Genomic DNA, 53,938 nt, shown 5'->3' on the forward strand with positions numbered 1-53,938 from the left:
TGGGAGGGGAGGTGCACCCGCTGGTGCCAGCTGGGTCTGGGGGTCAAAGGCTAGAGAACTGCCTGGGGGAGAGGCCTGGACGGAGCGGAGGGCAGGGGAGGGGAGGGGCACAGGCCACCTCCGCCAGGGGGCTGTCCAGGGCTGGAGAGGGGCTCTGGCCACCGCTTCTGGGACACCGGTAAGCAACGTGCGGCAGCCGATGGGAGAGGGAGCCTGGGCCGGGCCGCCCTCTGCCGCCACAGCACTTACCCGCCGATCTTGTCATCTTCCGCCGCCTCCCCAGGCGTAACGCAAGTTCCATTCGCACCGGAGCCGCGGGACCGTCACCGGTGCTCAGCAGCTGCTGAGTGAGTGAAGCTGGGTACGAGGGTAGGGAGGGGTCACAAGGGAAGGTGAGGGACTGGGCTTCGCTTCGGGTTTTATCCTGTAGGAAGTGGGGAGCCCCTGGAGGTTCAGGGGGGCTAGGGAGACCCATGCTGGAGACCCGGTTGGGAGACTGCACAGGGAGGTGTGTCAAGAAGCTGGAGAGGAGTGGCTGGGGCCAGAACCAGGGGGTGAGGAATGCTGGCAGCCGGAGGGGGGCGGGCACGGAGGCCATGGTGTCGCTCCATAAACGGGGGTGCGGGGGCTTCTTTCAAAGGGTTGGAGATGAATTCAGGCTGGGGTGCAAGCGCAGCAGGGTGCAGCAGAAGCCAGGAGGCCTGGGGTTTGAATTCCAGTTGCCTGGAACTTCGCCAGTGCCCCTCATACACAACATGGGGCAGTGCTACCGAACCCCAAAGGAGAAAATGCATCGGTGTTCACAGCGCCCAGCATGGTTCTGGGCTCAGTTAGGTCCCCAACACGTTACAGCTACATGGAGGTGCAAGCAAATGCAGAATCAGGACAGTGGGCTCGGCTATGGGGGTGGGGTGGGGTGATCTAAAACCTGAAGATCCCACGCTGGCCCCACCACAGCTGTTCCTCAGCCCTTCACCCAGCAGTTCTGGGCCTCGCCCTGCCGGACTCACCACCTCAGCAACGTCCTGGCAGCAGCCCCTTCCGTCGCCAGCAGAAAGGAGGGGAGGGCCCTGAGCAAAGGGGAGGAGAGAGATGATAACACAGCTCCCTCTGCAGTGCACCCCACGCCGGGGAGGAAGCTGCTTCCCTGCGTTTTGCTTTTGGCCAAATCCTAACTAGCTCTGGGTATATTTTACCAAGTTTTTAAAAGTCTATTACAGTTAAGATTTTCTTACTGGAGCTCCTGGAACTAACACTTGGGGACTAGAACTTGCTTTCTGAGAAGTGGCCCATCAGCCCACCTTGGAGCTGAGAGGTTACCTTAAGGAAGCATTTCTTGCTGATGAGACTGAATCCTGGAGTTTCATTCCTGGGCCACCAAGGAACCCATGAGGATCTGCCCTGGGGGTGCATGTGCCTCAGACGAGGCAGGAGCCTGAGGCCAAGTTTACTGTGTAAGAAACTCAAGAGGCAGCTTAGAGGCTGGAGGAACAAACAGGAACCACAGGCATTAGAAAGCTTAACAACATTATGCGTTTATTGTATTTCATAGAGCCATGTTACACATGCTTGGTGCTTCAAACTGAGTACGTTAAATGTTTTTCTGGATGCAAAGCCATCTTGCTCGATGCTGGATGCGGATGCCTTAAATGCGATATACTTCTGCATCTATGACCTATGAGCTAAGGAAAAAACCAAAGACAATTCCAGAAATGGCAAAGAACATTTGAGAAAAAGATGCACATGAGACACAATGCTGTCCTTGAGCCAGGGCCTGCGGGAGTTACCAGAAAAACACAACTGTTCCATGAAATGACTCGACCGACCACCGCCTGTGGATAACGGAGCCTAGTAACAGTCGAGATGTTGCAGAAAAAGGTGGTTTTGTATCGACGCCCTTTCCCCTCCACAGGACAAGCGGACACCATGCGCCCCGATGGAGCCGCCCACACAATACAGCACAGCAACCGGCCCCTCCCCGGGGCACCCCAGTGCTGTCTCTTATGGCGTCTGGGTGTCTTGAATGAGAAGCAGTCAGTCTGAGCACACTTGCCACTTTGTGGAAAACCCGTCACTGGGCTTCAGGATCAGTGTGACACCAGCACTCACCCACGTGCTGGCCGGGCCGTGGGGGCGGGGCGATGACTCGTAGGATCTGTCATGCCTGCGGTCAACATTCCCTTCCTTTTTATAAGGGGACAGTATGCAACCTGCCCTCCCAGCTTAAACCTCCTCTGGCCTGGAGGGGAGGCAGGAGCCTGTCGCCTGCCTGCCCGTGGAGGGGCCTGACTCGCCTGTCTGATGCTGTTGCTCTAAAGGGCCCGCACTGCACCGTCTTCAAGCAACTAGGGACCTGAGCACAGCCCGAGCAGTGACCATCAAAGTCAACCAAGATCAGTATGTTAGGGTGCAGGGGACCTAGCAGCCACTTGGGCAAAGCTTCCGCTCAGTGAGAAGTGCCTTCTGCCACGTGGAAGAGCAGGTTGTGCAGAGCGTGGCCAAGCTGCAAGGGGGCAGAGCTGGGGTTACAAGTGCGGGTGGAATGAACGCACCTGCCAGGACCTGCTGGGCCTGACACTGCCCTGCACTTGCACTAATGCAGGTGGGTCCGGGGCCGACCAGTGACAGGCAAGGAGCCCGGCAGAGCAGCTGCGGACGAGGCCTTGTGGCGTGGCCGTGGCATTAAGTGGATGCCTGTTGGCAGCCTCAGCTCTCACCACCATTTTGACCTCTGGAATCCTTGCTCTCGCTGGTGGTCAGATGTCAAGAAAGTAGGAGGAACCTAGAGAATTCAAGATGAAGAGCATGGCCTTCCCTAAACCACGCTGGCCCCAAATCAGAGCTGGACACAAGCGGTCAATTCTCTCTGCCTGTGAGGGGGGTAGAATGATCAGATTCCACTGAAAAGCTTTAGAGGGACAGGTTTTCCTGTGCCACGGAGTCTGAGATCAGCTACAACAGGTAGGTTTCACTAAGCAGATTGAGGCGGCGACAAAGCCCTCTGTCCACCACCCAGGCCAATCTATGCCCCCCTGAGCTGTGTGTGGATAGAAGCAACTCATCTGTCAAGAAACAAACCAAACTCTGCTGGAAACACTGGCAGGCGCTGGGCCTACTACTCTGCCAAAGGATCTTACACTTCACTCAAATTTAGCAAAATAAGTGACATTTCAAAGAACTGTACATGGAAACCAGATAGAAAAAAATCTTGATTTCCCTCAAATCCTTAGGCCTTGAATGTAGGCAAAGCACACAAACACCATAGGAAACCAATGGCGTGAGTTCAATGTCACCTTGGAAAATAAATATCACTTTGCAGTGACAGTTCTTTATATAAATATTATGCTTCCCCCTAACCCCACTACCAAAAAGGGGGGAAATAACAATAAATCCAAAAATAGAAAACAACATCTTATTAAATGTAAACGTATCCTCTGGGCTTTTATATTTATTACATATCCTAGAAACATGCATGGATTTTAGCTCAGATGTAAGAAAATATGTCTATCAGTATCACTTATAAATCAGATTAACCCTCAAGACCACTGACTCACTGGGAGATCGCCACGTCCAAGTTTCATTATTTGCATCTGTAGCAGTTACGAATTTTAACCACAGCGCACTGGATTCACGTTACCCACAGTAACAACAACCCCTGCTTTTCAACTTGTTGCTCGCCTGCTCGTTTTCTACGCGACTGGAACTGCGAGTGCCCCATCAACAAGGAATTGGGACATGGCATTTCTTCAAACCCCTAATCAGATCCCTTTCAGAAATTAACTCCGCAGATGGAGAGAAGACACATCAACAGTGTGTCCAGGAGCGTGATGGCTGTTCCACTCAGAGACAGCGAGGGGCCTCCCCACAGATATGACCAAAGGCATCCCCCTGGAGTGAAGGCACGGGAAGGGGGACCTCCCTCCACACAGGCGCCTGGCTTCTGCAGGGCACAGGGCCCAGCGGGGTGCTCTGACCGCCAGCGCACCCCCGCAGCACGAGCCTGCCCTGCTGTGGACCCTTGGGCAGGAATCCCGGAGACAGCGCCAGGTCCAGGCTCCAGGGTGGCACAATGCTGGGCAAGGGTGACGCAGCTCCAGACCTAGTATGCCCGCCAGCACTGCTCGCCCGGTGGCGGGGGAGGGAAGGTGTGGCACTCACAGCACGGGCACCTGTGGCGGCCTCCACCTCCGCTGTAGCCAGAGAAGCGACGCGGACCCGGGCACTCAGCCTCCACCGTGGCTCACCTCGCTCCCGACTGCCAGGTAAAGCAAAGCCTGGCCTGTCCAGGCAACAGCCGGGCTCTTCGGGTTAACTCAATTCCATCAAACTACTCTATGGAGAACATTCTGAATGAGTAAAAAAAGCGTCAAGTTAAATTTTTCATTTATGATTCAAAAGGCACTTCAAAAATCCTGGAGAGCCACAAGGTCACTGTTCCGGGGCCACCGAGCCCGCACAGAACCTGTGTAGAGGCTGAAGGGACAGGGCTAGTCTCTGACCTGACGGTGTCCGGACATCTGGTAACTCTGGTATCCGCTAGTTTGCCGATTACCTCACAGTCAAGCACACAGCGCAAGGCCACACGGGTGTCTGCAATCTGAATAAATGGGATTTGCTGTATTGTGGCAGTTATAAAATATTCTCATGGGCCCGATATTTGACCTGAAGTAAAATTCAAAAAGCGTATCGTACACTTAAGAGGTCACCACGTGAGGCCAAGAACTCACTGAACACAACCCTCTCCGCGGCGCCGCCTGCCAGTCAGCACTCAGCCCGCACGGAAGCGCGATCGCGGCCTGTGCCAGCCTTCGGCTCCGCTGCCCCGGGGACCGGGCTCTCCCGCCACAGCGGTGGCCACGAGCCTGCCTCCTGTCGGGCAAGAGGACCTGCTGGAGCAGCGGAACGGACACCTGCTTGTCCCTGCCGGGTTACACCTTCCCTTGAGAACACAGGCCAGGGCACAACTGTCAGTCACAACTTCGCCAGGGAGCTGAAATCCAAGCCCAGTCGCGAGGGGCCCAGTGGGGTCCTGAGGTAGATCCGTAACTCGGACGCCTGCTACCTACTCTTGCAGAACTCGGTCCACGTGGAAAGGTATCCGAATGCCCATGCACCGCTTAATCACAAGTCACTGTAACTGAGTGCAAAATAAAGGAAACTTGAGTTGCTTTATTTAGCTTCCAATTTCGGGGAGGCTCAAGAATTATACTTATTCTGGACAACAGAAGGAAAGAAGACTGTGCTTACAGGTCTTTTTCTGCCATACTCTTTCTGTAGGATTGCTGTTTTATTGTCGCCCTTTCTGTTACACGGATGTACACGCCAGGTGTTAAAAGGTACAATACATTCTACAACTGAGCACCACTTTCTGTAACTGAACAGGCAAAGAAATTACACTGAACATCGGCATCTGGCAGTATTTTTCGGAAAAAAAATGTGACTAAAATGGGTTTAAATTGATTAACACTATTAAATCACATCTAATATTTGATACTACATGATTCAATACAGCTATACGATACAATTATACAAAATGTGTTAACATCAAAGAATACAACCAAAATTAAGATAGCAAACAAAACCTATATAACTTTTTTTTACAGGAAAATACTTTTGAAGTATGCATGTAACTGCCCATTCTTTTAAAGAAAATCTACTGCAAGCAAAGTTATCAACCTCCAGAAAAATCACACATAGCATTACTAAGCATATCCCCAAAAAGTGTACAATATGCACACTTGGAAAATACAAAATTAAAAAAATTGTAAGCAACAGGTGAGCTTCATATTTATAAGAATGTGAAAAGAAGTCCCATTTTTAGCACTGTTGTATAAAGAATTGTCTTTTGATGCGAAGTTCATGAATTGTCCTCCTGTTGGGACCACACTTTACAAAAACACCATGTTTTTGAAACGAGATTACAGAGCAAGATAGTCATATCTTAGCAATGTCATCTTATTAAAGTTTTTTAAATTTTTTACTACTTTATCAAAACATGTCCCTTAGGTGTGTAGGATTCATTTTTAAAATTCTTTCCTAGAAACAATATACAAAGGAGAGGCATATTTAATTCCCAAACACACTCCTGGAAGATGCTTCCCGAGGTCCAGAAGGCTCTTCTCTTGTCTTCTCACTGGTTATTTTTGGCCTTTGCATGTGTTAAGATGTGAGATTTCAGGTTAGTTGACTGAGCAAACTTCTTATTACAACCATCGAAGGGGCACACATAGGGCCTGTCTCCGGTATGGATTCGCACATGTGTGCGCAAATTGAAGTCCAGTGAAAAGCGTTTCCCGCAGCCTTCGAACGTGCACTGTCGGGGAAAGACAGAGAGAGCCCGCTCAGCGACACAAGGACCGCCGCACTGGAGGGCAGCCCACTTCTATGACCTGATGCCTTCCTTTCTGCCCCAGGGAAATTTTCTAGCTGTGTTCTAGTATTAGTGGGCATGGAGCTCTAAGTCTGCATGAACAACCCCCAAGACCCATGGTAGCCCTCCCTAACTGCTTAATACAATGTAAGGAAAACCCTTGGCAAAACAGCAAGGGCCTCCCAAAATAGGATATTAAGGTCCTAGTACCTGTGTACAAATGAAAGGAAGGCTTCTGGTGCCTTCAAGAAGAATCAGGTCAGATTTACTGTCTGCACTGAGTACTTTCCCTTGTTCATGGGCTTCTAAAATGCGACAGGATGTTAACTGTACTTGCGGGGCAGCTCCTCCAGTGACTCGACACCAGGCCGTCGCTCCTTGAGCCGGGGCTGCCTGCCTACACTCGCTTCCTGGGCCCTCCAGGCAGCACTGCAGCCGCCTACACTCGAGGGGTGGGGGTGGGGGTGGGGGTGGGGGTGGGGGGGGAGAGGGAGGGACTGGCTCTACCTGAAAGGGCTTCTCTCCAGTATGAACCAGTTGGTGCCGTTTTAGTTTTGAGCTCTCAACGAAAGCTTTGCCACACTCTGCACAGACGTGGACTCGGGGGCCGTGGGTGTGCAGATGCTTTCTCATGGCAGAGTTATCCCTGAACATCTTTGTGCAGCCCTTCAAACAGAGAGAGAAGCTTAGCGGTTCACGCTGCAAAGTGGACAGAGGGTCAAGCACTGAACAGCCTTCACTGACACCTTAAAATAAAACAACCCCCAGCCCTACGTTTTAATTTTACTTAGTACTACAGTAGAAATATTAAACTATTTAAGACAAAGAACAGACAGCTGGAAAAGGCCTTATTTAATGTAAACCCTTGTTTTACAGATGAGGAAACTGAGGCTTAGAGATGTCTTTAAGTAGACTTGCCCAAGGTCACACTAACAGTAGCCGAGCTGGGAGTAGAACCCAATACCCCGGCTTCCAGCTACTACACCACCGCTGCCTCACCCAACTCCGTCCCCCACATGAAGTAACAGAAGCCCTGAGAAATAAATGGAGTTAAAATGACGGCAGTCCACCACTACCTTTGGTGGGCCCCATATTCTGTGCTGCAAGAATGGGCTGTCACTCTCCATCGCCTACTGTTCCCTCTTCTCTCTCTGCCTCTTTCCCCTTCTTGACAGAGAAAGAAGCAAGAGGGTCTCCAAGGAATGGCAACTACAGAAGAAATTGATTTTGTGAGACACTAGGAAAAGCAGCAGGCAAACTGATACGAGCGGGGCAGCAGATGGGAGTGGCGCTCAGAGAAGCATGTCCTGCCCAATTTCTTCTGCAGTTGTTGCCCAGTGATGGAGTGGGTGGGGGAAATGACAGACAGCACGACAGAGGACAGCACAAGCCAACCAGTGGACAGCTTCACAGGCAGAAAGGCGGGCGGGAAAAGCCACCGTTTTTTTCACCTTGACCCCTAGGCTGAGTTTCCATTTAGAAAATGGGGTTTTCAAGAAGTGGACAGAGAAGCTAGAGAGATGGCAGGCACTCGAAGGCAGAACTGTTTTCAAATGCGTATCTACTTTTTGGCCCCAACAAATATCACTTTACATCTATTTAAAAAAATTCTTTATTCCATTCAAAAATTCTCTCCTTTGTTTTTCTGCACCTGTGTGATAGTTTCTGTTAGTTTTACATCCAACTAAGTTTGAAACCAATCAAACCCAGTAACTCAAAGTACCTTTTAGACTATCATCTTAAAGATTAAATCACATTTGAAAACAATTAAGTACCCCTTTAGTAACACACAATTAACAAAGTATAGAAAACTGTGAAGAAAATGATGACGTCTTATTAGGCTTACGTTGGCAACATCCAAAATAACCTCCAAATTCCTATAATGAGCCTACAGTCCCATAAAAGTCCATGGGTGAGACACAACCCAATGTCTTAAGGTTGACTTGTTAATGATCCAAAAAGAAGAAATAAAATCCTGACATAGCATATTCAGTATATAGTAATAATAAAAATGCTGGTGCCCCATTTAACTGTATTTAAATTTAAGTGGCCTTTACTGAACAAAACTTACATCACAAAATAGTCTCTTGAATTTAGACACCAAAGATTTCAGTTCCTCACTTAATCTCAAATATGAAAACAGAAGTAAAAAGTGCAAATTTCTTAGAATCTCTCTAAAGCTTCATTAACATTCTAGTGAACACTTCCCCCTAGCATTACTTACTTTATGAGGGCAAGCTATTGTTCTTGGAGCATCATCTTCTTTAATTTTTCTTGGCTTCATTCTTACCAAAAGAAAAAAAGAGAGAGAGAGAGAGAGATTTGTAGGAGTGGGTAGACTCAACTGGCATAAATCATATAGTCCCTGAAATGCTTTCCTTACAAGTACAAGAGCTACGATTATAATACGCTTCCATGGGGGGGGGGGGGACGGGACGGGACGGGACACAACTCCCATTCTGAGAACCTACGCGTGTGAAGCTCTCTTCCCACCACTGGCAGGTTAAAACCCAGATGCTCAGAAAGACCGGGCTGTGGCCTAGAGTCGAGCTGCTAATGAGCTGGGGGGCAGCTTAGGACGGTGCTGCAATCTGTGTGACTCAACTATCTGCTCCTTCCACCGAACTCTTTAAAAAATACAAAAGATCAACAGCCCAGAAAACCAGAGGCATCTCCTAGTGGGAGTGAAACAATGTATCCGAGAGCAGTTGCTGTGACAATAAGGGTGCCTCAAACAGAGAAACAGATACTGAGGGTCTTAAAAATACATGTCCCAATACAACTGCTGAAAAAAGGGAGGGGACCCATTCATACTGACAGAAATGATATTTTAGATCTTTTTTGAAGGGTACAGAACAGTCCTCCGAAACACAGAGTTACTTACAGGCATGGGTGTAGTAGCTCTGGAAGGGAACCTAACTGCTCTAACTACTGTTGGCTACTTTAGGAGCCCCTAGGGACTGGAAGACATGTGGGAACACCCCACACTCTTCATCCTGTTTAATTTTTAGCACACCACTGGTTTTTCAAAAACCAAGAACATTTCTTTTAAAGGACAGAGAAGTCTGGCCCTGCTTGGAGGGAGGGGGATGCTGGTGGTACGGTGAGTGTCCCGATCCCTGGGCAGCCAGAGCCATCCCTGTGTGGAATTCCTGTCCAGAGAGCTTGCTGAGTGGGTTACTTACCTACCTGCTATTTCCACTGAACCAACATTTGGTCTTTTGTCAAAACTCTCTCTCCAAACATTCCCTACAGATCTGTGTGTGGTAGAGAGGTGAGAAATTAAGAGTTCCTAAAAAAAAAAGATGTAAATCTCTGGAACAGGTGTTCTTCCTGTCCCTAGTTTTGTCATCGCACACTCCTACAGGAGGGTGCACATTTAATAAACGACTAAGGCAATGATCCCTCACCAAGAGCTCACTGACCACCACTCTTTTATTAGGGTCCTGCTGACATCTTCATTATTGCAGAGGCCCTAAAACACTTCTTCACCTCGATCTGGGACAAGGGCTAGCTGGTGCTTCTTACTTTATGAAACCTAACTCATGAGTCACCTAGTTAAACTTTCCATGCCCCGGAGGAGCAGAGGTGAAACAGTTTATCTGGCAGCTATAACTTATCTCTGAGGAATTTGTTCAAGACTGTAGACTTCCGATTTTACATGGTTACATTTTCAGTCTAATATCCTCTCCCCACTGCAACCCTGTAGGTACTGGGTCTTTCTTGTACTTAAGAGGATTACCACATCAGTTAGCAAATATTTCCTAAGGGCCTGTTGTGTACAGGGCTCTATTATCACTCAATCCTAGAGTTTGGATCTGAGTTCACAAAACTAGGTAGGACAAAAACTTGGTGCCACTGCGCCACCTGGAGGTTATATCAAAGTTTGGAAAACTAGAGTGATTCATACAAAAGGTTCTACTCCAAGTACCAACTGAAGAATATAGTAAGAACCAAGCTTCCGCCTTCCCAATTAAGAACGTTTACCCTTTGACGACCCCACTGACATGTTCTATGTCTCAACTGTGGAGATGGCTACACGACTGTGTATCTAAATTCATAGAATGGTACTCACCTAAAAGAGGGTCAATCTTACTGCCTGCAAATTCTCTCAATAAACCAACATTTTAAAGATACCCACTGGATTGACAAAGAAGTCGTACAGACAACTTTCCCCCTGACCCGCCCATCTCAAGGTCTGAATGTGGGGGCAGTGACAGTGAGGTGTCTGTGCCAGCAAGGCAGATGCGGCTCAGCTGGGTTCCCACACCCCGTACACTTTCTTAGAGTATTCCTAGGAACTTCATTTTTAAAAACATGGTTTTTATCATGAAAAACTTCAAATATTCACAAAAGAGAATGGGGCTGTGTACCGTTTACCCAATTCTTAATTTTTAAAAATATTGAGTGCTTTTTCGTTAAATGTCATTTTCAAAATGTGTGCGAGTTTAAAATGCATTTGGACAAAGAGGAAGTGGAAGGTATTTAATTGCAACCACTCTTAAGCTGCTTGGCAAATCATCCTGCTCCACTCAGAACAGCAAATGCTCTACACTTTGTTCCAATACAAACATTGGGAAAAGGTCATTTCCCAAAGAAGTATACTTAGATTCAAAGAGTTTTGTGAATAAAAACTAAAATCTTCACACGGCGCCAATTGACATATAACTTGCAAAATTTAAAAAAAAAATATATATATATATATATATATATATATATATATATATATATGAAATCCAAAAATTGTAAAAAAGACTAAAATCATATACTACGAGTATCTTCTTGACTGCCCAAACTAGTCAGAGTAACCAAGATTAGAGTTTTCAGGAACTGTGATACTTTACAAAGATCTTTTGACCCAAAGACAACAATGACAACAGCAAATGCACTACGAATGAGACGGGATGGGATGTGTGACTTGATGCTGACTTCTAGCTTCACGACCTTGAGCAAATTACTTAACTTCTCAGCCTCAGTTTCTTACTCTGTAAAAAGGTAAAACACTACCTACTTTAGAGCTGTGAAGACTGAAAGAGGTGATGCACATTAAACTCTTGGGAAATGATAGCTATGATTATCATCGGCTATGTGTTAAATGGGCCTAGCTAAAAATGAGTTAATTCCTTAAAAAAAAAAAAAGCCAGTTATACTTAACCCAGGTCTGGTGCTCCGAACCACCCTTTCCAACTAAAGGACTGTGAGACTGGAGAAAGACAGGCACAGGGGTAAAATAAAAGGCCTCCTCAATGTATTAGAAATTATGCGAGGAGCCAGGTACAAACTAGAGACTTTTCCAATTCAATTAACAATGAAAACCTGCTCCCTAGGACATGACTGGTTTTATACTGTGTCATTCGGCATCTGTGGAAGGAAGACACAGTAGAGGTTGGACTCCAGGATCAGAAACTGAAGGAATTTCCTGGCACAACTGCCTGTAAAGCACTGTGTAAACCAGAAGTTCCTGCCAAGTTAAATCTGCATTGTCCCAGAAGCCGAGATTACATTTCTGAAGCAATGATTCTTGAATGAAAGTAAGCCTCTTGCCCGCTAAAGAAGCTTGCTTGACTTCAGACTGGAACCACCAACTGGGACCTGTGCTGCCGAGATGGAGGTTCCGGTGTAACACAGCTAGTTTGCAAGCGTGGTAAAGAACTACGCAAAGAACAATGCTGCCTTAGATAAGTGTGACATTTGTTAAATGAATTATCTCCTAAATAACAGTACATATTCACATGATGATACTGAAGAGATTTAAGGTACTTTCAGCTTCCACGATCACATCCCACCTTTACATTAGTCCTATGGTTCAAGTCCCAGGGTGGGTAGAGAACGAAGCAGCAACTTGGGGCTGGCCTAAGCACTCTTTATTCTGACCTTTCTAGACCAAAGGTTCCCAAAGGGCTAACTTTAGTTAATGAAAAATGAACAAAAGTTGTCCATTTAATCAGGAAATAGAACTCGCCAGTTCCCACCCACTGACCCTTTTTGAAGTATTTACTAAAAAGACGTTTCAGGAAATAAGTCACCCATAGTTCCACCTCCCAAATACCATGACTTTCAAATGTAAGTAACTCTTTATACTTGCCCCCACACTAACTGACTTACTAAGCAGTCTAGGGTCAGTGGGGCAGGAGCCTGAGACATCCCATGGTCTGTTACAAGCCCACTGCAGAACCCCAGCACCCAGTATATGGAGGAGGAGAGGGCGGTTGACACGCCCCCTTACGCCAACAGCCAAATTACAAGAGGAAGTGGACCAAGACTGGAGGCCAGCAGATCAGATCAAGGTCTGTGGATCTTTATAAGCAAGCACGAGGGAGTCCGGCCCCAATTGGTTTGAAACTTGGTGCCTTCAGCTTTCAGTCTCAGTCACCAATTCTGGGGCCTCTGGGAAATCCCATTCAGCTATTGTTATGCACATACTCAAAATGTGTAAAATAGAGCATTCCAGACTCTATTTCTCACTACCACCACTGTCCGATTAGAGATTTCTTCAGTTTTACACCATCTTTTCAAGATACCATGGGAAATAGGGGTGAGAATGAGGCCAAACCTGCACCTTTACTTCGTATACACTGTCAAGAAGATCAAGATCTCATTCTATTCTGTATACAAATGAAATCTTTAGCAGGTTGACCTTAACAGAAATACACACATTGTAGTCAGGTGATTGTGTAAATATTACTTACTGCAGAATTTAACCATGTGCCAGGATCATACCTTTCGCTCTCAAAGACCAACAGAGTAGCTTCAGTGCCCAGGAGAGCCTTCCTCAGTCAATAAAGTGAGTTCTCTCTTCAAATACTGTCGGTAGTATGCCCTGTTTTTAGGGCACTGCTTTCCTCATCCTGGCCCCTTTGCAGGGAGTTTCTGATTATCTTTTAATTTTTAGAAGACTCCTTCCCATACCACCAAGATTTTCTAGCTTCTCACTCCTCCTGTCCACTACTGAAAGAGGCCAACTTTTCTTGTAGCAATTCTCACAACCCACAGACTTCCTGTACTAAACTGAGGGTTTCCAGCCTCTTGCACAGCTGTCTTCTTGGTTTCCTTTTCACTGTATTATTTTTAATATATATATATTATTGATTTCAGAGAGAGAGGAAAGGGAGAGAGAGAAACATCAATGATAAGGGTCACTGATCAGCTGCCTCCTGCACGCCCCCCTGCTAGGGATAGAGCCCGCAACCCCGGCTCGTTCCCTGACCAGAATCCAACCACAATCTCCTGGATCCTAGGTCGAAACTCAACCTCTGAGCCACGCCAGCTGGGCTTGACTGTATTCTTTAGGAAGCCTTCCTTTTGATGTTCACTCTCATTTTACTGGTATAGATCTTCAAGTGACCTCCTCAGAAAGCATGCATGCAACATACAACAAATCTTGTCCTTGATGCCTTTGCTGGATCAATAATTCTGTGTTTATAATAATTTTTCCTTAGAAACTGCAGAACACTGCTCCACTGTCTAACAGAGAATTTCTGGGTATTTATTGCTGTTGAAGAAGAGTCTCCTTCAGGTCTAATGATCATTCTTTTGAAGGTGACCTCTATCTTTTCTCCCTGGAAGTTTTTAGGTTCTTTATCCTTAGTGTTTTGAAATTTCACAAACTGTACCTTTGCGGTATCTGGTGCCTGGGTCCTCAAGAGCAAGGTCTCAGGGGGCCCTGATGCAGAGGGAAGGCCACTTGGGAAACACGCAGAGGCTTCTATTCCACAACAGTGACACATGGCTCCTGGGTTTAGGGCTGAAAGACCCTGGACTTTCTTTTCAAAGGACTGGGGACAAGTTTCCACATCAGCTGCCTGATTCTCCAGCAAGGTGGACAGTGCCAAGGGTCATCCACTGCTCACTCCTACAGGCTCCCTCTGTAACACTCTCTGCTCCTCCACTAAGTCACGTCACAGTATACAGTTTAGGACTGCATTCCTCCCTCTCGGCGTCCTGCGGACTAGACTCATGGCTCTCTCAATGCTGTGCTCACCGCCCTGAGTCTCGTCCTCCTCACCTGAATGACAGTCCGGTCCCTCCCTGGTTCCTCTTACCCTCTGAATACAAAGGCTTTCCCAGGACTTCCTGTGAGGTCCTTCCCCTCCAAAACCTCTCCTTCAGAGAGCTGACTTACCTAACACTTCCGGGCTTTCAGCCACCCATCATCAGATGACTTTCACCCCAACTTCCCCAAACCACCTCAAGTCCAAAATGGATGTTTCATTACCACCTAAAACCAAACACTGCGGAACCCCAGGCCAACACCTTCTTCCAATTTCCCATTATCTAAGGAGCAAAGCTTTTTATAAAAAAAATGTTTTTATTGGTTTTCTGTTTGGAGAGAGAGAAAGGGAGAGAAACACTGATGAGCTGCCTCCCGCACACCCCCTATTGGAAATCGAGCCCACACCCAGGCATGCGGCCTGACCAGGAATTGAACACCAGTGACCTCTGGGTGCATGGGACAACGCTCAACCAACTGAGCAACACTGGCCAGGGTAAGGGCAAAGCTTCTAATCACCCTTCCCACTGTCTCCTCTCGTCTCTCATGTTTACTGTTTCACAGCATCCTACGTCCCCAGGCACACCTGACTGCTTGCTGTTCTCTGATTATACACTGGACTTGGAATGTGTGCGCACCATGCTCACTGTGAAAACCCACCTACTCATCAAAGCCCAATGCTCTTCAAGGCCCAAATCAAATGCCACCAACCACAACCCTTTCCTTGACCCATGTCCCATTTATCTCTATCCTGGGATACAGCCCCTATCATATCCCCACTAAGTTCTTAATACAATAAGGAAGAGGGCGCCAACTTTAAGAACATATGACAATATTAAACACGGGCATGACATTTGGCCTAATCTGTCCAAAATCTCTAACCTTACTGATGACTATGTATCCTACAGATTCCATTTGTATTTGTACTGCGGGAGGGGGGTGGCTAATATTTGACATACAGGCCTGTAATTATAATATGAATGACAATTAACAGCCAGAACACAATGTCGTTAACAGAAGAACTGAGCCTTAACTTTTTTGTTAAGTCATAATAAATTAGAAATAAATTAATGTATTTTCTCTACACTTAGTTTCACTGGACAGGAGAACAGTGTTGGAATCCCTTTGTTAAAACACAACAGAATTCTTAAACCCATTTGACATGTGGGGAAGCTGAGGCTCCAAATGGCAAGAGGTCGCCCATCTTGTTTTTGGCAGGGCCTCCAGCTCTTTCCTACTCTGCTCTGCTCTCAAGAGAAAGAGAAAAGGCGCCCCACTCTGTTCTTAGACAGTGCAGGACCACAGGTTTCCCTCTTCCTGACCCGGGCCTCACCTACATTTCCCGGGCGGTTCCAGGCTCCACTCAGCCTCAGGTAGGGAAAGGATATGACCCTCCGCTTCAGTTTATTAGTTCATTTCATTTTATTTAAAAGTGTACCTCTCTGGGTTTTCTCATGCCCTCGTAAAAACTGCCAAACAGTACCGGAAAATCAGTAATGTAAAAATAGGCAGAGGCTTCTGTAAAAGCCCAGACCGTTTTAGGCAAAACAAACATCCAGTGGGCTCAGACCTTCCTGACAGCTCACCTGGGACAGTCATGACCTTCCTGACAGCTCACCTGGGACAGTCATGGGGTCCCAGTCATAAACCCCTGATCGCTGTCACGTCAGTTTAAATGAACAAACGCCGAGAGCTTCCCTGGTGCGCCACTGAAACCCTGGTGAATAGGTGAAATCCTCTCAGTGGTCAGCTGCACAAATGCAGTACAGACCCAGGCCTCCTGCATCTTAGCCCGGTTAACACACACAATTTGAAACTTACACAAGCAGGCCAGGGGGTAGTGTAAAGATACCCATTTCCAAACAAATTATGTGCAATTTATTTATTCTCAAACAATGTCATTTATGGAATTAGAGTATTTACTTCATCTTACTGTCTTCAAGGATCTAAAATGGTGCCACCCACATTAAAAATAAACGGCCCAGCTGGGCGTGGCTCAGCAGGTGAGCATCAACCTAAGGATCCAGGAGATTGCAGTTCAATTAAGGGTCAGGGCACATGCCTGGGGTTGTGGGCTCCATCCCCAGCCAGGGGTGTGTAGGAGGCAGCCGATCACAATGGCTCTCTCATCATTGATACTTCTATTTCTCTCTCCCCCTTCCTGTCTCTGAAATCAATAAATATATATTTTTAAAAAACTAAACTAAAACAAACTGCTTGTTTTCAAACGTTTCCCTAGAGCAAGAATACAAACCATTGTAACGTAGGCACAAAAAAATACAGCTGGCAATACTCAAGCATGATTAAAGGAAAGTTCTTGTAACTTACCTAGCAAATTCTGCCAGTTGTTTAGGATCTGAGAGGTCAATGCCAGGTATCCCTCCAGGAGGAAGTTTCTTCCCGGTCATATACTCTGAATAATCAGGAGGTGAGTTCTCGCCAATGATCTGTTCTTCAACCACCGTCTCATGGTCAATATCTTTTTTTTCATCTGAAGCACATCAAAAGATGATCTTAGCTGAGTAAAAATGTCTATGTGGGCAAATACATTTAAAAAACTATATAGTGTTTTCATTAGCAGCTTCTTAAATGGGAGGTGTACAGCCTCACCTCAATTTCTTAAGCACCCAGTCTTCCTCCTTAAACCCTTGAAACCCTGTTTCTGCTTGAAAGTCACCAAAATCTTCGATGCCAAACCCAGCGGGTCTTTCTCCGAGTGCTCCTTCCCAGCCCATGGGGCAGCTCCTCACTGTCCCTGGCACCCACTTCCCTGGACTCATCTACTTCTCCACCTGGCTGACCTTGGGCTCCTTGCTGCTCCTCCCATCACCTCTCAGAGATCCACCTCTGGCCTACCGCTGGCTTCCTGTGAGCCCCTGGTCTCTCCCAGGCGCCCCCTCAGAGAGCCCCGCCTCCGGTCCTTCACTCGCCCCCTCACTCTGCAGGGGCTGCACTGGCCTGCGGTTCGTCCACTGCGCCTCCGCTCAGCGCCCCACCCTCATGGCTTTCCTCATGCAACCCACTGACTGCGACTTGTCATAGCCCTGCGATGCTTGTCGGCTCTTCCACCAGACTGCCAGCTCCTTGGGGACAGAGGTGCTGGTCAGTCCTGACCCCATGTAACTGCAGAGCCTTGTTCAAAGTCTGCACATGATTGGCCCTCAGCAAATACGTGAAGACCGGAGGACATCTCTAACTCGTGTGTCTCACCATCATCTCAAATCCAACAGGTTATAGGGTAAGGAGTACTGACCCCATGATTAATCTCCTGTATCACAGACACCAAGCCCTACTGATCATTTTTAAAAGTTCATCTTTCCTTTTGTCCCACTGCCATCAACTTAGCTCTTTTTACCTCAAGCCTAAAATGACTACTGGAAGTTCTTACCTGAGCTTCACAATCATGTTCTGCTCTAGTGACTCTCCAAAGGATAAACTGATATAGAAAATATGGCCAATAGGCTTTTGTCTGCGGTGCCTCAGGAGAGGCAGAGACTACTTCAGCCTGGCACACTCACCGGGTCCTATGCGGTCTGACCCATCTGAACACATCTAGTCTCACCCTCTATTTCTTCTGTGCACCTGCCCCTCATGCTGCAACCGGCCATTTTCCCACAGGTTAATACACAAGTGCCTGGCAAGAGATGTTCCATAAGCATGAGCTGCCCCCTCAGCTCTCTAATGCCAGCCTCACTCCAAGCCTTGCTCAAATTCTCTAACGGCTTGTTGATTCTATCGCTCTAGCCTCACATTCTTACATTTTCTTTCAACTCCTATATTATTTACTGCTAATAACACCCGCCAAACTCTAAATCACGCTGTTGTGAATCTTTATTGGCCTGGCCTCAAACTGGAGGGAAGGACCCAGAGGCCAAAACCAGCCTCCTACCACTCTAGTGCCTAAAGCAGAAAGCAAGTGCTCCAAAAATTCAATGCTAACTGAAATGTTCTGTTTCTCCACCAAACTGTTCCACAAAGAGCAGGAACGTTAAAACTCTCAGACTTAAGAGTGTTCAACTTTTACCTTGCACTGCCTCCCACTAGTGTTAAAACGCATGACCAAAAACGAACCACACCAAATCCTGCAATTAATGTCACTACTCAAAGCGGCACCGAGCTGTTTAGCACTTCACTCTCTCTGGCACCACAGGATGAGAGCAAGATCCAGGTAGAACAGTAGAACGCAGGCTCATTCCATTCGAGCTCAGCCCCTCTCAGCCAGGAAAAGCACAGAATACAACCGTGTTAAACTTTCAATGTCCCTCTTCTCCCACCACTCTGCATTTCAGGAACTCTTGTAGGTCACTACAAGGAACTGCAGAAGAGAACAGCAGCTGAATGTTTGCGGGCAGGCACTATTTTAATCACCACATGCATCACCCGATGAGGTGGGAAAATGAGCAACTGCATCCTACAGAGGACAAAGGTGAGGCACAGAAAGTTAAGGACCTTGCTCAGGATTGCCTGTCAGTGGCAAATGTGAACTCATGAAGTCTAACTCTAAGACCCGTGGGTTCAACCGTTAAGTTCAGCTGCCTCTTGTTTGAAACTAGAGAGAACTAGAGAGAATTGTGCACCTGAAACCTGTATAATTTTGTTAACCAGCGTCACCCAAATAAAATTAATAAAGAGGAAAACGGGCAGGGTGGAGGCGGTCAATGGGGAAAGGGGGGACATCTGTAATACTTTCAACAGGAAAGGTAAATTTAAAAAATAAAGGAAAAAATTAAACCACTTGGCACAATGCCTAGCAAAAACAAACAACCCAACTAGATAACGTCTCCCTGGTTACCCACTGACAGATGAAGACTATCCATCCAGGCAAGAAGGGGCCTAAGAAAACAATAGCTGGGTGTATCAATAAGAAAGTTCAGGAAATGTAGTTAATGATCATAAGTCACAATGCTGGGGCTCCACACGGTGACCAGATTCACCTCCAATCTCTCTGACATGCACAATGCTAGCACACATCAGCTGTCGAGTGCCACAGAAACACAATGGTGGGCAGGGAAGCTATTTTCCTTCACTGATGTTTTATATTCCTGATATAAGAATGATACCAAGACTGAGAAACACTGCTGCTCTGAAAACGTTACTGATGAGGACATCTCAAGTACGCCGGGGCAGGAAAAAGGCTGACCTCCTGCTATAAAGAAATCGCAGGCTAAATCATTCACTCTATTAGTTCAACGTGTAACTAAATGAGGGCCTCCTATGTGCCTGGCACTGTTCGAGGCACCAGGAACAACAGCCAGAAACAAAACAAAGTCTCTGCCCTCAGTTTTTGAGATCAAGATGCCAGCTGATCCAGTTCCCAGTGAAGGCACTCTTTCTGGTTTGTAGACTGAGGTCTTGCTGTGTCCCCACATACACAGAATCCCTCGGTCTCTTCTTATAAAGGCACTCACCCCATTCACCCGGGCTCTATCCTCGTAACTTAAGTACTTCCGAAAGGGCCCACCCCTAACATCATCACCCTGGGGATTATGGCTTGGGGGGGGGGGGGCATAGAACATCAATTTGTTGCTCCACCCATTTATGCAGTCATTGGTTGATTCTTGTGTGTGCCCCAATCAGGGATTTAAAAAAAATAAATTATATATACATAAACGAACGAGCCCAGCTGACATGGTTCAGTGGTTGAGCATCGAGCTATGAACCAGGTCATGGTTTGATTCCTGGTCAGGGCACATGCCTGGCTTGCGGGCTCAATCCCCAGTCGGGGGTGTACAGGAGGCATGTGATCAATGACTTTCTCTCATCACTGATGTTTCTCTCTCCCTCCCCTCCTCTCTCTGAAGTCAACAAAAACATATTAAAAAAAAATAAAATAAAAATGGATGAAATAAGCCTAAAGCAGAGGCTGGCAAAGCTTTATACTCTCCAAGTACAGGCAGTGGGTCAAACTCGGCCTGCCTCACAGACCCTATTTTCACTCTTTACTTTTTATTCCACATTAAAAAATTTTTTTGCTGAAAGATATGAACATATTTAACCCTCTGAAAATGTGCAATTCAGTGGCATTAAGTACATTCACAATGTTGTGTAACTATCACCACTATCTATACCAACAACTTCATCACCCCCAAAAGAAACCTGGTGCCCATTTCTAAATAACCCCTCCTCCAGCCTCCAGGTAAACTATCTTCTACTTTCTGTTTCTATGAATTTGTCTACTCCAGGTACCTTTTAAAAGTGGAATCATACAGTACTTATCCTGCTGTGCCTGGCTTATGTCACCAAGCATGTTTTCAAGATCTATCCATGTTGTAGCACATATCAAAATGGCATTCTTTCTCATGCTTGCTTAATGTACCTGTACCGGGGCATAGCATTTGTTCATTCACTCATCTGCTGATGGACAGACACTTGGCTTATTTCCATCTTTTAGCTACTGTGAATAATGCTGCTATAAATGATGACGTGCAAATATACCATCTATTTTTATAAATAAAGTTTTAATGGAACAAAGCCAAGCTCATTTGTTTATAGACCACCTATGACTGCTTTTAAGCTATAATGACACATGGAGTTGATTAGTTGCAACAAAGATTGCAGAACTTTCTAAACCTAAAATATCACTATCTAACCAACCCTTCTACAGAAAAAGTTTGCTGACTTTTGATTTGATGAGATTTCACTTAGAGAAAATTGGATTAAACTTCAGTGGAAAGCCTTCTATTTGAAACTAGAAATTTCTGACAGTGAGATTATTAAACAATGGAGTTTACTACCAAAAAGGACATTTGTAAAGTCTTTAAAACAGATTTTAGAGGAGGAATGTATATGGCTGGATAATGACTCAATGCCCGGGGGCACAACAGGAATGTCCGTTTCCTGTTTCCATTCCTTGGAGGACGGTGTTACCCTGAGCTGATCAGGACAATGGGGAAGAGAGACAGTGCAGGAGTGGGTCTGGAGTTCCACTGATACCTGTGTAACATCTAGTGGTACTTGGAGATGCAGGTGTGGGGGATAAGAAATCTAGGTTGGAGAAATATATGGGATCACTGGTATACACACTGCATTTAAAGCCACCAAAATATAGACTATGATCTATTGAAAAATACATGGACAAAGAGGACAGAACTCAGAACCAAAACCCAGGTAATTCCAATGTTGAGAGAATGAGGAACTCTGCAAAAGTTACTAAAGAGATTATGTCAAGATGTTGGGAGAAAACTAGTTTTGTCTACCGAGGCTCAGTGATATAACGAGTGCAAGTGGTTCACAGTGAAGGAGTATCTCCCAAGTACAGACAGGAAATGCACAGTCTGTACACAACTTAAAAAACCGTAATAAAACTGACTAGAAGTCAGTGTGTTTTTGATTATCACTATACACCTGCATTCTTGAACTTCAGTGATACAATATCCTTGCCTTAAAAACAATCTTTTGTTGGTCCAAGTTCTAAATAATTGCTGTGGTTACTGTATACTTTCATGTTTTTTACTTATTGCTTAATAAACAGTATATTAATTACTTCCAAGTTAATTTGAGAAGTTCTTGAAGACAGAGGCACAAAAACTGTAAAGAGGGTCATTAACAACAAAATGCAAGGAAATAAACTATTTACATAAAAAACAATCATATTCTGGAAAAGACTGCCAAAGAAATGGTAAAAGATGCTAGGTTCATTTGCCAGAGAAATCAAAGATAATGCTTGTCTCATTTTCACCGTGAGCTGGACACATATTAAAGCAATATATCAAATAATGTCAGTGTTTGTTATTATTTGGCCATTTTATATAATTTTTGCAAAAGAAAATCTTCAGAAGTCTTTGCCAAGTAGAAATTTATGATGCTCTAAAAAGGAAACTAGTATTTTTTATTAAATTTACAGACCAATGTATCATGTTTCCCCTGTTGTTAAAAATATATAGTAGTGCAAAGCTACTCATTCCTTTTTGTTTATAATTTTATTTTTAAATGTTTCACTGTTGCCTGGCCAGTGTGGCTCAGCAGTTGAGCAGTGACCTATGATCCAGGAAATCGTGGTTTGATTCCTGGTCAGGTCACATCCCCAATGTGGGGCATGCAGGAGGCAGCCAATCAACGACTCTCATCATTGATGTTTCTCTCTCTCCCTCCCTCCCTGAAATCAATAAAGATACATTTAAAAAAAAAAAGTGTTTTACTGTTATAATGCATTCAAATAAAGACGCCTTTCTCTGTCTGCACTGGCCATTATATTCCTTTCATTCCTAAGGAAGTAGGCTTGCTGTATGAGGGAAAGGAAGGTGTTAACTGATCTGCTCTCAATGTCCAAAGTTATGTATGCTGCTGAGTTGTGCCGCTGGCAATGGGGTGCTACCAATACCCGCCTAGGTAAAGCATGCTAATGAAGCAAAGTATCTAAATCTACTTTAAAAAATTATTGTATACAGTTGACCATTAAACAATACAGGTTTGAACTGCACAGATTCACTTGTAATGTGTATTTTCCCAATAATACCTGTTACTGTTTTTGATGAGAGGTTGGGTGTCTGTGGATGCAGAGGGCCAACTGTATGCACTGCACTGATCTACACCACTTTATATAGAGGACTTGAGCATTTCAGATTTTGGCATCCACAGGGGTCCTGGAACCAATCCCATAGATACTAAGGGACAACAAAGTTTTGGGGGAGTCAAAAGTTATACGCGGAATTTCAACTGCGAGGAGATGGGTATCCCTAACTCCCACTTTGTTCAAAGGTCATCTGTACGTATATACATTCCTCTCCGGAGTTTCCCTCTGGAGAATAGAAGGTGAATGCAGTTAATTACCCCTTCATTATTTCAAGAAGACAGAGTTAATCCACATTAGCAGTTTCATTGCAATGAGTTTCTATAACCAGTGTAACTTAAATTTATAATTGTGATTACCAGAACACAACTGGGCAAAGCAAATTGAAACCAACCTCACAATTCCTATATGGAAAAAGTTGAGAATACAAGGCACTGCTTCAAACAGGTAGTGGGGTGGTGGGGGAAATTATATTGAGGACTTCTCATCAAAACTCTGGATCATCAGGGGTGGGGAACGCCCAGCCCTGTGGCCATATAAGGCCTCACCATAGAGAAGCAGTTCCAGTCATCACATTAGGGGTGAGTTAATTAAATGTTGACCAAATAGAGAAGGCTTATTTTTAAGTTGATAATTTTACATGGCCTGAGAATGATGTTATAAATACCCAAATGGCCCCTGGCAGAAAAAAGGTTCCCCACCCTGGATTGGGTGATTTCAGTGTCACTAGCCTCTGGTCAAACACAAATTACCTGCTAAAATCAGACCCAAGTTAAATGGCCTAAAATGGAAGGTAGAAAAGCAAAAGCTAGCCAATGCCATTCATAAATAGGGCACACATTTTGAATTATTTCAGTAGGACAATCAATTCATTCACATTTTAGACATTCTCTATTTTTTGTGTATGAAACTATTAAAAAGGTGGAAGAGGTATATAGTAATAAGTCCATTTCTCAGCTATTCCATTTCCTTCTATGTTGCCAAAGCTATAATTACTGGAAGTCTAGTTTGAGAGGCAAAGCAAAGAGACTCAAAGTAATTTACAGTCCAAAAGGTATGATTAAGGAACTAAATGGAAAGGCTGGGAGCATTCTACTGGTCCAGAGAAGAGGTTAGAAAGTACAGTCTCACCTGCCCTCCACGCTCCCACCAAATTTTTCAAGTGATTCAATGTCTGATATAAGGTACATGCTCGTCCTGGCTCAGCTGGTTAGAGCATCTTCCCATACAACGAGAGGTTGCCAGTTTGATTTCCAGTAAGGGCACGTGCCTGAGTTGTGGGCTCAAGCCCCAACAGGGGGTGTGCAGGAGGCAGCCGATTGATGCTATGCTGTCACATCAGTGTCTGTCTCTCTCTCTCTCTCTCTCTCTCCTCCTTTATCTCTAAAAAAAATAAATAAATAAATTTTTTTTTAAATCTTTTAAGAAGCCTTTCCCTCCTATTTCTGAACCTTGCTTGGTTTCCTTGGTTAATGAATAAAGAGAATGGCACCTACCTTATAACGTTAACCATTGTGTCTGAAGTAGAGGAGTATGGAAAAACTCCTTTAGTCCACTTTTCCCTTCCCTCCTGGGTTTAAGGAGAACAGTAGGTCCTATGCTCAATGGATTTTAAAGAATGTTGAATTTTAAAAAACTATATTAAGCAAGTAAGGAACACAGAAAATTATGAACCATCTTCAGTTAAGTTATACTCTGTCTTTTGGCTACTAAGGCAGTGCGTGAAATGTGACACCTGACTGGTTGGAATCTGTGCATTACTACTAGTCAGGGGTCCCCCCTTCAACTATAAAGCAGTTTATTTTAGAACTCAGTCCTAAGAAAAGTTTCATTTTCCTTATAAGATTTCCCCGTCTTAGAATCAGCTAATGGTAGTATGGTCTCCTTTGGTACCTGAACTGCCAGGATGCTCATTGGGGGTGACTCTAATGCTTCCCTTTTTTTGTTAATCTTCACCCGAGGGTATTTTTCCCATTGCTTTTTAGAGAGAATGGAAAGGAGGGAGGGGGGCGAGAATGAACCTGCAACCCAGGTACATGTCCTTGTCCAGGAATCAAACTCTCAACCCTTCGATGTACAGGCTGATGCTCTAGCCACTTTGCCACACCGGCCAGGGCACTAATGCTTCCCTTTTTTTAAAATCCTGATTTTCTATTTTTTAAAACCATTTCTCACATCTACCTACCTATGTATTTATGGGTTCACCTTCCATTTTAGGCCATTAACTTTGGTCTGACCATTCTAGGTGACTTTTAGCAAAAATGACATTCCTTACTCACCACTGCCATCACCCAAACCTTCACTGAAACAGGGGAGAGCTACATATTTGAGACTCACTGCTAAGCAATAGGCAAAAGTGAGCCACAGGTTGTTTCCACCTTTCCCCACTAATGGAGACCTAAGCAGCGAATGCTATCATTTACTGAGTACCTGCTTTATGCCAACAACTATCACATTCCTTAATTCAAACAAAAATCTGTAAGATATTAACCCATATTTTTTGGTTGAAGAAATCAAGCCTCAGAAATGCCAAGTACTGTATCTAAAGAAACACAGTGAGTCACAGATCTAGGATTGGAATCTAGGATTGATTCTGAAGTCCATGTCTTTTCTAAAAAGGGAAGGCTTCTCCAGCCTCGTCTTACCCTGAACACTTTCCCACCTTTGTAAAAGATGATAATAGTATTTTGGTCTACAGGCCAAGGTTCTGCCTTATGTACAACCTTCCTGTACTCAGCTAATTACTGAGAACCTTCTATGTGCCTAGTGCCTTTCTAAGGCTGCAGGGTCATAGCCCAAGGCTCACATTCTAGAGGAAGCAGACAGACAAGCATTGCAAGTTAAAAGGGGCTAGACATTTTCAGACAGTGCTACAAAGAAAATAGAACAGTTAGGAGATAGAGTGGACTGTCTGCGCACTAATTTCAATGAGCAGAGAAGGCCTCTAAGAGCTAAGACTTGAAAAATAAGGTGGCACTAAGAATGTGATCACAGGAGTCAGAGCACTGGAAGCAGAGATTAAAAAAAAGTGCTAAGAAACAAGTTTAAGGAATTGAAAGGAAGCAGGAAGGTTCCTGGAGCATAATGGGAGCCCGGGAAGAGAGGAGAACAGCAGGGGCCAAGTCGTGTGTGGCCTTGCAGGTGATAAGGAGTTTGGATTTTACTAAATATAATGGGATGTCTGTGGGGTGCGGGCATGTTAAAACATACAAAACATCAAGTTTAAGATTTTAACCATTTTTAAGTCTACAGCTCAGTGAAATTAAGTACATTTCCATTGTTGTGTTTGAAGGGTTTTTAAACCAGGGAATGAAGTCATCTGATTTCAAAGTCTTAGAAAAATCAGAAAAGAACAGATTTTGTGTGTTTGTGTGTGAAATCCAGGTCTGTATTTAGTTCTTGTTAAAAACTTAATAAAGAAATTATATTATTTATGCAAGAAAAAAAAGCCCATCACAACCAGTTAGACTGTTTTATTTCTTTATTTCTTAAATTTATTGGGCTGACAATGGTTAATGTGAACATATAGGTTTCAGGTGTGGGTTTCTATGTTACAAGATCTGTATACTGCTCTGTGTGCCCACCACCCAAAGTCATGTCTTCTCCTCTCACCATATATAAAGACCCCTTTTCCTCCAGTTAGATTGTTTTAACCTTTAATCCTATCTGAAAGTAAGACTAAGTAATCGAATGATTATTAAGAATTTTACTCAATAGAGTCCCTAATATTCACCAGGTCACATTCAATTAAAGAGCTATGCTTTGAGAAACGGAATGTACTGTTTCTATTGTTTCCTACTGTAACAGAGGGAAGAGAGTTCCTTTTGCTATAAAGGAACTGAAAATGTTTTTAGGGATCCCCCTACTCCAAACAAGTCATTTTACAAAGATTCCAAGGTCAGAAGTTAAGATATGACAAGGTCAGACACTTTGGTCCATGCCCTCTAAAGAGGAAATTTGATAATGTTACTAATAGGATTCCCAGAAACCACTAGGCTTGCTGTTATTGATAAGTAACATAGAATGGGACCTACTAACAAGAAGATACTTAGCACTAGTATGGTTCCTTTACTTTACTGTAATTAAAGCCCATCATACAAAGGAAGGTACAAATTTATACAAGAGTCAACAAACTTCCAAAACCTACACACATCTTCCTAATATCTTGCTGACAATAGTTAAATGCATGTTACTTTCAACATCCAAGTGATGTGTAAGACGCCAAATTTTAAACACAAGGTTTAAGAGTTTATCCCATAATACTATAAAATACAACTCACTGGTAAATACCCAAATGCTAAAATTATAAAAAGTTTTCACTTTTGCAAACTCTTCCTATGGGAAGCAGTTAGAGCAGAGTTTATAAAATGGTCACCTGGGAAAAACAGATCAGGAGGTAACAACAAAAAGGCAGATCTTAGGAACTGTCGAGTGCGCGGCCAGTGTGGCCCAGTGGTTGAGCACGGACCCATGAACCTGGAAGTCATGGTTAGATTTCTGGTCAGGGCACATGCCCAAGTTTTGGGCTCAATCCCCAGTATGGGGCGTGCAGGAGGCAGCCGATAGATGATTCTCTCATATCACTGATGTTTCTCTCTCTCCCTTCCTCTCTCTGAAGTGTAAAAAAAAAAAAAAAAAAAGAACTATTCATTCTAATAATTTTTTCCCCTGCTAATAACCTGTTATGGGCCCTAAATTTCCTAGCCTTAAAACCAACCAACCTTACTATGCAGGCTTCAAAAACAAAACAAATAGAAAGGCCTTTTGTAAATATCGCCCAGGAGTCTGGCATACTTTCAAAAAATTATTTTATTCTCTTCTAAAAGCCTGAAATGCTAGGAGGTAGGTCAGGAGCTGTGACTTTTCCTGATAGTGTTTTTCCCCCACTAAGGAAAGTCAGCTGTTGATAGTGGGAGGGAAAAGAAAAGGTTAATAACCTGGACTGGAGAGTTTGACAGCAGAGGATTTTTCAGTAAGCCAGGCTCCGAGAGCTACCAGGTCAGGAATCCGGATCTATGATTTAGGCTGTCCCACGTAGGGGTTGACGTCATTAGTTTGGAGAGGCTTCTTTAGCTTGGCTCCATGGGAATTTATGTTTATGGCATTCCTACTTAGTAATAAATAGCAGGGTGAAAAAAGAGAAAATGGAAATCCACAGAGGAATGGCAAATGGTCACAACTAGTGATTTTTGGCATACTTGAATTTTCTGAATATATAACACAGAGAAAAAATTTAATACTTTTTGACTTTCTTTCAATTTACTGATTCTAGTAGTGAAGGTTTTCCGGTCTTAGATGTTTTGCTCGATCCAGCACAAAGCACTTCTGCATTTGGTCTAACAGAAGATAATTAAAATATCAACAGCGTTGAGCGAAGGCCACAGTTTCTAACTACCTGAAACATCAAAACTTTAAAGCCTTCTTAGGTTTCTCTCACAACTAAATGTTTTAAATACTCAGCTTTTTATCATTAGCCTCCCTACCCCACCCAAGGCTTTAGTTAAGTGGTTTAGTTTATAATAAGCTCTGTAAATAGAACGTCGCTCCTATACAGCAGTACAGCAGTGATGAATACTGTGCCCCAAATCTGGCAATATTGAAAGTCATTAATGATATGCCAGGAAAAAACCAAACAGGTCCGTGAAGCAATGAATTAATAATAATGAAAACAGTGGACTTGTGATTAAATACTGAAATGGCCCCGCCAGGCAGGGCTCAGCAGTTGAACATCGACCTAGGATCCAGGAATTGCGGTTCGATTCCGGGTCAGGGCACATGCCCAGGTTGCGGACTGATCCCCAGTCAGGGGCGTGCAGGAGGCAGCTGATCAGTGATTCTCATCATTGATGTTTCTCTCTCTCTCTCTCCCTTCCTCTCTCTGAAATCAGTAAAGATAGATTAAAAAAAAAAAAAATACTGAAATGTGTTCAGCCTTACCTGGGCCTTAACCTTCTCACATGAAAAATAACAAAGTCCTGTGTTATCCATACAATGGAGCACTATTCAGCCTTTTATAAAAAGGAAGGAAGCGCATCCTGTAACATGGGTGAACCTTTAAAACAGACTAAGCCAAACACAAAAGGCCATATACTATACAATTCCACTTAAATGAAATGTCCACAACAGGCAGATCTAGAGAAACAAGTAAGTAGATTGATCAGTGGTTGCCAGGGGCTGGGGGGAGAAGGAAATGGAGAGTGACTGACAACAGGTAAGATGTTCCTCTTTGGAACGATGAATATGTTCTGGAATTAGATAGTGGTCATGGTTACACAACCTGGTCAATATATTAGAAACTACTGTGCACATGTGAATTATATCAATTCAAAAAGGAAAAAGCAGATCTCTAAGGACTTTAGACCTTTTAGATCTAAAACTACCCTATAAGCTACATTCCCTTGCTGCTGTTCCATTCAAAAGATACCAACCATACATTATCGCTGTTACTCTATAGGAAAGTAAGATGGTACACAAGCAAAAGAAACCCATAAAATCCAAATATTTGGTTTCCACAAACATACTGGGCTCCCCACTCAGCCTTTTTTTAAACCAAGAGGCACTAATAAGTAACTAGAGCTGTGAGAATATGACCCTATATATACAATTACTTTTATTACGGACTTCAGGTAACTAAGCTTGGGCTTAGGCAAAGCTGTCACCTCATAGAGCTCACTCCAACCTAGAAGAATGTTTTAGTGAAACTACAGTATAGCTGAAACTCTCACACCTAGAATCAAATGAGAATAAGTAGGCAAAACCAGTGAGTACATTGCCTACACACACACACGCACACAGCTTAACAATTAACCTGCTTTGATTTCTTCACCTCTTATCGATTATCTCCTTAGTTCAAGTCTGAAGATGAAACTACTGTGTACTGAGAATTTTAACTTGGGACATGCATAGTTAATGACAAACGACTTAACTTCTCGTTGGTAATAATTCCAAACAGCAGGGAAAGGAAGGGGGATAGTTTCCCACAAAACATGTCTCAGGAAATAGGACATATTATGTTCTTGCCATCAAATATTTACAGCCACCTTTATGCACAGAGCACTCTGCAACTTACCAGACAACGAATTCTTTAAAAAAAAGGGGGGTGGAGGGGTAATTTCCCCAAACTGTGCAACCAGGTAAGCAGTGCCACTTGCACAGGGGAAGTAAGGACTTTTAAACACTGACTTAAGTGTAAATTAACTCCCATTAGTCAAGCCCTGAGACATTTGTCCCTGACTGACTTGGTGCGTACCACTCTATCAAATAAAGCCTTATTACCAAACTTGCAAGGTATTGAAAATGGGTTAATCTGGCAAGATCAAATGCAGAAAGTGTAAAATTCCCTGGTTTTCTAAGTAACCATAAAACCAACATGACCATACAATAAGAAAAAATAAATTTAATTTTATGTGGTTAACATACGCATCTCTATTGAATTTCAAATGGAATCCTGCATTCAGCAAACTCAACCAACACCTCCTCTCCCCTCCCTTATTCCATTCCTATTAGTGCAAAAACATGGCTTTCAGTTCTAATATAATCAGTGGGCAATCACTCTGGGCTACCAAAACATACAGAAGGCATCTTTTGATAATCAGTAAGTCCCAAAGTAGGCAGGTTTCATTTTAACATAGAGCTCCTGCTAAACTCAAAGGCCCTCTGAAAAGCAGAGCAGCGCCTGTTAGCACTTGCTATTGAGAATTTGGCAGCAGCTCTGATCCCCTTTGCATAGTCCGGAGGAGTCGGGTTTTCAGTAGATACAACCAGACCAGCTTTTCAGTCCAGAGTTTTCATCTTCTATTTCATTCGTTCCTCTAAACTTTAAAAACCCTTTAATACTCAAAGGTCACATTTCGAGACTCTTTCCAATTTTGATAATTTATGAAATAGCGTTAAAGTAATTATAAGGAAGGGTTCTGCAACTTAAACTTAGTATTAAATTTAACCAACACAGGTACTAGGTTAGCTACGGCAGGATTATCCTTCGTCTACTTACTATCCCAGAAATTTAGGTAATTAATAAATAAGATACGGACATTAAAAAAAAAAAAAAATCAAAGAAACATACAACCTTTTGAAAGTTATAAGTATTCTGTGCAAAAGATTTACATAGGCCTTAAATATTTTTTCTAGCTGTTCAAAGCAGTATTAGAATAGGAAAGAGTCGATTCCGCGCGTCCTTTTCACGGAAACCATGAGTTAGCTTCCTATCAGGTAGAAAGCACGTATGCGCTTTTATTAACTTAGTGGCAGAGCCAGCCAACCTATTTGCAAAGAGACGAACACTCAAGAAAAAAAACTTCCGAAAACGTCCAGGGCTAACAGCTGCGTGCAAACACTCGCGGCCCCAGGCGAGGCCCGGCCGCGGCGCGGTGACAGGCCTGCGGCCGCCGAGCCCGCACACGCCAGCCCGACGCGCCGCGAAGTCCCGCCCCGCGAAGGAGAGCGCGGCCGCGGGCGGGGCCGGCCTGCGCGGTGCGTGGGAGCAAAGGGCCGGGCGCCCCCGCCCCCTTCCGAAGGCGCCTCGGGGGAGCAGTGGAGGGTCCGCGGAAGGGGGTGGGGGCGGCCTGAGGGTGTGCGGCGCCCCCTAGAGGAAGGCGGGGGAAAGACGGAGGCGGGAGGCCCGTCCTGGCCCGGGCGCGAGGTCCGTGCGCCTCACCAACGCCCTCTCCGCGCCCCGAGCCCCTGGGCCCCCGGCCTCGCGGAGAGCCGGCCGGGCGGGGGCCGAAGACAACGAGCGGACGGGCCATCCGTTGGCCCGAGCGCGCCCCGCCCCGCCCCGCCCGCGCCGCGGGGCCGCCCTGTCCGAGGAAACTACGCCATTGCGGCCTAGCGGGCGGCGCCGCTCCTCCGCCGCCATCTTTTTCGGGCCGCGGCCGCCGCCCGCCGCCCGCCGCCCCCGCCGCGGCCTGCCCGCCATCTTTTGGGGCCGCCATACTTGCCCAGCGAAGAAGATGGCGGCGCCCATCACACACATAAAACATGGCTTCCCTTCAAAACAAAAACATCCCGGGGGCCGGCGCAGGCCGGCGCGCGCGGTCGCTCACCTGAGGACCACATGGTGACCGAGAACTCGCCCTCCAGGGTCTTGATCTGCACCTGCTTCTGCTCCCACTTCTTGTTGCCCGCGTCCGCGCCGCCCGCCGCCCCGGCTCCGCCGCCGAGGTACCCCTTCTTGCCGCTCTTCTTGCCGCCGCCCTTCTTGACGCGGCCGCCGCCCGACGACGACGAGCCGCCGCTGCTTTTGCCGGCCGCCGCCACGGTGACCAGCGTCTGCTCGATGTAGTCGTCGTCGCCGCCGGCCGGCGCGGGCACCGGGATGAGGATCTGGTCCTCGAAGCCGTCCTCGGCGCGCAGCCCATCGGAGTCGTCGCCGCCCACCACCTCCTCGCGCGTCTGCACCAGGATCACCTCCTGGTGGTGGTGCACCTGGGTCGGGTCGTCGGTGACGAGCGGCTGCAGCGCGATCATGGGCGGGTGGTGGTGGTGGTGGTGGTGGTGGTGATGGCCCGCGTGCCCGTGGCCGCCCCCGCCGCCGTGGTCGCCGCCGCCGCCGTCCTCGTCGTCGTCCTCCTCCTCCTCCTCCTCACCCACCACCGTGGTCTCGATGGTCTCCACCGGGATGGTCTCCACCTCGATCTCGTGCAGCTCCACGATCTCGGCCGGCATCTCCGAGCCGTCCGTGGCGATGTAGAGAGTGTCGCCCGAGGCCATGGCTGAGGGCTCCGCCGCCACGGCCGCGGCGGCCTCGGCTCCGAGGCTGCGGGCGAGGAGGCGGCCAGCCGTGGGGAAGGAAGGCAGAGGGAGGAAGGCGGCGGGCGGGCGGGGGGAGAAGGGGCGGGGGGAAGGGGCGGGCGCGGCGGCGGCGGCGGCGGGCTTCCCCGCCTCCTCGCCTCGGTGCGCCCCGCGCTCACTCGGCCGCTGCTCGCCCCGGCGCCCCGCCTCACCGCGCCTCGGCCTCCCGCTCTGGCCGCGCCTCCTCCCGCCCTCCGGGCCGGCGCTCCTCTACCCCCTTCCTCCTGCGCCTCCGCCTCCTTCCACACAAATACCAACTCCTCACCCCGAGCCCAGATCTCGCCGTCGCCGCCGCCGCCGCCGCCACACTGCGCTCGAGCTCGACCTCGCGAGACTTCCGCGCTGGCCCGGCCCGCCCCGCCTCGCTCCTACTCGCCCGCTCGCCCTCTCGCTCCTCCTCCTCTGCCAATCGGTCCGCAGGTTCGCCACTGAGGCCCCGCCCACTCTCTTGGGCTCCTCCCGGATTGGGGCAGGCGCGACGGCCCCCGCGTGCGCTGGCTGGCTCGCGGCGCGTGACGTCAGTGCGCCGCCGCCGCTCGTCGCGCGGCTCCCGCCCTCCGCGGTGCAACAGCAGCAAAACCCGTCGCCTCAGGCCGCGGCCGCACTCGAGACCCGGGCGTCGCCGCTGCAGCCGCCGCCTCGGGAGCTGGTGAGCGGTGCGCGTGGCCCCGGGCACCGCGGGGGCGGGCGGGCCGAGCGAGCGCGGGGGTCCGGGCCGGGGAGGCCGCGCGGGGAAGCGGGCGGCGCGTACGGGGCGGCCCTGGCGCCCCAATAAAGTCTGTTTTGACGAGAAACGCCTGAGCCTCCTTTTTCGCGTGGGACGGCGTTTGCTCTCGGCGCCTGGCTTGGAGTGGGCGACGGCGGTGGCGTGAGTGCGGAGGGCTCGGCGAACAAAGGCGGGCGGGAGGGCGGCCGAGGGAAAATGTCCGCCGGCGGCCGCGCTCCGGCGTCGCCCCCGGCCAGGGGCGGGGCGCAGGCTGGCCGCGCGGGGTGGGCGGGCGGGGGGGTGGCCCGCGGAGCCCCCAGGGGCACCGTTGGGACGGGACCCGTTACCCTTGCGTGGCCCGCGGTCGCCGGGGACGGAGCCGTTGGCGCTCGCTTCCCGATAGACCTTAGAACTCGGGCCCCGGCCGCTCGTCGCGTAGCTCGGCTCCTTGGGGTTTTTCAACAATTTGTATCTGAGCTTCCTTTTCTTGGCTCTCCAGCCAGTCATGGTTCCCTTGATCTCAGTCTTCACCTGTTCCTCACTTTCACAGAGGCTCCTCCTTATGGCCACCAGGCCTTGCATTTATCTCTTCTTTGAAAATAACACAGTTTTCCCGCCCTCTTTTTCGTTGCACTGGCCACAGAGCCTCGATTTTTCCTGGCACGAATTCGCGGCCAGTTCAACCTTCTGAATAGCTGGCCATGTGGCAGCGAAGTGGGTTGCCCCTGTTTATCCCCGTGGCCGGCCTGGCTGGTTTAAAGCAATAAAGGTTTGAAGTCACGGAGGGAAAAAACTTGGGAAGGTGTGTCTTTGTTGTGTGCGTCTGGCCAACTTAACGCCCGTGCGAGCCTCTGAAACCTGTGTGCTCCCCATGCTCAGTCTTGTCATTTGGGTTGTGTTGCGGTCGACGTCCCTGATTATTCTGAACTGTGATGCATGAATCTTCGATCCAGCTTGTTAAAACAAGTGGACGTCTTCAGGGGGCCATATTAGAAAAATGTTTGCATTTTAATTAGGAAGTGACTTGTTCAGTCTCATTTAGGTCCTACTTATTTCTAAGTGGCATTGGACTTGATCTTTCAGAAATATTAGTGTAAAGGAGTGAAAAGTTGGCTCATTTTCTTTTTGAATCTGAGTTTTAAAACCTGAGCGATTCCTCTTGGAGTGCTGCACCTACACAGTTTGGCAAAGTCAAATCTGTTGAAGTACCTCAATTCTGGTTTCGTAGCTTATAAATGCTGCATAAATATTTCACACATGAAAACCACTTGTGGGAGAGTTTGTATGTGGCTTAATTTCCCCTCTCTCTAATAATTGATGGGAAAATGTCTTTGAAAGTTGTTGATACTTGCCCATAGGAAACAGGAGAAAAGGGGGAAGTACCCAGTTAGGTAGCCTCGCTTCTGAGTCACAGATCTGTCGACTGCACAGCCAAGTGTGGAGGAAGCGGAAACGGGTTTTTCAAATGTCGGGAAGGGTGGTAGGTGTGAGAAAGCACTGAGATGCTCCTGAATGCTCTCCTGGCACCTGCTCATGAATACTTTCAAAACTTGCCCCGGAGCAGGTGACCTTCTTGGTTGGCCTCCGGTTTTCTGTGGTGAGAGGTGTTCTTGTCTTCCATCCTTTAGCTGTGGAGGCTCTTACGGCTAGACATGCAGAGGCTGCCCCGAATCAGCTCTAGCCTGCTTGCGCTCATTGCTAAAAGTAAAAACCAAAAAAAATTTTTTTTAATCCTCATTCAGGGGTATTTTTTTCATTGCTTTTCAGAGAGAGTGGAAGGGAGAGAAAAGAATCCGCGTGAGAGAGACACATCAATTGGTTGTCTCCTGCCTGGGCTGGGGATCAAGCCTGCAACTGAGGTACATGCCCTTGACAGGAATAGAGCTCGAGACCCTTCAGTCGGCAGGCCGATGCTCTCTAACCCTTGAGCCAAACCAGCTAGGGTGAAAATCAATTTAAAAGAACAGGTTAAATTGCAATATCAGAGCTGTGGCGCTTTAAAGATAGGGATAATCTCACTTCTATTCTGCTGTTCCCAATGAGTGTTCCCTCTGAACTTCTGATCTTTTTGTTTTTTTCAACAAAACAAATGATTTAGCATTACTTAATGTGGTATTTCTTACACCAGTGTTTGGGTGCTTTTACTCTCCCCTCTTCCAAAGGCCATGGCTGTGTCTGTCTACAGCTCAATGCTTTGCACATGGGATTATTGTTTGTTTTTTGGTTAATGAAATGAAGTGGAAAGCACAGAAAAGACAGGAGTTCTGTGTGATAGTGCTTGACCTTCTCAGCTGTCTCAAAAGCTCCAACTTTGTACAAAGCTTCCAGTCTACTATGGAAATGAATGTCAACCTCTACAGGAGAAAGTAGAGTGTTGGAAGAATCATAAGAGCTGTGCAAAGCTTTCTAGAATCACCAAGAAGTTAAAGCTCACTAACAGCTGAGGAGATGTGGATGTCTCTCAAGGACAGCCCCAAGCGAGATAAACCTGAAGAGGACCACATGAAGACACATCATAATTAAAATGCCGTAGGTTAAAGACAAAGAGAGAGACTCTTAAAAGCAGCAAGAGAAAAGTAGTTAGTTGCCTACAAGGGAGCTCCTATAAAGTCTTACTGACTTTGGACTAACATTGGGATTTTCCAGAGGGCCCTTGAAAAAAAATCACAAAAGATGTGTTCTCTCTTGTTACGAAAGAGACGTTAAACTAATTAGGCTTATTTGATATGTTAAATTATATGGGAAGCATTGTCAAATAAGAAGAGATGGTGGTTGGTTTGTTGTTTTTATTCCTCACCCAAGGATATTTTTCCCGTTGCTTTTCAGAGCGAGTGGAAGGGAGGGAGAAAGACATCCACTGGTTGCCTCCCGCACCCTCCACCCCCAGGGCCCGGGATTGAGCCTGCAACCGAGGCATGTGCCCTTGGCTGGAATTGAACCCAGGACTCTTCTGTCCGAGGGCTGGCACTCGAATCACTGAGCCAAACTAACTAGGGCATGATGGTGATTTTCTTAAGGGTATATTTGTACAAAATTCTAAATGTTTGATATGTCTGGTACAGTGTTGTAAGTCATAATTTTAAAATGTTTGTCACTAAAGTCCTTGTTAATTGTATTATAATGAATTCTCATCAGATCTTTAAATAAGTAATGGAGATACCATTTTTAATAAAGTAAATAATTTCCATTACCACAAACGAATTTAGCTGCCTCTGGACATGGCCTTTTGCTTAGTTCTAATAACGTTACTTCAGGTAGGCGGTGGGCGCTCTGCATCAATTACGGTTGAGAGACTGTTAGACGTGGGCGGGGCCGGTCTTCAAGGAAACAGGCCCAGCGATGAGCTGCTCACGGTCACACTGCAAGGCAGTGATGGGGTTTGCAGCTAGAGCTAGCATTTCCTGCCTTTGCTAGACTGCAAAGCCTCTGTTCCAGTTCAGATCCATGCTGAGTTTCCAATAAAATATGTAGAAAAGTTAGGATGAAAATTCATATTTGTCCATCTAAATTGGTTGCCCCTAGTTTGGATTAGTATGAGTTAAATGAAAAGCTATAGGCCTGCAGTTTTCTTAATTATTTAAACTATAATTATTCTTCCTAGCTGTGGGATCTGTGAAACATGAGCTATTAAAGGGATGCACCCCCCCCCCAAATCAATGCATATATTAGATATGGAATTAAATTATGGCAAAGTGACATAATTGTACAATGTCTATTAAACCCATCTTTTATGCAACATTTTGTTCTTTCGTAAGGTCTTGGTCAAAGTCTTTTTCTGAAGCTAAGTGGTTTATTACAGTAAGTGAATCTGGTTATTGCCCATAAATCTAAGGAAAGTTGAAATCTTTAATAATAGATGAGCCTCAAAAAAGGGCTTCTGTCATGAGTGGCACACGTAGGGCAGCTTGATTGATCTGTGTGCAGAATCTACATCAGATTTTGGAAGTGAATTTTTTTGTTATCTGGGTGGCTGTTGATCATTGGTCCTGGTGCCCCTGCCCCCCAAAATAATAATAATTGATGAGCCTGGTTTTTCTCTTTGCTGTTAGAATGCCGCTTCAGAGCAGCTACTCCAACTCCTTTGTACGGCAGTTGTTCTGCCACTGCCATTCCAAAAGAATGCAGCCCGCACACTGGAGCAGGAGTAGAAAATTCTCCTTCAATCCATGCTCTCACCTCAACACTTGTTTTTCAGCATACTTACTGCAGTGCCAGAAATACAAGACATTGTCTTATTCACGTGCTAGTGGGCGTGCGGCAGGTTAGTGCAGTGGAATGGGAAGAGCTCCCAGGGCCTGGGACTGGGGACTTACCTTGTCCTCTGCGAGAGCGGGCAGAAGGGGGGCTTTCCTGATTATTAAAGAGGCCTGAACTAGGGGGTTAGGTGAACCCAGTGTTTCTGCCCCATTTGTGAGCACCTTCTGTGTGCCCGGAGCACAGCGGTGAGCAATAGGAACTCCTGCCTACTTGGAGCCTGCAATACAGAGGGGAGATAGGCTGTGGACAAACAGCTCACAAATACTGGTCTCAGTTCCAGTTGGGGGAAGTTCTAAGATGTGGAGAGGGTGGAGTCCAGCCTCATCAGATAAAGGCCCTGGGAGAGTTGAACAGACCACACCGGGCCCAATCCAGTGCTTAGCTTTTTCTATGTCAATTTTGTTTGAAAAGGGATCAGGTAAAATAAGCCTGGTGATAAGTTTGTAAACATTTGGGGACAAGCCCATAACACTCAGTACAAAAAGATTACTTTTAGCTTTGGGAATTCACCAAATTAGTCCACTGGAACTGTTGTTGAGGATGGTTGAGGTTTCTCAGTACTTGGTTTCTAACATCATGTCCTCCTCTCTCCTCTCCATGCCTTTTATGAACCATTCCTTGTTCCAAGAGTTCCCACTTGACCTGGGGATTAATCATGGAGATTGTTTTGGAGTTTCAGGCCTTGGAAGGTAGAACAGCTGTGGAACTGATCGGTGGGACAGGTATAATGGAGTCCTCAAAACTTGAGCTTGGGTCCTGGTTGTGCCATTTATCATCCAGGTAACATCAGCAAAGTCCTGTAACCTTTCAACTCTTCATTTTCTCAGCTATCCAACAGGCCAAGTACTGCCATTGTTCAGGGTTATAGGAGTCAACAGAGATGGTAAGTGAAATGCCTAGCTTGGGCAGGAGCAGTGTTTATGCTCACCAGGACTGGTTCTGGTCTCTTCTCACTGTTTCTTTTCATTGCCAGGTGAACCAGCCCTGCCCACTCATATCTCCATTTCTATGCGTGTGCTTTGCATCCATTGCCAGCTTTAGAGCTAAAGCTTACAGACAGCGCCTGGTGCTCATGTGGTGTCTTAGAGCAAATGAGAATTCATTTGCTAGCCAGACTTTTCAAGAGATTTGTCATCAGTGATAGGTTTTTAATCTGAGCTAGATGGATTATTTTGTATCAAAAATAGAATAAACAGTTTGCTTTTGTGTTTTCTGTGTCAATCAGAACTCAGTCTGTCAACGTTGGAACTCCTTTAGGGAGTGTGTCTATGTCTGTGGTTCAACTGCTGCTGTCTTCCTGGTAACTTTTCCCCTTGTGACACTGGTGCTTTGGCTAGAGAGGGTAAACCCAAGAAGTCTTCGCAAGGACGTTGTCATGGTGAGGTCAACAGCTGCCACTTAGGGAAACAGCAGCCCAAAGATGGAAGAGAGGCAAGAGGAAGTCCACCGGCCTCTTCTCTCCACACTTCAGCAAACCACAGCCCAGTTCAGAATTGCCACCAAACTTCCTCGGCACTCTTTTGGACATAGTTCTCTCCTCCCTGTACAGGTCGTGTACAGTTATAAACTTGGGATTGAAAGGATGGGGTGGGGAGCAAGAATTTCATTATGTTGTAAATTGTGCCGCCCTATTTCTGCCTGAGGAATGGATTGGGAGTGTCCTTGCACTGTTTTGCTTAAATGTCATTGTTATTGTAGCAGGAATGCAATCTTGGGTTACCTGAATCTTTTCCTAGTGATTTTTTTCCCTTCTGATTGAATTTATTGGGGTGACACTGGTTAACACAGTTATATAGGTTTCAGGTGCACAATTCCACAACACATCATCTGTACACTGTATTGTGTGTTCACCACCCCAAGTTCCCAGTTACTTTCTGACTATTCAAAGGCAGTGCTTACCCTGACATGATCCAAGGCTAATGCCATTCCAGATGCCACCCTCTACCATCTCAGCTTCTGTGTTCATTGAAGACTTGGCACTTAATCTACAGTCTTTCTCCCAAGCCTAAGCCATACCCAACCCTTGGTTGGCTTGAGTCAGCACAGCCTCCTTGTACATTGGCCTTCAGACTCCAGTTACGCTCATTTCCACCTCTTCAGCTGCCATGTCCTTGTCATGCCTACAAACAGCACCACAAGTGGAATCTTAACTCCCAGTATCCCATCCTCTCTAGCGCTCATCCCTTCTCTCCTGTTATCCCTGTATCTCAGCCTCAGACCTTTCAATCCCTCTTTCTTTCCCAGACTAGAACACTGGTTGATCAGAGCATCCTCAGCTTCCCATACTGTTTATGTATGATGAAATTTCACCCTTGGATCAACCCACTTCTATGTACACTTTTGAAATCCCGGGATCTACTAGAGGAAACCCCACTTGTGTGTGTAGATTTATTTATTTTTTTAATCCTCATCCGAGGACATGCTTAGAGAGAGAGAAACATCAATACACTCCCCTATGGGGGATCAAATCTACAATCCAGGTATGTGCCCTGACTGGAATCAAACGGGCAACCTTTCGGTGGACGGGACAACACAACTAACAGCCATTCCGCCCGGCGTCCTGTACATAGATTTTGTCTTGGCTTATTTGTGGTCTCCAGCGTCAGCTGAGTGCATATCATTTGACAGCCTTTCTACTTGTCCTAACTCAACCCCCCTGCACCATTTTCTAAATTGTCTAAATTACTTTCCTCAAAGTCCTTAAGAAATTTGCTCCTGTCCATCTCCCATCCCCCTGTGGTAGCCCAATGCCCTTGCCGCCTCCTCCACGAAAACTGGAGGGATCAGAGTTTATTTCCCCCCTTTGTGCCACCTCCCTACACATTGGCCGACAAGCTCCCTCCACTTGCAGTGCTGCTCCACGCTGAGCCCTGTCCTCTCTGCCTGTGCTCATGCCCCACCTCCTTCTTCGAGTCCCTGCATGTTCACTTGTCTTCTCCTGGGCACCTGCCATTTTCCTTGGCTCTCCCTTTGGATTAGGTCTCTCCTGGTCCTTAAACAAGGCTCACGTGACCCTGTCTCCCCTTCCATGCTTAGCTAAGCCTCCTGAGACCACGTCTATTGTAATGGTCTCTACCGTGCATGTTCATCCCAGGGCCGTGTCTCCGGCAGTCTGCCAGACGTTCTGTCATCTACCTGCTCTTGTGCCCAAACAGGTGAAGACTTCTTACCTTGACCCACCCTCTCAATACTTGGCATGGTCCGCGTCTCTGTCCCTGAGACCCCCACCCTGGCTGTCTCAGCCACTGTCCCTTCACCTTCTCCCTTCTGACTTTTGCTGCTCTGTTCTGCCTGCTCTCCTGGCTCATCTGATGCACTGTTGTGGTTTAACAACCACCTTCATGCTGACCGTGCTTAGCTTCGGTCTCTCTCTCGAATCTCCCCGGAGCTCTAAATCCATACCCCTGTTCCAGATCACCCTGCTTCTGTCCCACAGGCAGCTCACTCACTGGGTCCACCGACCTTCCCCCTTCTCCCTCCCCCTCCCCCCTTTCTTCCCCCTCTCTCCCCTCTCTCCCCCCTTCTCCCCCTCACCATCTCCCACAGGGGTCTCTCACTAGTCACACCCAGTTGACTCCTCTCACTCTCTAATTCTCCCTGGTAGCCACCAGGTCCTGATGCATGTACCTCCTCAATATTTCTCAAACCAATATTGCTCCTTTCCTGCTGCTCCTGCCCTCATGCAGGACCTGGCTCTCACCTAAACCTTTGCCAACTAGCTGCTCTACCCACCTGCAGTCTTCCTTCCTCGAGGCTCTCCTGAATTTTTCTAGCCTGCAGATGGGACCATATCACTCCCCATTCAAACTTCAGGGGCTTCCAGGGGCCGCAGGATCGACTGGCTCCTCTGCAAGGCATCCCCAAATGTTCTAGCCTCATTTTCTGTCCTGCTTCTTCCAGACCATGTGCCAGGATGTTCATACCTTTGTCTCCAGATTTCATTTTCCTCTGCCTAAAATGTCCTTTCCCACCTCCTCAACTTTACTCCTCTTCAAAACAGCTCAGATGTCACCTCTAGGAAGCATTCCTTGGACGGGTTTCCATAGCATTCTGGTGGTGGTTACTGAATGAAAGTGGCTGTTACTGTGTCTGCTTTCCCACAAAACCATACCTCTGAGGGCAGGGAAGCAAGGCCAGCCCAGTGTGGGACCCCTCAGTGGAAATACCTGGATGTACTCCCTGTGTCCTCTGCCAGTCCAGGACCCTTAGCTGGCATTAGGGAAACATGGCAGAGCGGGAAAAGGAGGCGTTTTGAATCCAGACCAACCCAGATTTGGATATTTGTTCCTCCAGTTGTTAACTAAGGGATCTTACGTGAGTTTCCTAGCCTGTCTGGGCCAGTTTCTTTATCTGTACAGTAGGACTGTTGCTGTTTAAGATTGTTGTAAAGTCTGAGCGAAAAAATACGCACAAAGCACCTGACATGTAATAGGTGCTAAGTAAGTGTCCTCATCTGCTGCTGTTTTGTTCTCTCCCTCCTGCTCCATCCTGACATACGTCCTCACAGAAGTTTCCTTGGTGAACATGCCCTTGGTCTTCGTGCCTTGGCTCCTACTCCCTTCGCTAAGGAAGCCATCCTCATATCCACTAGCCTCTACTCACTCAGATCTGTCAGTTAGAAATAACCCTTCCTTGGGCTCATGTTTCCCCCACCGAGTGTAATAGTCCTCACTACTCAGGCAGCTGTCTTTTAATTACTCGTAGATAGTTCCTGGGTTGGAAGCTTCTGGAAGGCAGGGGTGTTTCTTCTACCTTTTTGCAGCTCTGTACTTCTGAGCTCTGGGCTGGGACTTACTGAGTTAAATAAATGGTTGTTTACTTTGATGGGGGTTGGGAGGACAGGAAACCACTTCTTCACTGGGCTAAATAGTTGTGAGTCCACATTTCAGCTCACTGTCCTTAAGATTTTGAGTGATAGGAATTTGCAAGCAGATCAGTGAGTGTCTGGAAATTAGACACAATCCTAGGAAATTCATTTCAAACAGTAAAAAGCATCCATCTTGGAATTAGTTTATAATGTGAAGAAAATAAAGAACATTGCTTGCCCAGACTACATGAAACTGATGTGTATGTCTGATTATTTCTCGGAAGCATATTCAAAAAGGAAATCCTTTAAGCAGACAGTGCTCTGGAAAGATCTTATTTTGACCTACTCAGATGAGGCTGACAGTCTTTCATCTAGCCCTCTCAAAGCAAACGTATTACAAGTAAAATGCTGTTAGCACAGCTACTGCAACAAAGAGAGAGTGCATAGAAAATGACCGTCTCCTGTGGAAATAAATGCCTTATTGGTTGATGTATTAATCCAGTGGGGAGCAGGTGATAGGAGTACAAATAAACATCAGTTTTATAATGAGAAAGAAAGCAGGCCCTGGCTGGGTGGCTCAGTTAGTTAGAGCATCATCCCAACCAATACACCAAGGTTGTAGGTTCAATCTCCAGTCAGGGCACATACTAGAAGCAACCATTGAATGCATGAATAAGTGGAACAACAAATCCATGTTTTCCCCTCTCTCAAATCAATAGATAAAAATTTAAAAAAAAAACTGGCCCAGCCTGTGTGGCTCAGGAGTTGTGCATCGACCTATGACCCAGGTGACTGCAGTTCAATTCCCAGTCAGGGCACATGCCCGGGTCGAAGGCTCGATCCCAGTAGGATGTGTGCAGGAGGCAGCCAATTAATGACTCTCTCATCATTGATGTTTCCCTCTCTCTCCCTTCTCTGAAATTAATAACATTTAGAAAATAAATAAAAATTTACAAAACTGATTTAGTGAAGTGGTTAACCTCTTCGAGCATTCTGCCTACTTCCTACTTCTCTCGTCGTTCAAGAGTAAGTTCTTTAACTTCTCATAGCCTGGATATTCCTGTCAGTACATTCCACCTGTGAAATGTACCTGGAGCCAGTCACTGTGCTCCCGTAGCCCTGGACATGTTGTAGCGGGCTCATCAGTTTGTCCCCCTAGGAAACTACTCAGAAGACAAACAGCAATGAATTCAGCTCACCAAAAAGCAGATGCCCCCTGGGCTGCCACCCTGCTGGTCCCCGGAGCACAGCTATGAACAAGCCACCTATATCACCCTTCAGGGGCCTCTCTCCTGGTGGAGGAGGTGGGTTACAGTTCTTCCACTTGGTGTCAGAGAGTTTGAGTCGGAAGAGACCTTAGAGCAGATTGAGTCCAACCACTGGAGGCCTCCGGGTGCGATGTTCAGGCAGGTTGACTGGAATGCCTCTTTTCTGACAGACGTGCCTGTCCTTCCTTGCCTCACCTCTGGATGCTGGGTCCTTCACATCCCCCTCAAATGCCACCCCCTAGCATTCCAGCCCAATGTAAGCCCTCCCTCTTGACAACTGCTACCCTCTGACCTGGACCTGCGGGTATTTCTGTAGCCCAGGCCTTGGGCTTTGAATGTGCCTGTAGGTAAGTAATGAAACCTGCCCCTGTTGCCCCCCTCCCATGCTCTCCCGCTCCCCTCCCCTCTCTCTCTCTGTATTTCTGTTGTGTGACCATAAAGAAAGGCCTGGGAGGTTACACTCTAGTTAATAATGGTTTCCATAGGTGAGGCAGAGGGTAAAGAACTGAAGTCAAACGTACTGTTGGACTCTGAGCAAGTGCATGAAGTAAGAGGCCCCGGAGCTGGGAGAAGACGGGCGGCCACATCTGGGTCACTAGGAAGCTGATTGTTCCAGTCACGACATGACAAAACTCGACTCCGGCCCTGGGAGTCGGGGGCTGCTTCCAGGAGCACGGTGGCTCTTACGTTTACAGTGCACTGAATAGAGCTCTCATTTATGGGAGGATCGCCAGAATCCCCTCTCATCAGTTCTGAGATGCACTGTGACTGCAGCTGCAGCAGCCTTGTCTCCTCCCCACCCAGCGCTGCCCTCTTTTCTCTCTCCTCTCCCTCATCATCTGGCCTCCGACTTCCTGAGCTTTCCTGCCCAAGTCTCATTTCTCTTTTCCCATCCCCCCGCGTCTTTCTTCCCTGCCCTTAGTCACTGGTCTCCCGCTTCCTTAATGTAGTAAGTGTATCCATTCACACTGGTCCCATTTATCAGCTGTGGCTTTGTGTGTTATTAATAGAGCCAGCAAATAAGTTATGGTTTGGAGCTTTTTTCCCCCTATAAAAATTCCAGCCCAAGTCACTTTTTTCAATCCATGGGCTTTTATTGATTTTCTCCCTATGATCAATGATCTACAGAGAAGCTCCGCCACCCTGTGAATACTACTTGGGAAGGACTCCCAGAGCCTCAGCTACATGTGCAGAGGTGCACCCTGGCCCTCACCCTTCATTGCTGCCGTTTTCTTTTCCATCCTTCCCCCACCGCCAACCCATTGCACAAAACCGGGAGGCAGGTCTCTGAAGTTCCCCCTAGCCCCTCCAGCCTCCTGCCTGGAGAGAAATGGGCTGGGAGCCTTTCCTGAGCTGCACCCAGGACTGTAGAGATCAGCAGGGTGAAAACTTTCCCAGACTCCCTGTTAACAGGGCTTCCAGGTAAAAACATGGTTGCTTTGATCGGATGCCCAATTTTGGAAGGCTGAGGTGAGTAGGCTTTGGTGTGTGCAGGTTGTGCGGACTGCTTCCAGGAGCATGGTGGAATAAACCTGAGTCTGGTGACTGGAAACAACCTCGCAGGGTGGTCTTATCATAAACAACTAAGTGGGCAGGTCACCATGGGGAGTCAAGCCCCAGGCTCAGAACTGGGTCACCACCCTGCTGCACACTTGTACTCAGCCGTCCCAGCGGTGACCCCTGCCTGCGTGCCCATTCCTAGACTGAGCTCCTAATTCCCTGTATTAGTCTTTGTCAGTGTAAAATATCACCACTGCAAAGAGCCTGCTGCAGTCTGAAGGTCTTCCCATCCAAAATTTACGTGTGGAATCCTAATAACGTAAGAAATGCTCAAACCTGTAGAGAATTTTTATGAATTTATTTGAGCCAAACTGACAGTTGCTGGGAAGCAAAACCTCAATGGATTTAGAAAGTCCTCTGGAAAAAAATGGCAGTTTTGCATCTTATTTTATACATTTTAATCAAAAGAGGCATCGTAAGTGAGTTACCTGAAATCCACTGGTGGTAGATTAGGGAGGTGGGAGAAATCTCTGGGATTGGATCAAAAGTGAAAAGATGGACACATCTTTTACATAAGTGGGTATAGGATAGTTAAGTCAACAATCAATATAATGGGCATTAAAAAGGAAATTACTTGACATTCCAAAGGTGTGTTGTAGATCCAAACACAATAGACAGTCTCAAGGTGAAGATTGACTTTTTTTAGGGAAAAACCCTACCTTAGGACATGACAACCCACATGATCTGCTTTTAGTTAGGAAGTTTTAATTTCAGATCATTCTATATGTTTAGGTCTCGGAGTTTGTAAGGCCACCACGCAGGCCTCCCCTGAGCTTGTCAGGTTTAGTATGTGGCCCCTTTTCATCCACACTAATAATCCCCACTGGTCAGGTGAGGTGATATTAAGTGATAGGAGGTGAGGTCTTTGGGTTGATTAGGTCCTGAGGGTGGAGCCCTAGGAAAAGGGATTAGTGCCCTTATTAAAAAGACCACACAAGCTCCTCTGCTCTTTCTGCCACCTGAGGACACAAAACACGGTCATCTGTGACTAGGAGAGAGCTGGCACCAGAACTGAGAAATACCTGTTTCCATAAGCACCCTATCTGTGATGCTCCCTATAGATAGTAGCCAGAATGGACTAAGACAGCCTTCCTTTTCCCGGAGACCCCTTCTCCCTCCCCCACATCATAGCGTGTAGTTGAGTGGTGTTGGGTGCCTCATTTCTCTGCTATTTGGTTGTAAGGTACTGGGGTGCAGGCGCTGTGTATTGGCTTGGCCTCCTGCCCAGGGCTCGCTCTGTGCCTGCTGAGGCCACCTGAGGAGCCCAGGGCCACAGCCGCCCACAGCAGCACCTGTGGCTGCACTTGGCGGCCAGCAACCACTCTCCCAGGTCTTGTGATTAGGGGAGAACCAACTCGGTCATTGGTACTGCCACTTACTCCTGTAACTTCAGCCTGTAATTTATACAGTGCATATGCCTGGGGTGGCAGAAGCTGGCCAGGTCCCTTCCTGAGACCAAGTAGCTGGGTGGTTTCACAAGGTTCTGCTCCCCAAACAACCCGGACCCATCCTGGAATCCAGGATCTCTACCCGGACCTGGGTCATTCCTGTGACTGTCCTGAGGGCAGATTTCTAGGCCTACATCACAGGCAGATTAAATGAGGCTGGATTCAGCATCAGCTTAAAAGTTGTAAAACAAGTCGCTGCTTTCTCTAAAGTGGAACAATTGTCTCAAGATCAAGGGGAGGGAAAGAGGCTACCCAGCTTGGATGAAGGTAACTTCCTGGGGCTAAGACTCCACAGTTACTTTCGGTGGGAATCTGCCCTGTGTCCGGCTTCCTAAACTTGAAGTTTGTGGTAGACACAGAGTTCCCTGGAACAAGTATGAAGAAAAGGAGATTAACCCACAGGTAAGGGAGAAGGAAGCCAGGCAGCCAGTAGCCAGTGTTTGTTCACTTGTGGGCTCGAGGGTCTGGTCTGCGGCTTTGGATCTGCTCTTGGGGCCCAACTCTGCTTCACCTTCTGGGTGTGGCAGGAAACACTGCAGGGGTACTTTGACCATCCTTAGCTGGACTTCTCCAGGCCTGCCCCTCCAGCTCTCAAATTCTTTGCTTCTGTTGCTGTGTCTTAAGTGCTCTCGGAGCTGGAAACTCAGTAGGAAGAACATTTTCGGTCCTTGCTCCTTACTGCCTGTGTGACCTTAGACAAGTGCCTTAACCTCTCTGAGCCCCAGTGGGGAAAGAGGCTTGGCTTTCAATGAGAATGTCGTGAGGTTGCGTATATACAGCACCTTAGCTTGCCACCTTGATTTAGTGTGTCTTTGTGTGTCCTATGCACAGCCCTCTGTGTGGAAGCAGAGCAAAGGGGAAGGGGCCAGTAGCCACCGTCAGAAACCTGATTCTTATCTCTGCTGCTAAATCTCTGTGACCTTAGGCAAGAGCCCCCTGGGTTGAAAGGGGTTTCTTTATTTTTAAATACGTTTTTATTGATTTTAGAAAGAGTGGAAGAGTGAGAGAGAGAGAGATAGAGAGAGAGAGATCAGCTGCCTGCCTCGTGCATGACCCCTACTGGACATGGAGCCCGCAACCTGGGCATGTGCCCTGACCTGGAATCAAACCTGGCGACATCGGTTCATGGGACAACGCTCAACCAACAGAGCCACACCAGATCCTAACAGACCTGAGTGACATGGGTAGGCAGGCACCTGCACTGAAGCCAGGCCTAACTTTGGCCCAGCAGGTGTGTGGACAGGGGCTACTGCCTGCTCTGGGGAGCCATGGCAGCAATTACAGGAGGCTTTGCTGGGCAGTTGGACCTGGCTGGGGCCCACAGCTGGGCCTGGCTGGGGTCTACTCAGCATGGGGCTTGCAGGTAGGTGCAAATTAAAGTGACTGGTACGGCAGCACTGGGTGCAAGAGGCAGGAAGCTGAGGTCGGTGCTGAGAAGAGCAGAATGGGGGGTTTGGAACCATGGTGACATTGTCTCCAATGCACCTGTAGTGGTGGCCAGAGCCCAGCTGGCTGCATCAGCCTCAGGAGAGTTGTCTCCTAGAGACATGAGCAAGGGAAGGGAATCTAACCTTCCTTCTTACCCCAGAACGGCTTTAAGGGGCTGTTGGGACCTATTCCCTCCATTTCAAGCAGCTAGTAAGTGGCAGAGAATTCAAAACCATTGCTGGATATGGGGTTTTTACGCTCCTAGTTTTCAGTGTTGTAAATAACATTGGCAGGGAATAAATTATGTCTTTTCTTTTGGGTGATTTTTCAGGAATGCAATTACAAGGTCAAAGCATAGGAGCATGTTCATAGATCTTGATATGTAATTATCAAATTTTGCCCCCAAATGGGTGCATCAACTTACAAGGCCAGCAGCAATGGACCAGTTCACCTGAAAATAATGCCCCTTCCACAGAAACACTGCTGCACCCACCACAGAGGCTGTGCCGGGTCCTGACCATGATGCTCCCTTCTCCCTGCAGGTGAGCCCAGTGTAGAGTTCCCTCATACGGCTCGGCTTTAACTGGGATTGCATTGAATTAGGTATCACATGGGACCGGGGACCTCCTTATAGTAAGTCTTCCAATCCATGAACATAGTACATCACCACTTACTGAGGCCTTTTTCACAGTAGCTTTTTCTCCAAAGAGCTCTTGTACATGTTTGTTTGTTTATTTAATTAACCCTCACCCAAGGATATGTTTCTTGATTTTAGAGAGAGAGAGAAACAACAATGTGAGAAAGAAGCATTGATCAGTTGCCTCCTGTACGTGCCCCAGCCAGGGATCAAACCCATAACCTTTGGTGTACAAGACAGTGCTCCACCTGGCTGGGGCTTGTACATGTTTTATTAAGAGACCTATGCTTGATGTTATTGTAAATGGTTGTTCTTCATTTTCTCATTGTTATAGCTAGAATTCTTTTAATGTAGGATTTTGTAGGGTTTTTTTGCACATTGACCAGCAACCTTGCAAAACTTGTTCTAGTAACTTATCTGTTGATTCTTTGACATTTCTATCATCTCTAAATCATGAATTTTGTTCCTTCCTTCAGAATCTTTATGCCCTTTTTTTCCTTGCCTTACTGCCCTGGCCAGGTCTTCCAGTACAGTTTGAGCCATCCTGGAAGTGGTGGCAAAGAGTGTCTTTGTCGTGTTTCCACTCTCACAGGGAAAGCTGTCAGGTTTTCACCACCATAAGTGATGTTTGTCAACGGGTTCTGTAGCTGCCCTGTATCATGGCAAGGAAGTCCTTCTGTTCCGAGTGTGCTATGTTTTCCTTGTGAATGGATCTTGAGTTTTATCTATCTGCAACCGCAGAGAGGATGTATGACCTCTCCTTTTTCCTGTTAAGTGATAGGTCATGCTGTTTTCCAATACAGAACCCATCTTGTGCATTAGTCTTCACAGGATTCAGTTAGTGACTTGTGTAGGATTTTTGCATCTATTTTCATGAGTGAGATTGCCCTGTACTTTTTCACATTTCCCTTAGGTTTTGGTGTCAAGGTTATGGTTGCCTCACAGGACAAGCTGGGCAGTTCCCTCCTTGTTTACATTGAGTTTCTATAAGTGGAACTGCCTGTTCCTTAAATGCATGTGATGCCCAGAGGTGAGGCCCAGAGGGCAGGCTTAGCAGCCCAGAGTAGGGTGATTGGTGCAGGGAAAACTGAAGTTGTGTCACCTTGCCAAACTGAAGTTTGTTCTGTGGGAAGGTTGACTCCTGATCAACTTTCACTTTTAGAAATCTCATCCCTTCCTCCCCATCTTCCCAGAGTTACCACCGCACAGCTGGACCCCTGGGCACCCTAAGGGGTCACTGTGTGGGGGTTCCCCAGCCTGTCTTCCTGAAGCTCCACCTTGATCCCAGCTCTCTCCTGCCCCACATCGTCTACTGGTCCCACTGATCTGAGGTCAAATCCAGATCTACAGCAAGACCCTCAGCTGTGGCTGGACCACCTGTCCCCCCTTCCCTTCCCCTCCCCTGTGCCCTGCTGAGCTCCTGCCACACCTGGGCTTCTTGTGCCACAGCTTCTGTCCAAGCAGATGGACACAAAGTCTGTCCCATCCTGACCTCTCCTGCCACTAACCCTGCCTCCAACAGGAAGCCTGCCCCTCCTCCCCTTTAGCTGCAGGGTACCTCCCCCTGCAGCTCTGTATTTCTGCATATTATCAAAACCACTTTGGGTAGAATTATTCTGTACTGAAGTGGGCGTTCTGAGAGGGCAGGTGTACATTTATGATCATTCACTTAGTCAACAAACACATCCAGTGCAGCAGGCACCATGCTGGGTGCTGGGATGCATCAGTAACTAAGGCGCAGTTCCAACCACTTCAGAACCATCCAGTGAGTGGGAAATAAAAGCAGCCTGCACTGTGCAGACGAGCAATAAATTTTTTAAAAATCACTTAGAATCCCACCAATGGATTGGAGCATTTCTTTCCAGCTTTGAAAATGCATATAATAACCTGCCTGAACTACCTGGATAGGTACATACTACTCTACAGAGAGCTTAAGCCACTGTTCAAAGGAATGGCGAGTCTGGATTTTAATTCAGGCAGCCCAGCTCTGAGCCCCCATCCCAACCCACCTATCCTCTTTTTAAAAATATGCGTTGAGCTGTGTGTCTCTGTTGGGGACCCAAAATTTTCATTTCTCTACGTATGTCTTGTCTTACCTTGAGAACTCTCAGAGGGACCTGCCCATCAGTTGCCCTCAGGCCCAGGCTGCCTGGCATGGAGGCGTCCCTAGCCCCACAGACCTGCCCCTAACCAGTCCAGTTGAGGTGAGGAACCCTGGGCCATTCAGCCTCTTGGAGCCCCCTGACTACCCAGGAAAAGGGGACCCCAAAGCCTCACTTCCAGGGCTATGGGGAAACTGTCAGTCGGCCCTGTCTATACCTGGCATGGGGCCTGGTACTCCGATGATGCCCAGGGATGTGCTTCCTCAGCCATCATCCCTCTCCTGGGTTCAGATCATCGTACGGGTATTAAGTGCCTACTGTGTACCAGGCTCTGCGCGGTGGGGGGTACAGAAGTGAAAGGTCAGCAGTTGTAGAGGGGCAGGCCCGCAGCCCAGAGTAGGGTGGTCGGTGGCGGGAACAGGAATGTGCACAGGATCTGAAGAAGCCCCCGGAGGAACCTTGGCCCAAGGCCACGTGGGTCTGGAAAGGTCAGATGCAGCCAGCTAGGAGAGGGGGGGCAAGTGAGGGAGGGGAGGGAAGTGGGGGGAAGGGCCGCCAGGCGGAGAGCACGGGCTGCGCAAAGGCCTGGCGCAGGAGGGAGCAGGCGCAGGTAGAGAGGGGCCGCGGGGAAAGAATTTGTGTGTTTATCGCCGAAGCACTACTTCGGGGCTTGAAAACCTCGCGCGGCCCGCTGGGCGGGGAAGGGAGGCGGCGGCGGTGGCAGCTCCGGGCGGGGGGGGGGGGGGGGGGGGGGGGGCACGCACTTGGCCTCCCGCCGCCCCGCCCCCAGCCCGCCGCAGGCCCGGAGGAGGTGGCGGGCGAGACTCTTCCTCTCTGGTTGGCCGGCGACAGGGGCACCTGACCCGGGCCGGCCAATCCCCGCGCGGCCAGGGCCCGTGCGGTGGCTTCCGGGCTCCACGGGTCTCAGCTTCCAGCCGGGGCTGCGCTCGGAGCAGGGAACAGACTGGCCCGCAGGGGGCGGCAGTGGACGGCTCCGTCCGGGGACTCGCCCTTAAGGGGGGGCCGGGGGTACGGCTGCGGCGGGGTCTGCGATGAGCAATTCCCGGACGGCCCCTCGGCCAAGGGACCAAGTGCTGTCCACTTCCTAGGACGCGTGTATTGGCTGAGGCCCCCCGGCCCCCGGCACCCGCCCGGCAGTGATCTTTTCTCCTGTGGTCTAGCACGTGGTCACCGCCCCACCCTGCTCTGCGGAGCCTCAGTGCGGGGCCTCTGAGGTTAGGGGGTCCTGAGCGGGCCATGGGAGTTTCAGGTCTCTTCTCCCCCGACGACCCCGCTCTCTGTGAGCTCTCGATCTCTAAGTTCCAGCGTGCACGCCGCCTCCAGGAAGCCTTCCAGGGGGCACCCCCACGCACACCCGGCCCCCGTGCTCCCAGGGCTCCACGCTGTTCTCAGCCTAGAAACATCTTAAAGTTTGTCCCAGAGGTCAGGGCCTGAGCAGGGGCCCCTCCCCATCTAGAGCCCCAGGCTCGTTGGGAGGGGGGTCCCTCAAGGTGAGGTGAAGGGCTGAATTTGCCCGGGACCATCTCCTGGGACCACCCTCAACTGACTGGGAGGAGATGCGGAGGGGGTGACCCCCTGCCAAGGCCCGTGGTCGGGAGGCGTGGGGGTTTGGGAAGCCGGAGTCTATCTGGTTTCCAAAGCTTCGGGGAAAACAGGCTGCCCTGGAGGGCACAGGCCCTGGGCGGTGGCCGCTCAGCCCGCGAAAACAAGGCGCACGGAATGAAACCTTGCTGATGCGTCTCCTTGCGCCCCCTCTCCCCGTCTAGGTCAGTTAATTTGCTAGAGCGGCTCAGAACCCAAGAAAATCCATCTATTCACGGGATTACTGGTTTATTACAAAGGACCGTATGAGAATGATATGAATCAACGGCCAGATGAAGCCATGCAGAGGGCAGGGTCCCGAATGAAGGAGTTTCTGTCCTCACGGAGCCTGGGGCCCGCATGGTGGCACCTGGAAGCACTGTGCTTCCCCTGTGTGGAAGGTCTCGGAAAAAGAGCCGAGGAGCTGTCCCTTTTGGGGGGTTTTATGACACAGTCATGATTGACTTAAGTTATTGGCCATTGGCAATTGAACTCAATCTCAGCTTCTCTCCCCTCGCCTGAGGTCCTGGGGTGGGACCGAAAGGTCCAAATTTCTAATCACTTGGTTGTTTTTCCCGGCCTCCATCACTCACCCTTGGATGGGGTCCAAACTCCATTCACCTCAAAAGACACCTTTATTATTTCCAACACTTAGGAAATTCCAAGGGTTTTGGGAACTGTGGATGAAGACCGAATATCTTATAAATCACTGTATTGAAGGTATGCAATGAGAAGGCTAGTGTGTGTGCGTTTTATTCCTTTCTTTTCCTGACTAGATCAGCTACAGAATTAGCTATGTTCAATTTTAAAGAATTTCTTTATACTATATTTTATTTAGATTAGTTCTACTGTTTTTTTCTAAATCATCATTTTACACTTTTATTTTTATTATTTCTATTCTTCTGTTTTGGGGTTTTTGTCATCATTTACCTCTACCTTGAGTTATACTAAATTCATTAATTTGTATTCATCCTTATTAATGTGAGAATTTTAAAGCTATGAATTTACCTCTGAGTACTGCTGTAGCTGTTTACCATAGATTCTGCTATGCAGTGTTTCAATTATGGTTGTTTTCCAAATATTCTGAAATTTCAATTTGATTTCTTTCCTGATGCAAGACAGTTTCAGAGTTTCAAAATTTACAGGTAGTAAGGTCTTTTTTTGTTTTGTAGTTTGGTATTAATTTCTGGTTTGATTTACATTAATTGGAGAATGTTGTCTGTTCTATATCTACTTTTTGGTATATATTGATTTTTTAAAAATGATTTAATAGGTGGTCAATCTTTGTGAATGTTCAGATGTCCATCTGCAAAGGAGTAGTCTGTTTATAAGGTAGAGAGTTTAATATACATTAATTAAATCACAATAATTATGTTATTAGGTCTTCTCTAACCTTACTTGGTTTTTTGTACACAAATCTGTAAGAGGTGAATTAAAATTTCCTACTACAATTGTGCTTTTC

At 47.2% G+C, this 53,938-nt stretch overlaps 1 protein-coding gene and 1 non-coding gene across 2 annotated transcripts; one reads left to right on the forward strand and one right to left on the reverse strand.

Annotated features, from left to right (window-relative positions):
- Positions 1-5,149: 5,149 nt before the first annotated feature.
- Positions 5,150-32,676, reverse strand: YY1 (YY1 transcription factor). Its single transcript, XM_016218747.2, has 5 exons — positions 31,914-32,676; positions 16,689-16,851; positions 8,595-8,655; positions 6,878-7,036; positions 5,150-6,313 (listed from the first exon to the last, which is right to left on the reverse strand). Exons 1-5 carry the CDS (start codon positions 32,578-32,580, stop codon positions 6,131-6,133), a joined length of 1,233 nt encoding a protein of 410 aa, XP_016074233.1. The 5' UTR covers positions 32,581-32,676; the 3' UTR covers positions 5,150-6,130.
- Positions 32,677-37,233: 4,557 nt separating this feature from the next.
- On the forward strand, positions 37,234-37,364 carry LOC148094003 (U11 spliceosomal RNA). The gene has a single exon (XR_015716532.1). It is a non-coding gene; the product is annotated as a U11 spliceosomal RNA (small nuclear RNA).
- Positions 37,365-53,938: the final 16,574 nt, after the last annotated feature.

The sequence above is a fragment of the Miniopterus natalensis genome, chromosome 1, assembly GCF_054644295.1.
Source record: "Miniopterus natalensis isolate mMinNat1 chromosome 1, mMinNat1.hap1, whole genome shotgun sequence".
In the NCBI taxonomy this organism is placed as follows: Eukaryota; Metazoa; Chordata; class Mammalia; order Chiroptera; family Miniopteridae; genus Miniopterus; species Miniopterus natalensis.

Coding starts and splice junctions, on each gene's coding strand:
- YY1 (XM_016218747.2), bottom strand. CDS start 32,580: ATGGCCTCGGGCGACACTCTCTACATCGCCACGGACGGCTCGGAGATG. Junction 16,852..31,913: donor GGTCACCATGTGGTCCTCAG/GTGAGCGACCGC, acceptor GATGTGCTTCAG/ATGAAAAAAAAGATATTGAC. Junction 6,314..6,877: donor CTGGAGAGAAGCCCTTTCAG/GTAGAGCCAGTC, acceptor TTTCCCCGACAG/TGCACGTTCGAAGGCTGCGG.